At 38.0% G+C, this 72089-nt stretch overlaps 1 pseudogene; it reads right to left on the bottom strand.

The window, feature by feature from the left end:
* Nucleotides 1-70535: 70535 nt before the first annotated feature.
* On the bottom strand, nucleotides 70536-71911 carry LOC149222645 (mannose-1-phosphate guanylyltransferase 1 pseudogene; annotated as a pseudogene).
* Nucleotides 71912-72089: the final 178 nt, after the last annotated feature.

Here is a 72089-nt window from a genome sequence, read left to right on the forward strand (position 1 = left end):
ACAAATAAAAATGTGATCAAAATCAAAACTAGGTCTCAAGTGAAATGTTGAGGACAAAGTTAGTACAACCTATATTTGAGGTGTCTAATGGAAACATTTTTATTTGAAATTCATAGGGAAGATAGCCCTTGGAATCTAGTTTCCAAATCAATTTGAATAACTTCAATCAGGTATCATATGAAAAAGTTATTCTTGAAATACTAACTGCTTGTCGAAATATCTGCGTGGTGACAATTCTAGGTCTTAACTGCTCATTGGCATATTTGACATACCAAATCATATTATTTTCAAAACTTGTTTATATGGGAGATATATATTCAAGTCTAGTTTAAGAAACAATTTGAATCATCCCATTTGGAGGTGAAATGAAAAAGATATGCCACATTTAATGACTGCATGTCTTCAAACCAACATAACAAAACTCTGCCTCCTAGGTCTGTTCATCACCAATTTTGTGATATCAAGCCTAAGAATTTTTAAAACATGTTTCTACTGGAAATACAAAAATGAATCTACTTTAATATCCAAGTGGAATCACATTGATACGATCTTTATCGAAGAAGTTACACTTCAAACAGTGACTGTTGGTCTAGTTAAAAATTAACAAGCAGCTCTATCAAACATGGCACTCCTTATAATTTTTACCATATCATTTTAAACCATTTTAAAAACCTGTTTATACTAGAGGTAGCCATATGAATTCACTTCAACTTGGATTTGGAATCACTCTAATTGGATATAAAACAAATATTTTGTAAACAAAATACCGCTAGGAGGTTTAGGCTGGCCACCATTCCTCAAGGGGTAAATAAATGCATTCTGTTTGTATATCATCTTTGGACTTGTTTTCTAAGCAATTCTTGTAATGATTTACATATTTATTGGAAGAAGAGAGACTGTACACCTTTCTTCCTCCATCATCTAATATTGTATTGCAGGCAAGTGCTATGTTTTTGCAGGTCATAGGAAGAATGAAGGAGTGAACTCCATGGATGAAGTACTTTTCAAAGTCAATTTTAAATTCATATTTCAGAATATGAATACAAATGTTCAAGTCAAAGCAAAGTGAAAATTCACTGATGTTGAGTTCATCCAAGGAAACTCAAACTCTTGAAGCTTGCTCTTAGATGCTGACCAACAACACCAAAAAACCCTACAACATGATAGAGATCGAGGCAAAAAGACATGAAGCTAATCATTAGAAGAAGTAGTCAAGTTCTGTACCATGTCAAGTCACATCAATCTCCAAAGAAGTCTTTCATAAACCATATTGTTCATGATTTCATCCATCATCCATATTGTATGTTAAGCTTCGCAATCATGCAAGTTGAAGTCCAGACTTATTATCTATCCATTTAGTACTAAATCATGATTTCAATATAACCTATTTTCATAAGCTTTTCATACTTCCCTACTCCATTACACCCCACCTCGATCCAGAAAAGAAAAGAAAAAATAGGAAAAAAAAATAAAAAATAATAAAGGAGTTTGGTTGTGAAAATCCACGAAAGTGGCACAATACAAACTTGAATTCATATCGGAAAACCAACTTGTTTGGCCAATATGAATTCTCTATTTTGTTTTACCATTTCTTCAATATGAGTTTGTAGGAATCATCCTCCAGAATAAGCAAGACTTGGGGACAAGTCTCAGAATAAGCAAGGGGGAAGGTCACAAAAGAAACTTAGTTGTGCAGCTGAATTGACGACAAAACTTGTATTGTTGGCAGTTGGGACTTGAAGTATTTTTGAAATCAATAGTAGTTGGGACCTGAAATGTTAGCAAAAACATGTATATATTGCATAAAAATGTACATGACAGAAGGGACCTGAGTAATTATGAATTAATTCAGAGGGACCTGAACGGCATCGACGATCGATGGACCAGAATCAATGAAGAAGTAGAACATGAAGTATAGTAAGTGCAAAATTTTGCTCTTGTAAATTCAAATTTTTGTAGAAATTTTTAGACTTTGTTAAAATTGAGATTAGTACCTGAATGCATATTCATTACATTACCTTCATCCTATATCCATTATTTTATACCCATTATCCTATATTCTACATTCCAATGTACATATGTACATCTTATATTTCATTCCATAACCCTAACATTCCATAACCCTAAGTATTTTTCCTCAAAGCAAAAGAGATTAAAAAATGCAATGAAACCTGCACAAACAAACCAAGCAATTAGCATCATGGAAATAATTTTAAACATGACCTAAATGGTCATTTTAAAATTAAAATGATATATTAAAACAACATAGGAGATATAAGAAATGCACATATTGCAAAGAATACAAATCAAAATAATTAAACCTTATCATGGCACATAAGGATATGGCATAAGGTTATGATGCAATAAGGTGAAGTCATAATAGTAAACGAGAACCGATATAATGGCAATACAATGCAAACTTAAGTGATAATGTTTGAAGGGACAGCCGTAGGAAATGAACATTAGTATTATGGAGTTTATTTTTGTTATGCAATTAACATGGCAATCAAAACAATGCATAACAAAAATAAACCAGTACTCAGAAAGAAATACGGTCGTAGCCACGATAGTATTGCGGGTTGGTTTCAGCACACCCACAACGGATTGGAGGAAACAACCATGAATCATAAGGTATTGGCGGTGACATAATGAAACAACCTGAGTTATAATGCAATGAACGTTTGATGCTATTTAATACAAAAAAGTCAGAGGAAATAAGCCACGTTCCATTCTGGTTAGAGGACAACAAACAAAACGGTTAAAACATTTTTGAAACAACAAAAATAAACCCTGTGCATTTAACAGAGAAGAGATCTGCCATTTTTGAAGCTCAAAACCATAAATTTCTTTGCCATCACAGCTGTTTGAGGCTTAGGAAAGGTGGTAGATGCCATTGGCCAGTAGTTGACGGAAGTAAAACGTTTTGACAGTGGAGGTAAGGGTAGAAATAGAGCGCTGAAGCCATGGAGAGATAAGTAGGGTAAATCAACGGAGGAAGTGCAAGTTAGTTGCTAGAAATCTCGTGGGAAACTTCAGGTATGCTAAGATATTATTTTCTTCTATTTTGATGAGGATCGCAGAGGAAATTTCCGGATCCCGATCACCGAACCTTTTGCTAAAGACTGCCTGTCATTTAATGACTTTTTCTCTATTTTTGCCACTAGTCAACAAACTGAGGCGTTCAAAACACAGATTGAATGAGATAAGGGTAATATGGAGCACAACTAAGAGGTCCATTATACAAGTCTTTGTGAAACACGTAGTCTTTGTAAGAGTTTGTTCATAAATATTGGTTGCAGGAATTAAGGAATTTGAGACAAACAGTCAATTCATTTTACAACTACAACTGTACATATGTTTCTATGATCAAGCAGTGTGATCAATAATCAAATCTTGATATGATGCACAATGAAGGATTTTCGAAAAAACAGAGCATGAATTCATGAACTGAGAGTTCTTTCATGTTTACATTTAAGCAATTGATTGTTATTGTTATTCATGAATTGAGAGTTATTTTGAATGAACTGAGAGTTATTCCGAATAATTATTATTGTTTTCAATCATCCTCTAAAGAAGACGAGATGCCTGAGAATAGCAGCCAACAACACGGGCCTTTTGGGGATGGAGACACCGAGCTTCCCAATTTTATACGCTGCCACATGCTGCCACCTATAAATTTTGAAATGTCGAAAGAAGAGTTTTTGGAAATGTTTTGTTTAACAGAGGAAAATAACCATTTTCTAGAAATTTCTACAAGTTTTCTTGCAGTAAATTAAAGACCAGGTATCCAAAACGATTTCTTTGTGCATATTTATCAACTGTTTGCATATGAAAACGTAGTAAACTTCAGTTGTATACAGAGTATGCAATTTTGTTGAAACAGAGAGAGTTTTCATGAGGGTAAAGCACGATTTTGCAAAACAGTGAAAGATTTTATTTTGACAATGGAGATACTTTTATAATCTTTCAGCAGTTAGAATTTTTCTTCACTCAGATTTAAAAAAACAAAGGACCTTGTTTTGATATTATTTGCGGTAGAAAACAAATAAGGTTAATTTGAAGAAATTGTCTATTGATTTCTTGAATTCGATTTCTAAAAAAGAAAGTATGGTGTTGATTCTAAAAAAATTGAAGGCATAGAAGGTTATAAAGACGGTAGCAATCAGAAGATTGTTCTCAGAGGTATTTTGACAAGGTATTGTCTAGAAAGGTGTTTTCAAAGCATTAGAACAAAGCCTTCTCTCCACAAGCAACAACAATAGAGGTAGTGTCTTGGCTCAGAAATTTGACATTACAAGTTTAGGAATTTCTCCTCATCTTCGTGGGTATTCAATAGTGGTTGAAATTTACATATCAGTCCAGCAAATCAACATTCTAGTTCAAAATTTTTGAGCAATATTACAAGCTTGGTAAGCAAATAGTTGCATTTTCAAAAATTGTTGATTACTTTTAAACCGTATATCCATTTGATGCAAAATTTTGAGGGAAGATGCATTAATATAAGATGAATAAACCCAGAAAAGTTCAAGCCAAAAGAACTTTCATTTTTGAAGGAATCAAGCAATGTCACCTACAGCCAATTTGTCTTTTTCTCAAAATCTGTGATGAGGGTACTTCCAATTTTTGGTGAAGAGAAGCAATGGAGTGGTAGAAATATTTTTGCAAAATTTCAAAGAAACCCAGTTTGTAGTTTATAAGAAAATGGTTAAAAAAGTTTGCTGCTACTTGTACAATGTAACTTTAAGTTTCAACTTCACTGGCATTGCTAGAATTGAATGATCATTACTTTGAAATTCATGTCCTATCAATATCATAAATTAGGAAAAAATAGTGGTTTTGGTTATTGGGCATTAAGAAAGGAAATTACAAAGGAATGGGTTGCATGGTTCAGATAAAAGGAAGTACTATCCTCTTTCAAAATCAAAGAAAACTTTTAGACACATCTCCAAAAGCATGGTAATGGACATGATTCACATGACAAAAAATTTCGTTAATCCTTAGATGTGCTCCAATTGAATTAACAGAAGAAAGGAAAGGAGAAAAAGTAAAGAATGTCATCTACAAGGAAGGAGAAAAAGTACATGAAGGCATAGATATCCTTTTACAGGTAGCTCAAGAGAAAGCTTCATCTTCAAGGGTCAGAGCCACAGGTACATCAGCATATAGAGGAAAAAGGTCAAAAGGGAAGAAGCAAGCATGAGGACATGCTTGAAGATTAGCAAGGGCGAGATGTTGGCCCTCAGTTTTGGTTTATTTTTGCTTAAGGAAACTTACTTAATCTTTATATTTTCCATCCATTTTCCATCACATCCATCTCATTTTGATGTATTTTATGCATATTTAGGTGTTTAATTTTAATTTTTCAATTTCTAGAAGTTTTTATGAAAATTGAGTTTCAAGTGCAATTTTGAACAGAATCAGAAATTCTTGTAATAGCTATGTGGATGACATATTTACAAGACACTTGGGCTCAAGCTGGATGCATGAATGGAAAGCTTGGGAACTGGGACTGAACTAATGCCACTTGGTTCGGTCAAAACAAGCTTTATTAGGCGCATTCAAGGCTGGTCAAACATGACTAGTCACCAGAAAATCCCTAGGAAATATGGCAGTTTTGAGATTTTATGGGATTGACCATATTTCTTGGGATGAATTGGATGAGTTTGACCTATATAGGTGGATATGAGTAGATATGAGTGTTAGAGATAATATAGATAAGTTTGTTTCCTAAAACTTCTATTTAAAGCCCAGACTTTGATGGCTTATAGATGTAACTTTTGTATAATTTTATGCTGAGACACTTTGGAGTTTGAAGCTAATTTGAAGAACTATTCTACTGCTATTTTGTTGTTCAATAATTTGTACGTGTGACTGAAGTTTCAACTTTTGATATCAACCTTCAAGTGTGCAAATCAAGGGTGGAGGACCCCCACTCCAAGCTAAGTACACTTCTTTGTTAGACTAGTTTAATTTTCCATAATTTGGTTATCTTAGAACTTGTTTATGGGCTTTTCTTCAGATTGGTTTATGGTTGATGTGTGATGATTTATTTTATTGAATCTTAGTTTGTTCCTCACTTTAGTAAGATGGAATAACAAGGTGTTCAAATTGAACACTCCTTCTGTTAAATTGGTGGATTGAAACTAGGTTTTTCCTTGATTACATGCAAACAGTTTTTCTTATGTATTTTCAGTCTTCAATTGATAGCATTATGGTGAATGAATTATGATGAGAAATACCAAAGGTCTCTTAAGTTAAAAGCCTCCCTTCATTGATGATTTGTCCATCTTAAGCTATTGAGAGTTCATGGCTTCTAATTTCTATTCATCAAGTAATAATTGAGGAAGAATTGGACCTCTTAAGTTAAGAGCCATTTTAGCTTTCCTTCATTGCAAGGTGAATTGGAATTGTTAGTGTAGGATATATTTTTAATATGCACTTCTTTAGTTTTTGAAAACTTGTCTTTCAAGTTTGATTATATTTGATGTCCATATAATGTGGATTTGCCTCCAAGTTTTACAAACCCGGATTGATAATTAAATACTTCTGTTAAATTAGTCAATAAATTAGCTAAACAAAACGTTGGGCAAAATATCATAGTGGGCATCAGTTGTTGTGATTTATGGCTAAGGGGAAATTGGCAAAGGCAATGGATAAGGATTTGGAAAGGAAAAAAGGTATTTTCTGGCACATTGTTTATTAAAATAGTGGAAATTAGGAGAAAAAGAAGGTGAAATATTAGAGGTTGCATGTGAGGAGGAACATGAAGGAAAAAAATGAAAAATTGAAGAAATTAGAGGTCTCATCAATAAAAAGACATCAGAGCATTAGTTGGTGGATTTTTATCAGCCTTTTTTTCAGTTTAGTTATATAATTTGTTTCAAGGAGGAAAAAACATCAAGATGAGAAAGAAAGTAAGCAAGCAAGGAAACAAAAAATAAGGAAAGGAAAGGAAAAGCAGAGAAGGACAAGGAAAAAAAAGGAAGGAAAGGATCAAGCAACTTCAACGGGAATACTTGCAGGTAACAGATTGCATGTGTGATTTACTAGATGGTTTTTACATGCATGGTATGTGCATGTTGGTATATGGTTATTTTGTTGTCATCGTCATGGATTTTTTCGGGATTCGACAATGGATTTTATCCTAGCCTTGCCATTTTTGGATAGCCATGGTGTGATGGGATTGTTCTCGGTTTGAGCTTTGGATTGCCTGATGGTTTTGGAATATGGTGTGAGGTGTTCTTTGGAAAATTCCCAAAGGCCTAGGAATCCCTTGACCGATAATGACAGGATAAGTGATAAAGCCTGAGGGTGGAGACAGGAAAATTCCACAAGAATGATGAAGAAATTTTGAGTCATCCAAGCTCAGTTCATTTTTGTGATCTCGACACTAGTTTAGGTGTTATCACGATATGGAGAGGGTGGAGGTGGTTTAACCTCTAGATTCCCTTGGTTGTCTTTAGATTGGTTTATCCCATGAGATCCCACATTCATGCTTGGAATATGACACAGGGGTGATTGGCTGAAAGAAAGATCTTGTGCAGCCAATCTATGGTTGAGTGGAATGTGGAAGTCCCAAACCTAGTTGGTAATTTCCTATGGTTAATAAAAGCTAGTTTTCTCTTGATTTTGGTAAGGAAATGTACTGGTTTTTATGTGGATTTAATGGTTGTTCTTTTATGGTTATTCATATGGTTATATGATGGTTATAAATATGGTTTTATGATAGATCTCGGTCATGGATATTTTCATGTTTTCACGCATAACTTAATAAATAATAAATAAAAGACCCAAATGATGTTATGACAACTAATGTGAGAAGGTGGAGACCCTTTTTTTTAAACCTCAGATAAGTTTTCAGTCCTTTATGTTTAGACTTTCATTCAAAACCTGTAGGTTGCATATCTACCAAATGTTTGACATAATGACTGTCCCAATTGCGGATGGTCAGGTCAAGTCCTGGTTCTAGTTTTTGGTTTACAAGCATTGTCTTCACATCTTTTATTAGTTCTGGAAGTTTCATAAATTTATGGGCAGAGGCTAAGCCCCAGCCCTGAAAAGTAACCTTAATTCTCACAATTTCTGGCATAACACTCACAGGAAAAGGCCATAGTCACACTGATGGAGGCCTATGGGAGTGATTGGGAACCCATAGTCACATGGAGGCCTTGGCAAGGGAGCGATTGGGGCTCTAGGTTAGGGAAAAGGTGAGTTGTCTTAGGGGTTGGACACCTGGAGGGCTTGGGTTACTCCTGGAGGTCCGTGGCACCTGAGGGTAGTCAGTAAGGTCTTTTTGTGTCGACTCCATTTCCTTAAGGTCGTCTAGGAGGTTGAGTCATATCATAGTAACCCCTCACCTCATGTTTTACCCCGGGTAAGCTAATGAAAGTGGTTAGATGTGAGAGGAGGCATCATTACATTCATAAAAAGTGCAAATTAATATATGAAATGGAAAAATCAATTGCCAACTAAGGGGCGGGGAGTTGCATAAATTTTGGTGGGTAGTAACCACTAGTAAGTATGCACATTTACATTTTTACTCATACTTATTAAAGTGATAAACAACACATAAATAATGGTGTGTAATAACTCTTGGTAAGTATATTTATTTACATCTTGTTCATGTCCATTTTTTTATGCAAATACTTGGTTAAATTTTCAAAGAATTTTGGTTGGTTTTCATACGGATCTTAACAATGAAAAATCACTTCACAGATATATAAAATTGATGGCATAAATATTGCAATTGCATCCAAGAATTATGGCAGAAAAATCAGAGGACATGGCGCAAAGGGTACAATAAGACTTTCAAGTTTACATTTCAATGAAATGTTTGAAAAATAATTTTTGCAATAACATTAAAAAACAAGTATTCGTTTTTTAAAGTTAAACATTATAAGTTGTATTGGTTAATGCTAAACTAATAGTGGTCAAGAGGTGAATTAATTGCTAGAGTCCTTCCTTAGCAGGGACTAATAACAAACTTTCAAAAACAATGCCAAAATCTAAAGTAATGCAGACTAAAAAAGTGTAATATGAAACGTTTTTGTCGAGTACTTGTCTCTTATGCAAAAAGTAATTGATAATTAAATTAAATTAAAAACAATAAAGAGCAAAAATTGCATATAAATAAATGTTTAAAAAATTAAATATATAAATACTAGCAATTGCCCCTGAAGGTGCAAAGGTACACCTAAGGAATAGAGGATTGGGAAGATCATCTCACCACGAGCAGAGTCCAATACTGAATGCATGCGCATAAGGTCTACCAAAATTTCCGATACAAATTCCATGAGCGATTCCACTTCTCACAACCTATGCATGAGCACAAAGTGTTGACAGACCTTACCCCAGGCGTGTCATACCTGGGTAGCTTTCTTTTCTCCACCACATGGTGCCATCAAGGCTAGATTTATGCTAGGGCACAAGAGCGATCATTTTCGAGGTCCTATAGCCCAACGACTCTATTACCACACAATGGGTTCTCTTGTGAGATTCCACTAGTATAGTTGACACTACTTCGGGGTTCTGAATTAGTATCCTGGAATCGAATTGGGAGGTCTTTGATTACTTTGATTTGGTCAGGAATGCACATGCCAATGGTGTTAAGGTTGTCATGGCCACATTTGTACGTTGTGATGATATCAAAGTCTCTGATTGAGTTCAAAGCAGATATGGCTATTAGATCTACTCAGAGATTTGGGGCTTCGATGGCTTTTGGAGGGCCTCATGTCACTTTTTTGGATACTTTACAAGAATATCAGAGAATCATGCCTAGGAGGATATTACAAGTAAGTGTGGATTCAAATGATAAACTAGTTGTTCAGATCTAGTGTGTGAGATTGCTTCCCAACTTCCTTTTGTGGGCGTTCTTGGAAAGCATTGCGTTAACCGGGTCAAAGTTGTTGAGAGTGAGTTGACAATTTGCATTTTTCAAAGTGCCAAGAGTTGTTGGCAATGAAATTGACATATTGCACTATTTAGAGCACCACATGGTAAAAAATGGTTTGATTGAGGGAGACAAAAATGGAAAGATCTTATTGGCTGGGATGAACAATGTTTACCGAGATCAACCTCGCAGAGAGACACTTTCAGTGTAAGTAATCGCGAAGTTCATAACCCTATCATACTTGTGTGTGTGTTTTTTAAAGCAGTTAGTAAAAAATATCATATCTAAGTTGAAATTGAGGCTGCGATATATATATATATATATATATATATATATATATATATATATATATATATATATATATATGGAGTAAAGTTTATTATAATTTTGTTAATAAATAGGAAAAATTGCAATGGTTATTATTTACAATTTATCAATATCAATTAATTCACTACTGAAATTAGGTGATTTGATATGTTTTTGTTAGTAAAAAAATATGTACCTTTTATGAAATGAGTAAATTTTTACTAATAGCAAATTTAATGGTGGTTTGTAAAGAGAGGAAAATTAGGTGATTGGGGAAAATTCCTACAAATCCTCTAAATAAAATGAGAAAACAAGAGTTTTATCAGAAATTTACATGTCTTGTTTGGGGCCTTAAACAAAATTACCTGACTATTGTTGATGTTCTTGCGTCACATGGATGCCAAAAGGTTTCTTAAAATTCCCTCTAACTCTAACCAAAATGCCCACCTTCGACTCAAGCAAGGGTGGCATAAGGATGCCTAGTCTTGGCTAGACCATCGGGGAATAAAGGAGGAGATCATCTTGCAGAATTAAGATAATATTAAAAATATTATTACTTCCAATTTTAAGGAGAAATTGTGGGAAATAAATATCTAGAGGGAACAAGGAGGCTTCTATATTATAAGGAGGTGATCAACCTCAGTTTGGATAACCAAAATTATCACTCTCTTGGGTAGTGTTAAGGAAAAAATAAACAATTTCAAGATTAGAACTAATTCTTACGAGCTTCATAGTGAAACTTGGTGCTGATCAATTCCCAAAACACCATGGAATAAAAGAGTTTTTCAAGTGTGCGATAATAAGAAAGTTGAAGATGAAAAACACTTTCTTTTAAACTATCCATCTTATACTCACATTTTATCTAATTTACAAAATATTTGTCAAACTATCAACCTTCTTAACTTTTAGCTTAGCAAAAATATAGATCTCTCACTTATTTTTGAATATATTAAAAAATTATAACTAATTTCTTACTTTTATAAAATCCAATAAACCATATAAACATTAAACATTAATAGAAATTAATCATCATAATTTTAAAACATCTATTTAATAAACCTATTAAAAATAATAAAATATCAGTCTCTTTAAGAACAATGTAATCATCTAACAACATATTTCAACGAAACCTAGAATCATATTTCAACAAAATGAAATCAACCCTAAACATATATAATTTTGTACATATTATTTATTACGTATATGTGTATAATGCTTATTACGTATATGTGTATAATGCTTTTTGTAATTCCAAACGCTGTTGTAAATAAAAATTACAATATTGCTTTATTAATGACAGGGTGCATGACACCTTGTGTATTATTCTCTTATGTATTTATATAATGTTTTTTTAAATGAATACAATAATGGACGGAGGAACAAGTTTGCAATAATCTGGCATGATAATTATAATGGCCTCAAATTGCAACTAATAAATATATATATATATATATAATTAATTTTATAGATATTCGAGTAGTGCTAAACATTGAGTCCAAAGTGCAAGTTTAGGCTGAGGTATTGTGACATTTCCAACCTCTTAATTGGGCACTAGGTTAGAAGTTTAGGCTGAGGTATTGTGACATTTCCAACCTCTTAATTGGGCACTAGGTTAGAGTACCATTCCATGTCCTATCACAATATTCTCAAACAACGATGGTTAGCTTTGATTACAACTCAAGTTCTTAATTAATGTTTGGTATTTTTCTATTAATTAATAGACATTCATACTTATTGATTTTTATTGATATTAAGTAAAATTATATAATTAACGCTGCACATATACATATATATTCTTACTTATTAAAATGTTTAAGAAAATATAAATAATGGTGCATAGTAACAATTTCTCACAAATGTACTTATCTAAATTTCATGTGGATGGCATAAGGATGTCCAATGTTGACTGACCACTGGGGCATAAAGGAAGAGATTATTTTGGGGAATAAGGATAGTATCAAAAATATTATTACCTCCAAATTTAAGGATAAATTGTGGGATGATAAGGAGCTAGAGGGAAAAATGAAGCGATGGTAGTATAAGGAGGTGATCAACCCCACCCTTGCTAACCAAAATTATCTCTCTGTCTTGACTAGTACTAAGAAAAAAATGAACATTGCAAGGATAAGAACTAATTCTCATGAGTTTCGAAGTGAAACCGGGTGGTGGTCTATTCCCAAAACTCCCGGGGATGAAATAATCTATCACCTTTGCAATACTAAGAGGGTGGAAGATGAATAAACACTCTTAGATTGATTGACTCTTACTCACATCTGCTCTCATTTCCAAAACATTTGCCACACTTCCAATCTTCTTGACTTATTAAGTCAAACTAACTATAGTGATCTTGGAGCGCTTTTTTCCCTTCTTTTTGATCATAGAAATAAAATTTTAAAGAGTCACAATTAATTTCTTACTTTCTTAAGGTCCGATAGACCATATTGGTCTTAGTGGAAGTTAATCATCATCATCATCATCATATAAATGTAATTGATATATTGTTCAATTTTATTTTTTTATAAATTTTGTAAAAAAATATTTACTATATTGATTATATATTATTGGATGTATATAAAGATAATATATTATAATTATTGTGGATGTGTTTATTTTAATAAAGTACATTTTGAAAGTAAATTGACATCAAAATATTGTTTTTATATAGATGTTGAACTATATATGATTTGTGGTTAGAAATTTATTTTTAAATAAAAAAAGGAAAATAAAGAATAAAATATAATAACATAAAAATACTAAAAAATATCTTTGATAATGATTGTTATTGTAGTCTTTGCACAACAAGATGCCAGGTGGATATATGTCCACCATTTTCTATGCAAATACTTAAATTATAGTGGGGAGCTACTCACATGGCATTATGTTGTACAAAGACTACAATAACAATAATTATTATGATATTTAGCAAAGGCAAGAGCTAACGAGCCTGCCATTGGGCATTAAATGCCCGGCTACATGCGCCCTCGATAGCCCGATAACACACACGCCATTATTTTTTATTTATCTAGTCACCGCGTGCGTGTGTGTTATCGGGCTATCGAGGGCGCATGTAGCCAGGGATTTAATGCCCTATGGCAGGCTCGTTAGCTCTTGCCTTTAGCAAATAGAAGTTTTTTTTGATCTTTTATTTTTTATTATGCTTATATTGTTTTTGTTTTTTTGGTAAAAAAAACTTTGTCTTCTATTAAAACCAAAAAACCTTATAAAGTTTTCACAATGTTTTCAAAAATTCATATTAAAATAAATTTCTAAAAATTTAAAAATTATTTTCTAACTTTTTTAGAAATCAGTTTTGGTTTTTTTGATTGGCTGTCGAGATGTTTTATGCAGTTTTAAAGTCATTTATCAAAATAATAATAATAATAATAATAATAATAATAATAATAATAATAATTAAATTAAAAAATCTAATAATGACACCTAGACAAAGTTGTCAATATGTTTGGGGCTTTTACTAAAACAAAAACATCAATGTTTCCCTTGTTGATTTTCTTGATATTTTCCCTTGCTAAAAAACCAAGTAACTCTGATAAAGAATGGTAGTTAAGTAGATGGCTATGCTAAAAAATATAGATGACGCTTAGCAATGTTGTCATTAGGTTTAGGGTTTGTAATAAAACAAAAGCAACAACATTTCCCTTAAACAAAGTCTTTCAGTAGAGATCACATGAGAGAATTTTTTGGCCGACATGTTTCGAACCAACAAGTGTGGTTCATCATCAGGACCATATGAAGAGGTAGACCATGGCAAATGCTTAAATAGAGAGCAATAGGTTTGAGACTTTTACTAAAACAAAAGCAACAACATTTCCCTTGTTGATTTTCTTGATATTTCCCCCTTGTTACATATTATTTTCCAATCAAAACAAAAATTATAGAATTTACAAATTATAAAATGCTAATTTGATATATGAATATATCATCTTGAAAATTGAATATAGGGAAATAATATATTGATGTACATTGTCAAATTGTTATGTACTATTAAATAATAATAATTCAATAGTTTGGACCAAAAATTCAATATAGAGATAACGAACTTACAATGGTGGAAGTTGAGACTGTCAACTCACTTGACCCACTCAAACACCTTAAAAAAATCAATTCAAACAATTTGAGATTCATAATGAGGAAAGGGTTTATATATTTCATTGTTCAGTCACAACGTCTTTCTTTTTTTGTTTCTTATTTATCCATGCACATTGTCATGGATTAAATATTGTAGATGCAAATCCAATGGCAAATTTTTTTATTCTGATTGTGCATGATAGTTAATAACGACAATGCTTTAATTTTTGAAAAAGAATGTTCCCTCACATTTAAGTTGTGTTGCTTTGTTAATGAGCATCTTGCCTTATAAGTAGATATGGGAAACCTAAAATATTATCAACTTTTCCGTCTCTAGATATAATCATTTGACCACTTCTGGAGCTCTCTATTCGATTCAATAGTAAAAGGTTAAAAAGTTCAACAACTAACTCCTAGTAGGTATGGAATATTGATAAACTCTACAGGAAGGCTTCCAAGAATGAGTAACTATCAAGCTATAATTTATAACTTCTCATCTCATTTTGAATATGCTACTACAGTATGAGCTAGCACAATAGGATTTATGCTTTCTCCCAGACTCCAATGCAAAAAAATGGGCAGATAAAACTTTAAAATAATTTTTTTGCACGATTCAATCATGTCTGTCATTTATATTTGCATCGTTGAAACAATTAGATTTATAAAAGTATGTTTTACACATCTTGATAATGTGCGTCGTCAAGATCTATGATCTAAGATCAACCTCTAATTTCCATTTCTCAAATATTGTAGTATTCATTTCACCCCGCTGCGATAACTTATGAATCCAATTACTTCTTGCATAAGAGGCAAATAATTGTTTAATACAATTTTTATACCTCACAATTCAATTTAAAACCACATAAAAATAGATCAACCAATTAGAAACAAACAATTTACATTTAAAAAAATTTAAAATTAATTTTTAATTTTCAAAATATTCAATTTAATACTTATTTTTTTGAAAACTTTAATAAATTTTATAGAATCTGTTTAAAATTTTCAAAACTAATTGAAAGTCCATTTTTTTGACCAAAATAAAACACAATATAACCTACCATCGAAGCGTATAAAAAAGGGAATGAAGATATTCAAGTTAATGGCCTATGTTGGCTTATTTGGGCTTGACCCAGGTTCGGAAGAATTATTTAGCCAAGAAAATCCCACAGCTACCGGCCCTTTCGGTAACAACCCGCGAAGCGCGGATTGAAGTCTCACTCGAGGTAGCAGGGGAGGGTGCTAGAACCAGGTTTCCGCACCTTGGGGATGTCTTGGATGTGAGATGGGGCTCGCGCGCTGTTCCTCAGCCTCGCACTATGCCAGATCCGCGTAGATCGGAATACCCTTATCACGCTTATTACAGATTGAATCACTTATTACTGGTTTTATCTAGTTAAAACGGTCTTTAAGCAAACATTTATTACTTTTGGTTACTTCGCACATCAAGATTAACCTAGTTCACATGTGTTCAACCGTAGCAAATGCAGAAATCATAATAGTTCATTTATCATAAAAGAGTAAAGTCGCAATCAACACAGAATTCAAAAGAAACTTATCTTTATTATCAATCTTCAACAATACATCCAGATCAACCTTGCGCACTCAGATGTAGGGCTCCACGCACATAGTTGCGGACTTTCCAGGCCTCTGCGCACATAGCTGCAGAGCCTCTACCTTCTACCCTACTCCCTTGACTCAAACTTACAACTGCTCTTAGACTATTCACCCATTACATCATAGAACCAAAAATCTAAAACTGAAATTCCTTTCCCTCATAGAGCCTCCCTCTATTTATACTTTCTCTTGGCCCGCGATCTCACCGCGGGCTGACTTTATTACTATTTCTTTACAATATTTTCGGGCGGACTACCCTTTGACTCAACCTCGTATAGCTCGCGCTCCGCACTTTCCGCGGAGTCTTTTACCCTAATATCACCCAAAATTCCGGGCTTCGCACCCCATACTCATTCCGCGAGGCTTTCGCTACCCAACAATCCCCCAACACAATCATCGTGACTCATCCCGAGTCACTAAGCTGGTGCATCTATCTTTGCGTGGAGATCAGTCAACAACTTCTGTGTGTCGCTAGTACTAGCAGTAAATTCTTCTGTCATGCATTGCATCCATTCCACCTGTGGTATCGATATTTCTGCCCCTGTCTCAGCTGTCTCCATCCTAGCGCATTCGGCCTTCATGTGTGCTACCTTATGCTCTATGGTGGTTGAAATTGTAAATGCCTCGTCCAACCATGGTTGGATACAATCTTTCACCACTGCTTCCTTCTGTCTTGCGGCTTTGGATTTGATTTTCATGTCCTGCACCTCCCTCATCTTAGCCAATTGTTGCGAGATAAAAATAGTCTGCATGGTTCCCCGGAGCTGATCGTAGGCATGCTGAAGTTCCCAGACTCTGCTTCTAACCTGTGGAGTGTGGGATCTTCCTCTGGAGGTGTTGGTGGTGGGACCTGCAATTTCAATTCTGCGATCTGCGCACTGAGTTCAAGCTGCAGCCGTGCGGCCTCTTCCTTGGTCCTTCAAAACTCCGTAGCCAACGTACAAATATGTGCTTCAACGGGCAAGTCCCCTGTAATATTTAATGCCTGAGCACTCAAACAGGCGTCCGCTACTACCTTTTCGATCTGCTGTTTTTGGGTGACTGCTTCATCGCGTTGGAGCCGTAGCTGTTCAATATTAATTTTCTGCTCTTGGAGTATCTGGTCGGCGTGGCCGGCCCTTGCGCGAAGTTCAATTGTGGTGCTGTCGTGAAGTTGTTGCAAACTATTGCGTGGGAGTGCAGCCACGTTCAGTCCCAATCCGGTAAGTTGTTCTAGTATTACTCGGTCTTCCGGTTGGTTGGTGACCAACGCGCCTGCCGAAATTGGAGTAGAATGAGCAACCTAGGCTCTGAGAAATGGTTCTGCAACTGTCATACCGGCGACTTGTTCTTGTGATAGCTCATAAATGTGATTTGGACAGTTATGATTTGCCTTAATGGCCTGCCGCTTGCTTCAAGGTGCTTTAAATGTGCCATCATACCATGAGCAGTATCTTTAACGGTCACTTTCCATCTTTCCTTTGCAGCCGCGAATCCCCAAGGTCGCAGATGCAGTTTCTGCAGGGGGCCGGTGGTCATATCACGCCATTGTACAACAGCCTGTTTTATAGTCGCGCACCCTCTTCCAACTGCTTGGGGTGTTGGGACTGAACCCTCGACGGATAGTCAGAAGGGTGAACCCTTCCCGCGGGTCCCCTAGTTCCTCACTGACCCGGGTCGCGAGCATCCTAGATGTCCTCCTGCTTCTATCACGAAATTATGGTGTGCGCGCCCCTGTGGCTTCTGGTGCAGCCGTATCAAGGTAGGAAAGCCAACCATGTTGGTTTCCTTGGGCCATTCCTTTTCATCATCTAGGGCGGCCACTTCTAATTGAAGTTTCTCGATGGCCTTTTCCAACTTCATACTGTGGTCACGGATTCGGGCCTCAGTTTGTTCCAACTCATCAAGTCGTTGTTTTGCATGCTGAATGGCAGCCCACAATTGCTGAACCGTGTTGCAGATGCCATCTCTAGTGGGAGAAGCTATGCCTATAGTGTTTGATTGGGCCGTATGGGGGAGGTTCCCTCTAGCCTGATGATCCTGTGGTCCACTGTGGTCTGTTTGAAGTGTCGGTCGTCCGCCATACACCCGTATTCTTTGTGCTATCATTTTGTGCCAACTTAACCGCTGTGCATATCTTCCAATTCAGAGTTGAAACTTTCTTGTGTATCTGAGCTTCCCCGATCCTTCTATTGGGGCACGCGCCCTATATGTCAATGCATTGGGCGGTTCCTATACTACACATGTGAGTTGGTCTTCAGTGGTCGCATCCTGCTCTTTCGGGTGGTGCTTTTCCTCACATCGTGCCGATTGAGTCACCCTATTACAGTTGATTGTTGTAACTCCCTACAATCGATTCTGCTAGTGCTTCACTTCCTCCTCAGAATCGATAGTGTAGATACTCTCACGTTCCCATGAGGTTCTTCTATCGTCATTGTAATGCATCTGACCAGGGTCCTGCGCCGTTATCTGATAAAGGCAATCCAGTTCATCATTATTTTCCTCGTTACAGACGGGTTTTGTGTAGCGCTCCCCTTCTGCTGGGTCCAGAGGAACTACTATACGAAGTGATTTCTTTTCGAAAGTCATCGTCCGCCTTTTCAAGTTGATGATTCCTTTCATGTCGATGGCCCAATCAATCCCGAACAAAGAAGGGTAAGGATTGCTATCATCGATAAGCTCTATGACTTTGAAGTCGGCCTGGGTCGTTACACAATCGATATCCACAGTCACCCCTTGCAATCGACCCATTGGTAAGATTTTTTGCTGGTTAGCCATCCGTAGTTGAATCGGGGACCATTATAATACGGGCTTGCCTATACACTCCCAAGTTTGCTTAGGTAGTATATTTTCATCGGAGCTTAAATCCAAGATGACTTGATCCATCTCATAATCTCCTATTTGCGCCATCATTCTCAATTCTCGTCCAGTGCATAGAGCATGTCGTCCTATCCTTCGTACCACCTGGGGTTCACTGAATTCGGCGCTCTTGGTAATCAACTCTTGTAGCCCTTGGACAACCTTCTGATTTCGCAGTAATTTCATGCATGTGTCAAGAAAGGAGGCGATCATGTATGGGTCCATTTTGGCTTCCTTTTGGTCCTTCTCACTTGAGGTAGCGGCTTTCACGAAGCTCAGCTGATCTTTGTTTGGCCTCGGCCTTCCTTGCTTTATTTCAACAGTATGGTTCTCCATAGGCAGGTTCCCTTGTGTCCCTCCTGTGTTCCCTCCTTCTGTTACGCCGTTCCTTCGCACCATATTTATACTGGTGTCCTCTTCATGGGGTTTCGCACGCATCATCTGGACAATCTAGGTTGGTGGAGGTTGAAGCACCCCTTTCTTGTTTAATTGGGCAAGCAATGTTGGACAATCTACCAATTTGTGATCGAACTGTTCGCAATAAGGACATGAGATCCTAGTTGGGTTCGTGCACTCGCGAGCATAGTGTCCTTGTTCACCACAATTATAACAAGTTATCTGTCCGCGACCTCGGCTAGGTCCCTATCCTCTTCCTCGACCTCGTCCTTGAAATCATTCCCATGTTTCAACCTGTACCCTGTAAGTTGGGGTCCGTTCCATCATTAAGTCGTAACTTTGACATGTTCGCTCATTGTGTCCTATTGATCGACAAAAATTGCAATATAACTGTTGTGAGGTCTGGGTATGCTTCTGTAATAGATGGCAGTTATTTGTTGCATGTTTCCCTCCCACCTAGAAAATCACGCACCAGAGAGCAGGCATGAAATTTTGTCCTATCTGGACTTCCACTTGTAATGGCATCAGGCCTCCTCTCGCTAGATAGTTCACGAAGACCGGGAAATGGTCTTTGTCGTGTGCGTGGCTTTTACATTTAATACACCATGCCTCTGGCTGTACCCCTGATCGAGGCATTCTTCCTTGCTTCAAGCTTTGTACTTCCAAGCTTAAGTTTTGAAGTTGCACGTGGAGTTGTTGAACTCCCAACCCTGGGTCCAGAATTGGGGTCGCGTATAACCTCATAGCTATCTCTAGTGCCTCGGCCTGGGTTGAGATCTTCTGTTGTGACAAAGCCGTCCTTAGATGGGGTGTTAATAATGCCACAACCCACACGCAATTCTATCCATCAGTCAACGTAATATTAGCTTCGCGAATAGTACTCTTTAACCTTTGGTCTAGATCCCACGGGGTTTCACCAGGTAGCATTGCTATTTCCTTGAACCCAATGATCGATTGGTTCTCAGACTTTGGTCAGCCAAACTCCTTATTAAGCGCATCCTGTATAGCTGCTAGTCCTTCATTCAGATGGTCGGTTGAGTGTTTTATATACCATGTCAGTGCGTGGTCCTGGAGTGCATTGACCAGCGTAGCCTTTTTGATGTTTTCATCTGTTATACCTTGCGCATCCCATACGGAGTTTATCACAAACCAGAACTGGCTTGGATCTTCATTCCCTATACCTTGAAAGGTCAGTAACTTGACTGCGGCTGCCATCCCTATTCTAGGAGGTGGTGGAAGGCGTGGTAAGGGTTGAGGTGGTCTGGGTGGACGTGATGTGGGTGATGGGGGTGATGGCGTAGATGGAGGTGGTATCAGCAGAAGATGTTCTATAATTAACTGGACTATACTTCTGGGTGAGAACTTAGCAAGATCTTCCTCGCTTTCCCGCGAGATAGAAATCAGAGGGCTGTTCCCTGCTCCTCCTGTTCCTCAGTAACCTCTTCCACTCCGTGTTACCCCATACATTAATGTATATGCATAATCTATTTTTCACACAACAACATCTTAATCCAAGTGTTTAATGACTTGATGTACCGACCCTGCGGTCCTTGGAGAAATTGTCTTTTCGCTTCGCTGTAGCTTACAGTGGTATCTATTGCGAATTTAGTGATAAATCCTCCAATGATTCGATCTACCCAGTGATCAACTGCGCGCGCGAGTTTGTCTTCAGTGGCTTCTAGTCTACGCACCAGTTCTGGGGTCCACACTATCGGCTGGTCTAATCTGCACCTTCCCACGCTATCAACTAACTTTGCGATCCACTCATACAATTCTATCGGGAATGTTACAAAGAAGATCTCATATACATTCATGAAGATATAGCAATCCAACCACTGTTCCTTTGATACCTGCGAGTTCCTATTTTCTTGAATCGTGAATTCGTGGAGCTTTAGATCCCACCAATCTTCAAGCTCTTTCTTTGTAGGATTCCAGTGTTCCCACATTAGACACTGTCAGGCCAGGAGTAACTCCAGACTTGGCAGAAAAACTGATTCATTTATTTCATTAGGTAGCTATTGTTATATACATGAATGTGACTGACAGTTCATATTCTTGATGACTGTTCACATTCCAAGTTTACCCAATCATAGAGGATTAGGTGTCAACATTCCCCCCCTTAATCTGAAGGGATGTTGGTGAGTCCAAGCATCGTTCTGAATCTTTCAAGCTTTTCTCTTCCAAGCGCTTTGGTGAAGATGTCTGCAATTTGCTCATTTGTGGAACAATGACGGAGATGGATTGTTTTGGCCTCAACATGATGTCGGATCAGATGATATTTAGTATTAATGTGCTTTGTATGATCATGGAACTTTGGGTTCTTGGCCAACTTTATTGCAGAGGTGTTATGAATCATGAGTGGAGTTGATTGTACTTGTTTTACCTGCAAATCTTCAAGAATTTTCCTGAGCCACACAATTTCTTTCGTTGCTTCAGCTGCTGCCATGTATTCTGCTTCAGTTGTGGAATCTGTTGGAACTGATTGTTTGCGTGATCTCCAGGAGACAGCTCCTGATCCAAGATTCGTAGCATATCCTGAAGTAGATACCCCAGTTTCTTTGTCTCCATCGAAGTCTGAATTAGAGTATCCAATCAGGCTGAAGTCGTCCACCTGTGTATACTTGATTCCAAGGTCTTGAGTTCCCTTCAAGTACCTTAGAACTATTTTTGCAGCAGACCAATGTCCCTCACAAGGCTTTTGCATGAACGTGGAGAGGATTCCAACAGTAAATGAAATGTCTGGTCTGGTAGTAGTGAGGTAGATGAGACTTCCTACAAGCTGTCTATACTTTGTTGCATCCTCAAATTCCTTTCCTTCAATAGATGTGAGCTTTAAGTTTTGTTCCATTTGAGTAGAAAGAGGATTGCACTCTGTCATGCCAAATCTGTTTAACAAATCTCCAATGTATTTCTTTTGAGAAAGAAATATGGATTTTGGATGTTGGGTTACTTCAATGCTAAGATAGTAATGAACATAGCCCAAATCAGTCATTTCAAAACTTTTCCCTAATTCCTTCTTTATGGATGCAATGTAGCTTTCATTGTTCCCTGTCATTAAAATATCATCTACATATACCACAAGATACACAACTGTTTTGCCAATTTTCTTGACAAATAAAGTTACATCATTAAGATCAAAATGATTGAAGTTGAGTTTCAGAAGATGCTCAGTTAGTTTTTCATACCAGGCTCGCGGTGCTTGTTTGAGGCCATACAAGGACTTCACAAGTTTGCATACTTTATGTTCATGTCCTTTCACAACAAATCCTTCAGGCTGGGACATAAAAACATTCTCTTTTAAATCTCCATTCAAGAATGCAGTTTTTACATCCATTTGATGGACTTTCCAACCGTTCTGAGCAGCTAGTGCAAAGAGTGTCCGGATGGTGGCCCATTTTTCTGTGGGGGCAAAAGTCTCCTCATAATCGACCCCTTCCTTTTGTGCAAAACCTTTTGCCACAAGCCTAGCTTTGTGCTTGTCAAGTGAGCCATCAGCTTTGTACTTGTTACTGTAGACCCACTTGCAGCCAATTGGTTTGGTTCCAAATGGAGGATCAACCAGCTTCCAAGTGCCATTCTTTATGAGGGCATCATACTCCTTTTTCATCGCTTCTTTCCATTCATCATGAGAAGCAACTTCTTTGAAGGAAGTTGGTTCAAAATCTGTAGACAAGTTCAATTCACAATCATAAGTAACATCCATATCAACAGGTGAATTAGAGTCATCTACATCACCTCCATTTTGTCGGTTTGAATTTCTAGTTCCTGTTTTTCCAATTTCATCAGGATGAACACTTTCAAGTGTCTTTGTCAGCCACTTTGGGGGACCTTTCTGAGATGGTCCAGGCTGCTCTGTTGATTGAGTTGGGACTGAATCAAGATTGAGTCTCCCAATTCTATCAATTACATCACTTAAAGCATCATCCGTTGTTGGAGTTTCATGCAGGGGAGATTGTTCTTCAGAAGAAGATTCCACATGTTGATCTAGTATAGGAATCCCCCCTTCAAAATGTGGAATCTGATTATCAAACTCTTGAAATGATTTCGTTTTTGTGAATCTATCCAAGCGATCAAGTTGCCGCTCAACAACATTGTCAGATTTGGATGATTCAAGAAAAATGACATCTCTAGATACAACAAACTTTCTATTTACTTCATCATAGAGACGGTATGCTTTGGAGGTGTTTGAATACCCCAGGAAGATACACTTACGACTTCTAGCACCAAGTTTATTTCTGTGTACCTTGGGTATCAAAGCATAACAGGTGGAACCAAAGATCCTGAGATGTTTTACCGAAGGAACATGTCCATACCACAATTCATAAGGAGTCTTGTTTCTTATAGCATTAGATGGACATCTATTCTTTATATATGCAACACATAGAACAACATCAGCCAAAAACATTATCTTTACATTTTTGAAGAAAAGCATGGATCGTACCATATTCAAAATTGTTCTATTCATTCTTTCTGCTACACCATTCTGTTGGGGATTATAAGGTACAGTTGTTTGATGTTTGATCCCATGTTGGCAAAGATAGTTTTCAAATTTGTTTGATGTATATTCTTTTCCATTATCAGTGCGAATAGACCCAATATGAGATTGTGCATCATTTTCAATCCATTTATGAAAATTCTTGAATGTTTGAAAAGCATCAGATTTGTTCTTCAATAAATAAACCCAACACATTCTGGTGTAATCATCAATAAATGTCATGATATATTTATTTCCATTTGCAGAAGGAACAGGCATTGGACCACATAAATCTGAATGAATGAGTTCAAGCTTCCTATGTGCTCTTGAATGTGAATCATGAAAAGACTGTTTGCTATGCTTTCCTAGAATGCAAGCATCACATTGCTTATGTTTCCTAGGAATTGTAGGCAAACTGGCAACACCATTTTTCTTCAATAAGCGGAGACTGTCATAGTTTAAATGTCCAAATATAGCATGCCATAATAAACTTGATGGAAGTGTACCTTCTTGATGATGAGAAATATATGAGAAATGTTGTGCATGAGCAGAGGTTCCTTGCAGTTTGAGAAGTCTTTATTCTTCTATTCCCCTCATGACAAGTGAGTGGTCAGATGCTTTTCTTATCTCAAGCTTGCCATCAAACATATGAATGGAGTGACCTTGCTGGCAGATGTGGACCAAGGACAACAAGTTTCTCTTGAGCTGTGGGAGATATAGAACATGATCCAGAAGAAAGTCTGGAAGACCAGGTAGTTTAAGCCTGATTGTGCCAAGCCCTGATGGCTTGATTTTTGACTGATCTGCAAAGTATACTGCTCCATCAACATTGTCAGTGAAATCTTCAAAAAAATCTTTCCTATGAGTCATATGACAGGTTGCTCCTGAATCAAGCAACCAATCATTTTTCGAAGAATCAAGTGAAGCATTAAACAAATCTTCATTTACTCCAATGTTACATTGTGCCTCAATATAGTGAGCGGATTCAGGTGCTTTACCTTTGTCTGTATCATCAATTTTACCTTTCTGCTGGTTTCTTTTCTGCTCAATTTTGTCCCATGGTAGCTTGCATGTAGAAGCATCATGTGATCCATTTCATTTGCAGCGAATGCAATGCAGATCTGCCTTTTCTCCTTGAGAATGTCTGCCCCCCCTGCCTCTGAAGTATATTCCTCTTCCTCTTCGTCCACCTCTTCCTCTTGTAGAATCTTGAGCAAGATGTTTTTCTTTATGAGCAAGGCAAACAGTCTCTTCAGAAGATTCAGGGACTGTCTTCTTTCCAAAGGCTTTCTCTCTTTCAACAAACTTTTGCACAAGAGAGTCAAAGGTTATATCTTTAAGATTTCCATTTGCTTGTAAAGACTCAAGATAATTGGAGTAAGTAGGATAGAGTGCCTTGAGAAAAGCAATAAGAGGAATATCCAGCTCAACCTTAGTGGATTTGATATCATGCATTATGGATTTAACTTCAGATGCAAGAGCAAGAGGATCATTATTTTTCAGTTCAAGAGTGAAGAGTTTAATCATGAACTGAACAACTTCAAGTGCAGAATGTGAGTCATAGAGTTCTTTGAGCTTTTGTAAAGCTTCAAAGGCAGTTGAATATGATGAAATATGGCGACTTACTTCTTCATTTACAGATGCTGCAGTTAATGCATATGCTTTTCTGTTCTTGTTATCCCAAATGACGAGCTCTTTGTCTGATGTAGGATGTACTGGATCATTGTCTCCTTCTGCAATACACACTCCCTTCCACAACTCATTGAAGATGAGGGTGTGTTTTATCATCCGGGACCATTCAGGATAGTTCTCCTTGCCAGTGAGAATTATTCCTACCATAGAGATGATTGAATGCATTCTATAAAAAATACTTATGCTATTTTTTTTTTTTTGTTGATAAGAAATTTCTGCTAATAAAAAACTTCTATTGATAAGAAATTTCTGCTGATAAAAACTTCTACTGATGAACAATGAAATTGTACTCAAAAGGGCAAAACAATACTTTACTGTTTCTTCAAATCCCTCCAAAGATCCTCACCATATTACATATGTACAGACTACGCATTCAAAACTTTAAACGCTGGTATATATATATGCTGTTCAATATATATATAGTTTAATGGGACAGCGCATTCAAAACATATGAATCCCTCCAAACAGAAACTTCAAGGCTGAACTTTAATCACTGCCTACTCTGCTGTAACACTACGGCATGATCTTAGCGTTACCAATTAAATACCAATGAAAACTTACCAGATTCGATTCAACTCAGCTACTTCTCTCAGCGTTCCATCACAATAGCTACACTTCCTGTTAGGATATTCCGACACATAGGATATAGTTAAGTTCAACTTGGTCTAGTATAGAGTTAGGTTAGAGTTAGGTAAAGTGTGTTTCTTTACCGTTGTACATTTTGTAACTTACAATCCGACGGTCACGATATGTAGTGATCCGACGGTTCACTCTCACCTCGGTATTACCGACACTTGATCCGTGGCTTGACACCCGATTGGTCCATGAGTTCTATTTAAAGCGCATGGAGGGTCATTGTTCGAGTAATCCGTGCATGAGAGAAGCTTATGTAAATTTTCATTCTTTGATTAATAAATTGCCTGTAGTACCCACGTTGGGACAGGCCGTGGACTGTTTCCCTCCTTGCACTTTGAGGGTTTTAACCACGTCAAAAATACTGGTGTATTGATTTGAGATCTGGTTGTGAGCGGTGTCCTTTTGGTATTCTTTCTGTGGAACTTACCCTGTAAATTCCTACATGGTATCAGAGCTATTTTAGGGCCGCGTCCGTTGGTGATCCAAATCTGAAGCCGGTAGAACTGCATGCGGCTGTCGTTTCCTAGATCTGCTGTTTCTGACTGCTTTCGGGCCGAGAGGACTGCTCTGTTGCGTTCGGAGCATCTGTTCCAGTGAGGAACCCCTTTCGTTTCACGCGAAAAGGTTTCCGGTAGCCCTAGCTGCGTCATTTTTCAGATCGGGAGGTATACAATGTTTTTTTTTGCAGTTTACTGTTAATTTCTCTCTGCTTATTTCGGTCTCAGTTTATTTAGCCTTTTTTTTTAACCGGATCTATACCTTTCATTTCTGCGTATGCTCTTTGCCCTGCGACTCTGTGCGATCTGGGCAAATCAGAAACAGAAAGGAAGGATTTTTCTCATGCGTATGCTCTTTTCCCTGCACCTTAGTGTGATCTCGGAAAATCAGAAACATTGAGAAAAATATTTAGTTTTTCGGCTAAAGCTAACCTTGAGATTTTTTTTTAAAATTTCTAGTTTTTTGGCTAAAGCTAACTTCGAGCCGCAAGGTTCGTTTTTCTTTGCATATTCGTGTTGGGTTTTGTGTTTTGTAGGGAAAAAGAGCTTTCTCAAGGCAAGCACGCAAATCAAGGCCCCCCCCCCTCTCTCTCTCTCTCAAATTTTTTGTATAGATCAATTGGTTCAAAGCTATTTTAAGAGAGTAGAGGTCTTGGGTTCAAGTCTCCATTTTGTGGGGGCGGATTTTTTCATTCCCGCACATTCGCGCACTTTGCCGGCAACGTCAACAATGTTTTTTCAAAAAGCCATAACTTCTTCATCCGGAAGCCTTTTTCAGAGCCGTTTTTTTTAAAACCGCCTATTTTTTCGAGATCTATCCGTTGGTACACTTAATTTCAACATTTTCAACTTCAGTTTTAAAAAAAAAAATGGAAAGTCCATGCCAAGTCATTCTTGACAGCACTAACTACTTCCAATGGGTAGAATACATGGAAGATTTACTTAGAAGTAAAGGTCTCTTCAGAATAGCCACAAACCAAGAGAAGAAACCAAAAGATGAAGACAAGGCGGCAAAATGGGAAAATAGACAAGATCAAGCACGTGGTTTGATAGGGATGTCTATTTCTCCTGATCTTAGATTCCACATTGCAGGACTTGAGACTCCTCATGAAGCATTAGAAAAACTTGCTAAAGTTTTTGGGATTAAAAATGAAATTAGAGCCCATCAACTTGAAAATGAGCTGCTTACTTTGGATCCTAATAATTTTTCTTGCATTGAAGATTTCTTGTCCAAATTCAAGACCCTTAGATATCTCTTGGAAGGTGTTAAAGTTAAGAAAGAAGATGGTAACCTTATTTATTCCATCCTTACTAAGTTGGGACCAGCCTACTCTGTATTTGTTTCCACTTTCCATTCTACAAGGGAAGCTTTCATTTGTCAAGGACAAGAATACAAGACCCCTTCCTTTGACTCCTTAATAAGAGAACAAGAAAAACTCTTACACCTTGGTCTTCTTAATCTTGGAAACTCTTCCACGAAAGCGTTAGCCGCCCAGCAGCAACCAAATTCAAAGAATCCTAAGAAGTCATATCCTCAAAAGAATGGTCCTAAACCATCTCAGCCTCAAAATGAAAGATCATTTCAGCAAAATGATAAGACCAATAAAAACAAATGGAAGAAGACTGATAGACATTGTAACTTTTGTAATCGAGATGGCCACTTAGAATCTAAATGCTTTAAGAAGATGGAAGCCTTGGAAGCCGCAATGAAGAAACATAACATCCATGTGGAGCCTACTTCAACTTCAACTTCCGGAATGGCACTTTCTGCATGTCATTATCAATCATCTCAGTCTGGTTATGCATTAAATGTATCTTCTTCTTCTTCTCATTCTCATGAGTGGCTCATTGATTCTGGAGCCTCTTGTCACATGGCCAAAAACCAAGCCATGTTTTCTTCTTTAAATGATTGTAACACCAAAAATATATATATTGGTGATGATAGATCTCTTAATGTTGTAGGGACTGGAACTGTTCATCTAGACAATGGTCAGTTTAATGATGTATTATGTGTTCCAACCTTATCCTGCAACCTTCTATCTGTCTATCAGATAACTCATTCAGGTGAAGGTAAAATTGTTGAATTTTCACCTCATGATGTTGTAATCAAGGATCTAAAAGATCCTAAACAGATTCTAGCTACTGGTCTTGCTGATGATTCCAAAAGGTTGTATAAGTTTCACAACTTTGGGTCATCAAATCTTCCCTCAGTATTTGTTGCTCATAATGATGAAGTGAGCAAACTTTGGCATGAGCGATTTGGTCACTTAAACTATCGCTCCCTTCAGCATCTATGTAAAGAAAATATGGTGACAGGTCTTCCTATGGTATCTTGCAGAGATGGTGTTTGTTCCGGATGTGTACTCGGAAAACATCATCGGGACAGTTTTGACAAACGTGCCTCTTGGCACGCCTCAGCCCCTTTACAGCTTGTGCACAGTGATTTATGTGGTCCTCTTCCTGTTGCTTCATTCTCTGGCTGCAAGTACTTCTTAACTTTCATTGATGATTTCTCCAGACGCACTTGGGTATACTTCTTAAAACTCAAGAGCGAAGTATTTAACACTTTTCTGGCCTTCAAAGCATTTGTTGAAAAACAATCTGGACATCAAATTCTTAAGCTAAGAACTGATAATGGTGGAGAATATGTTAAAAACACATTCATCAACTTTTGCACCGAAAATGGAATTCAAATGCAACATACTGTTCCATACACTCCACAACAAAATGGTGTAGCTGAAAGGAAAAATCGCACCTTAAGGAAATGGCTAATTGTATGCTGCAATCTAAAGGACTCAGTCTTAGTTTTTGGGCCGAAGCAATTAATTGTGCAAATTATATAATCAATCGCACTCCTACTAAGGTTCTAGAGAATATCACTCCAGAAGAAGCTTGGAGTTCCATTAAACCAGATGTAAGTCACTTTCGTGTGTTTGGAAGTGAAGCATGGGCCCATATTCCAGATGAAAAGCATAAAGCTTTAGAACCTAAGAGTGAGAAATGTACTTTTGTTGGATATTCTGAAGATGTAAAAGGTTATAGACTTATTCCATTTAAGTCCAAAAATGTTATCATTAGAAGAGATGTAAAATTTGATGAAAATAAATCGGCCTGCGAGCCTAGTCCGGCGGATGTGCCACCTCTTCCTCTCTCTTCTACTTTTGAAAACATTTCTTCTTCAGATGATGAAAGCGAGGATGATAATCCTCCCCCACCTTCTCAGGATCCTCAACTTCCAAGATGGGTCCGTGCTACTCGGGATGCAGCAGGTGATCTTGCCGGTGATCCTACAGATCAGCGACGTACACGTTCTCAGTTTGAAAGAGCCTCTTCTTTACTGGCTCAAGCTCCAGTAAATCATGATCCTGACACTTTTGCAGAAGCTTCAGGCCATCCACATTGGGAAGCAGCTATGAATGAAGAATATCATTCATTAATGACAAATGATACATGGGATCTTGTTCCTCTACCAAAGGGACGCAAACTTGTTAGATGTAAATGGGTTTACAGAACCAAGTATGGACCAGATGGGAAAGTTGATAAACATAAAGCTCGTCTCGTTGCTAAGGGCTTTTCACAGGTTGAAGGCATTGACTACACTGAAACCTTCTCCCCTGTTGCCAAAATGAACTCTATCCGCCTTGTTCTTTCCCTTGCTGCCTCTTTAAAATGGGAAGTCCATCAAATGGATGTTAAATCTGCCTTCTTGCATGGGGACTTGCAGGAAGAAATCTATATGGAACAACCCATTGGCTTCATACAAACAGACTCCAGCCTTGTTTGTCGACTTAAGAAATCCCTTTATGGCCTCAAGCAAGCTCCTCGGGCTTGGTATGCCAAAATGGATAGCTTTCTTTTAGAATCTGGCTTTTCTAGGTGTCATTCTGACAATACTGTCTACACCAAGAAAGTGGGAAACTCTCTTATCATCCTTGTTCTTTATGTTGATGATCTTATTCTTACTGGTAGTGATCCCAACCTTATAAACCATGTGAAGTCCAGCCTTAAAAAGAAATTTGAAATGACAGACTTAGGACACTTACACTATTTTCTCGGTCTTCAAGTCTTGCAATCCCAAGAGGGTATTTTCCTTTCCCAGTCCAAGTATGCTTGTGATATTCTTCGTCATTTTCACATGGAAGACTGTAAGCCAGCCCCTTCTCCCTTTCAGTCTGGAGTCAAACTTTCAGTCTCTTGTACTTCTCCTGAAGTTGATGCTACCTTATACCGTCAACTTGTCGGAAAACTCTTGTATTTAACCCATACTCGTCCTGATCTTTCCTTTGCTGTTGGCCTTGTTGCTCGTTTTATGCAAAACCCCCGTGAAAGTCATTGGAAAGCAGCTAAAAGAATACTTCGTTATGTTCGAGGTACAATACAGTTTGGGATTCATTACAGTGCCAAAGCAGCTCCTCTGTTAGTTGGTTTCACTGATTCTGATTGGGCTGGTGACCCTGATGATCGGAAGTCTACTGCCGGTTATGTCTTCACTCTTGGTTCAGGACCTATTACATGGGCTTGTAAGAAACAGGCTGCCATTTCTCTTTCGTCAGCAGAAGCAGAGTATCGTGGTGCCGTGGAAGCTAGTAAGGAAGCCTTGTGGCTTCGTCAGATCCTATCAGAGTTTGGCTTTGAGCAGCAGCATCCAACCACACTTTGGTGTGATAATCAAAGTGCCATTCAGCTATGCAAAGATCCAGTCCAGCATCAGCGCAGCAAACACATTGAACTACACATGCACTTCATCAGAAAGCTCATTCATGACCATGTTCTTGAAGTGCAATATTGTCCAACAGATGATCAGGTTGCAGACATCTTCACAAAGGCTCTCACAGAGGCGAAGTTCACTAAACTTCGATATATGCTTGGAGTTCAGGAAGTTGTCACTAAGGGGGGATAGGCTCTAGTGCCTCCTTCCTTCTCCTATTGTGTCATATTTGTAAATCCTTCAATCCTATCCCAAGTTGTTCTTAAGGGGGGATGTTAGGATATTCCGACACATAGGATATAGTTAAGTTCAACTTGGTCTAGTATAGAGTTAGGTTAGAGTTAGGTAAAGTGTGTTTCTTTACCGTTGTACATTTTGTAACTTACAATCCGACGGTCACGATATGTAGTGATCCGACGGTTCACTCTCACCTCGGTATTACCGACACTTGATCCGTGGCTTGACACCCGATTGGTCCATGAGTTCTATTTAAAGCGCATGGAGGGTCATTGTTCGAGTAATCCGTGCATGAGAGAAGCTTATGTAAATTTTCATTCTTTGATTAATAAATTGCCTGTAGTACCCACGTTGGGACAAGCCGTGGACTGTTTCCGTCCTTGCACTCTGAGGGTTTTAACCACGTCAAAAATACTGGTGTATTGATTTGAGATCTGGTTGTGAGCGGTGTCCTTTTGGTATTCTTTCTGTGGAACTTACCCTGTAAATTCCTACACTTCCAATGTGTTATTCAACCATTCTTTTAAATATTGCTTATGGGACATCGATTTATTTGCGTTGTGGATATTATATCATCAGAGAGCCAAGTGTAAAATCAAGCATCGATTCACTGAACTTTATAAACCCAACTATACAACAATTTGTCATTCCAACATGCTTATATAAGAGCGTTCACCATAAACAGATGAACCATTGTCATTGTATGTCATTCAACGCTTTTGATTTATAAACACAACCCATACAAGTGCGCATCACTAAAACCATTTCAGAAATCAACACCCAATTTATAAAAAACCACACTTATCATATTAAAACCACGCATATCAGGCTTTACGCAACAGCAGCACATCTCCACGCAGAATTGGCCAGTGAATGTATTTGCATATATTCAAAGCAAGGATTCATTCAATACGCATTCAATAAACCGTTGATACTACAAACGCAGTGTTAAAAATGGGACAGCGTTGCCAATCAATTCAAACGCATATACCAGAAGTCAGTTCAATACCATATACAAAACCGGTGTATACCAAAAACCGCAGAGCCCATTCAACGTATTCAACGCATTCAACTTTGGACGTAACGCATTCAACAGGAGCGGATTCTGGGCGTTCATCAAAATGGCTCATCATTCAACATGTCAGCGTTTCAAGTACCATTTCAACGCAGATTCATCATACACCACTCAGCATTGTCAGTCATGAACCAGCGCTATTCATGAAGAAATTTAACGTACAACGTTTATGAGGCAGTGCTGGAATAAGGCAGAGGCAGATTATGGGATAGAGGAGTTACAAGGCACACCAAAAAAGGAACCTGGGACCTGTGCTCTGATACCATGTCAGGCCAGGAGTAACTCCAGACTTGGCAGAAAAACTGATTCGTTTATTTCATTAGGTAGCTATTGTTATATACATGAATGTGACTGATCAGTTCATCTTCTTGATGACTGTTCACATTCCAAATTTACCCAATCACAGAGGATTAGGTGTCAACAGACACCCCTTAAGTAGATCCAGGTCTCAGCAATGGAACCATTTGTTGGCTTATATGGGCTTAACCCAGGTTCAGAAGAATTATTTAGCCAAACAAATCCCGCAGCTACTAGCCCTTTCTGCAACAGCCTGCGAAGCGCGGACTAGAGTCTCACCCGAGGTAGCAGGGGAGGGTTCTGGAACCAGGTTTCTGCACCTTGGGGATGTCTTGGTTGTGAGATGTGGCTCGCGCGTTGTTCCTCGGCCTTGCGCTATGCCAAATCTGCACAGATCGGAATACCCTTATCATGCTTATTACAGATTGAATCACTTATTACTAGTTTGATCTAGTTAAAATGGTCTTTAAGCAAACATTTATTACTTTTGGTTACTTCGCACATCAAGATTAACCTAGTTCACATGTGTTCAACCGTAGCAAATGCAGAAATCATAATAGTTCATTTATCATAAAAGAGTAAAGTCGCAATCAACACAGAATTCAGAAGAAACTTATCTTTATTATCAATCTTCAACAATACATCTAGATCCACTCTGCGCACTCAGTTGCAAGGGTCTATGCACACAGTTGCAGACTTTCCAGGCCTCTACACACACAGCTGCAGAGCCTCTACCTTCTACCCTACTCCCTTGACTCAAACTTACAACTGCTCTTAGACTATTCACCCATTATATCATAGAACCAAAAATTTAAAACTGAACTGCCTTTCCCTCATAGAGCCTCGCTCTATTTATACATTCCCTTGGCCCATGTCCCACCGCGAGCCGACTCTATTACTATTTATTTACAATATTTTCGGGTTGGACTACCCTTTGACTTAACCTCCTATAGCTCACAATTCGCGCTTTCCGCGGAGTCTTTTACCCTAATATTACCCAAAATTTTGGGCTTTGCACCCCAAACTTGTTCCGTGGGGCTTTTGCTACCCAACAGCCTATAATGTACCCTTGAATGTTCCAAACTCCTAATCCACCTCTAAACCAATAATTGAGAGACCAACTACATCCATATTAATTTCTTTTAAATATTTTGAAAACAAATATTGTAAAAAAGTTGTACAAGCCAGTTTAACCTTCTCATATATTTGTTTCAAAGTGAAATTTTCCGTATCGAAATTTCCATTCATTCAATTAATAACTATTAGAGAATCATCAAATATTTTTTTTTTTAATTTTTTTTTTAACTACTAACATTATTAACAACTTTAAGGTCACGAGTTTAATGAAATTAATTATGTCACTTCTCAATCTAACCTTGAGATTTAAAATGTGATAATCTAATTAATACAGAACACCTCACACACCAATGGTAGGCGGAACCCCTTGACTTGCAATATCAAAGAAATTACATGCACCCTTTTTATTAAGACATTCCTCCTTAATCACTCCAAGAGGCTTTTCCTTTGATGATTAGTCAAAACATTCTAGAATAAACAAACTCTAGACAACACATTATATAGGAGGGATGTGTGTGCATTCAAAGATCGATGCATTACATGTTAGCCATATTCAAAAAGCAACTAATAAACTAAATTACTTGTATTTTTTAATAGTTGAATTCCTATACCACTTTTACAAACCCTCTCCATAGAAAAACTATACCAAATCTATCTTAATCGTATGCTTCTTTCCAATTATTCCCATATTTAAACTACAAAAGGGCAACATGTTAACTTATCACATTCCTTGCACAAAATACACTAGCCTAAGCCATGAAAGCCTTTTTTTCTTATACAATATCCCCTATAGGGACCTTACTCCTTAGAGTTGACGACATAGCATAGTTGAAATTCCAAATACTCTTCCACTACCATATCATGTCCTATACCATAACTATAACACATAAGGATCATAACCAAATTTTGGAGTATATATTGTACTAGCTAGGTTTCTTCCCATACATGCAAGTTTTCCTCTTCCTTGATCCTCACATGACTAATTCTTAAAACTATAATGAACCTCTCCCAATCAATAACATCGACCCCTTTTGTAATGTCCCCAACCACTTAGGAGGCATTTGGGGGACTTTTACTAGTCTAATAAAGTTCTTGTAGGTAAAGGTATGGAAAAAATTAACTAAGGGAAAATGATTCACCTAGGAAAAACAATATAAATGCTAAAGTGGCAAAAAATGGGACATGTCCTAGGCTAATGAATAGTCACTTTTAATTAATAAAGTGAAAAAACTATTAAAGTGACTTTATAAAAATAAAAGGGTAAAAATGTGGCAAACGTGATAAACAATTAATAAAAAAGGGAAAATGAGGAGGTTCTCCTCATTCTAGTATTTTGTCATTTGAGAAAAAGAAATGTTGGAGAGACCTTGGAGAAGAGTCTAGAGTTTTGGAAACCCTACTTGCAGATTGCTAGTTTCGGTGTTGAGGCCATACACTCTAGCTAGTTGGAGAGCAAAATCACTAAGATTTTGCCATTTTCCTTCAAACATATCAAGATACTTGTAGAAGGAATTAAGCCCTCAGTGTTATCAGTTGATTTTATTTGCTAAGAATGGTTTTTCTTTATCTCTTGGACAAGATATACATACCCATTAATGTGGCCAAGAGTATAAGCTAAAGGAGGGGTGAGTTAACCACTATAGAAGGTCGAGTTACCTAATTTCCCTTATTGGACGAGTTCTGTACTAAAGGCAGCGGGTTTACCAGTCATTAAGGGGTTGAGTTTGGTACATATTCAGTGGGTTGAGTTGTTGATAAGGAAGGACATAGTTTCCCTTCATTTGTTGAATATCGAACCACGTTTTTGGGTTGAGACTATACTGTGTTGTGGAAGGAGTTTTACACGCTGAAGGTTCGAGTTCTTCTATTAATTGTAGCAAAGTTTGTTTCCATGTTAATCTTTGTTTGTTAGTTGTGGAGCCACATTAAATATCAATGCATGGGAGCTACCATTTCTAAGAATTAGTCATGGATTTTTGATGAGTTTATACAATGAAAAGGGATTGTCTATACTTCAGAGAACGAGCTCAAAATTAAAAGGGTTAAAGCTGGTCTATCTCTGCCTCAAAGGAATGCTATCATTGTGGAAAGGCATATAAGGTTACCTTATCTTGCTCATGATTGAAATCTTTATTGATGTTGTGTATTTTTTGGGTTATAATCAGTCATGAAATGGATATTGTATGACTATCCTAATTGTCCCAATGATAAATATTTATTGTTGAGTTTGTTATGATCACCATATTGCTATTATAGAGTGTTTTTGTAGGCATACTTTTTGGTATTATATGTTTATTTAAACCCAAAACAAGAAAAAGTGCACCTATAACAATTTACATCCCAAATGTTCGACGAAATATCACAAAGACCAGACCAAGAAAAACTCAAAAAATTGATGAAAAACTTAAGGTACTTCCAGGAGGGTATCTTACAATGATATCATAGCATAAACTTGGATAGTTTTTGGGTTTTAAGAGTAGAATTTGAATGAGGTTTGATGAGTCATGAGGAACAACATTTCAATGGTATCCTTATAGAAGGAGTTACCAGGTTAGGGAGCCCACTCCTTTGTGGGAAGAAGAAGAAGAAACAATTGACAAAGGGATAGGAGAAGAATTACACTCTGAAAAAGAGAAGAAAATCACGGGGGATAAGGAAAATAATTAATTTAACAAATTTTTAAGTGTCCTAAATGGCTTAGGTAGGGGCCAAAAGGAGATGGTGGAGCCAGTGAAATACTTGGACAACAAAGGGGGTTCCATTGAAACTCCAATGGGGGAGAAGCATAATAAGGATCCCATTAATGGCGAGGGCTCTAATAGTGGAGAAGCTAGCCATCCATGCACAACCGTACACAACCAACCCCACATATATAGTAAGTCATCCAAACCCCCCATGTGACAATTTTTCAGTGAGACAATAACTGAACAAGTGGAACAAATAGACCAGGAAATTCCCTTTGGGGATTATTTGGTGGAACATAGGAGGTTGGGATGAGACTTCCAAGTTGCCATGAGCTTCACAGATTTCTAAAACCTTAAGATGAAGAATAAGCCCAAGGGTATATATAAGGTAATGAGGAAAAACAATGAGCTCCAAAAGGCATCGGGGAAGGTGTCTATTCCATGTTTTAATGGTTCATCGAAATGATTAACTAGATCATGGGTCCAAAAGGCAGACACTTATTTTCATTTACATCATATGACTGAGGTTTATTCGATTAAGTTGGGAATACTACATCTGGATATGGAATCCCTTGAGTGGTGTTATCGTGGGTTAGTGACCATGGGTCATGCCAACATCACCTTGTATTTCAAATTTACTTAGAAAACCATATAGTGGTTAGACAAGAAGGATATGGAGATTCATTTCAAGGAGATGGCACAACTTAGACAACATGGCAGCTCAGAGGCATACATCTCAAAGCTTCATAGATTAACATTTATGGTCACAAACATATCGGAGGCTTGGTTGGTGATGTTATTTGTGGAGGGACAATTTGAACCTCTATGTTGTTTAGTTAAGGGGTATCAACCAACCACTCTATGAGATGTAGTTAACAAATCCAAAGACATGCCTGATGTTGTTCCTAAGAGTAGATTCCCTCCTAAGTCTTTATTTCCCTAGAATAGCAAAGAGGTCAAACGTTTTCAAAAGGAGGGGACCAGGAAACCAAATACGGATGAGGAGACCCAAAAGGAGTTGAGAAAGAGGAAGCTCTATTTTAGCTGTCAGGAGCCTTGGGAACCAGGGCATAAATGTGCAGGGAAAGAAAAAGTGGGAAAGGCCCACTATATTGAGGTGTACTCAGAAAGTGACAACATTGATGAGGATGAGGAGCTAGTAATGGATCAGACATAGGGATCAATACACTAGATATTTTGGGGTGAGACTTCACATGCTGGAGATAAGGCCCCTATTATCGCATCCACGTCAGGATTCCCCAAGCATCATACTTTCAGAGTCATAGGAGTCATAGAAGGGCACAAGGTGATAACATTAATTGATGTTAGTGATTCCCATAACTTCATACATGAAATCCTGGTTGATCAGAGAGATATCCCAACATAGGAGTTCAATGACTTTACAATATCCATACCAGGTGGCCATCAGATGTACTGCACTAGATATGTCTCCAAGCTGAAGCTAACCATGGGGAATTATATAGTGGCATATGGTTTTTTGTGGTGGATGTACCAGACACTGACGTGGTTCTAGGAGTTCAGTGGCTCTATTGGATTGGGTCATACACTACCAACCAGAGGAACATGGAGATGGAATTCATTTTCCTAACAAATGGAAATAAGGTGGTTTTGAGAGCCATGCACCAATATCCACTGAATATTGTGTCATCTAAAAACATGGAAGCAATGTTGCGGTGGGGTGACATTAAGTGGGAAGTTCACTGCTTCATTACAGATAATAGAAAACCATAACAAACTCAACAAAATTAAGATGAAATTCAAGTATTGTTCCATAAACACCATAAAGTTTTTGCTAATATTTCTCCCAGTAGACCCCTACACAGAAGCTTTGAACATGTTATAGAGTTGGAGGAAGGAGTGTAGATTGTCATTATCAACCCCTACCGACGTCCCAAGGTTTACAAAGATGAGATTGAGAAGCCCATTAAGGAGTTTTTGAGGTTGGGTAATATTCAACCTAGTTCTAGTCCTTTCGCTTCTTCAGTGGTGATGGATAAGAAGAAGGACGGTACCTTGCAGATGTGTATTGACTATTGGAATCTTAAAAAGAGGACAATAAAAAACTGATATCCCATTCCCAAAATATATGAGTTGACGAATGAGCTAAGGGGAGCCAAATATTTTTCAAATATAGACCTTCGTTCAAGCTACCACCGGATACGGGTTTGGGAACAAGATATCATGAAGACTGCCTTCAAGTGCCACTATGGGCACTACAAGTTTCTGGTCATGCCATTTGGGCTAACCAACACACCCACAAATTTTTCAGTCATGCATGAACCATGTATTCAATAAACATTTGCGGAAGTAATTGGTGTTATTCTTTGATTCCATACTTATCTACAACAAGACTTGGGAAGACCATCTTGTACACTTGGACAAGGTATTGGGGATTCTGGAGGAACAGGAACTCTACAGAAAAGAATCCAAGTGTGAGTTTGGGATGATAGAGATGCTCTACTTAGGGCATGTGATTGGAGGGAACAAGGTTTAGTTGCACTAGGAGAAAATCAGGGCTATTATTGAGTGGCCTACCTAGAAAAGGGTAACTGAGTTGAAGAGCTTCCTCATTATTTACAAATACTACAGGAAGTTTGTTAAGGGGTTCATGCAACTAATAGGGCCTTTAATAGACCTCACCAAAAAGGGGGCTTTCATTTGGTCCAATGAAGCATAGGAAACCTTTGAAAATATGAAGCGGGTGATGAGTTCATGTCATGTTCTAGCATTGCTAGATTTCACCCAGCCATTCGTGCTTGAATGTGACGCTTCAAGGATGGAAATAGGAGAATTTTTGATGCAAAATCACCACCCTAGAGCATTTGAGAGCCATCAACTCGGGGACTATGAGTGACACTATTCAATTTATGACAAAGAAATGTTTGGCATTATGCATGCATTGGCCAAGTTCATGTAATACTTAGTGGAAAATAGGTTCAAAGTGAAGACATATCATAATAGATTAATATTCCTCATGGAATAGAAGGAGATGAGTGAAAGATAGTAGAAACGAATCAACAAATTACATGCCTATGATTTTTTGAGTATTCCAAGGGAAAAAACAATGTGGTAGAAAACACCCTTTCTAGGATGCCACCTAGTCTCTCACTCATGGAGATTATAGAGGATTGTAAGTCACTCCATCCCTTAGAATACTCCAAAAATAATTTTTCCTGTGAGATTATGAAAGGATTGATCCAATATGATAGATACTGGGTCATAGATGACATTATCTACTACAAGAATTAGATCTATCTGGTACCGAAATCACAACTTAAGGATAAAATTATGTAGGCAACTCATAACTCACCACTAGCAAGGCACCTGGTGTTGGGACTCACAATTGACCTATTTTTGACCTTATCTTTTGCCGTATTATTACCCTTTTGCAGTCATAAGTTGAAAGCTTTTATTTTATAATGATATATTGACCCCAAGGTATGAAGTAACCTTTCGCATATCTATGTTTAATTGTTTATTTCATATTCGTGAATATCTTTATACTTATCCTTGGAAACGCTGACTAAATTGTCAAATAATTGCCTTAAGCTTGCAGGAGTTATAATGTATAGTTGCTGTAACACCAAAAACAGCAACTACGCAGTTGCTGTAACACCAGAAACAACAACTACGCAGTTGCTGCAACACCAGAAGCAGCAACTCCGTAGTTGCTACAGTCAGCAACAACAATTACCTAAAGCAAGCTATTTTGTAACAGCCACGAACAACAGATGGCAGCTATCTAAAGAATCTTGACGTGGCATAATCAAGCGGAAGTCTAAAGAAGGAAGAACACAGTCAGCATGAACAACATGGGGAAATGGCGAAGGAATATGAAGATCCCGAGAAGACGGTCAAAGTCAGTTACCCGCTGTGTAACAGCTAAAGCTCAAGAAAAGAATGTATTATCATACTGTTGTAACAACACTCTGAATTGCTTATTTTTGACAAGATGGGTTAACTGAATAGGCTGTAATACTTTATTGTAATAGATGTCTCCTCTATAAAGAGGAGACATCTACATGAAAAGGGGATTAGTCCGTGTCTATGGTCAGTTTGTAAGAAGAGATTCTGAGAACATCAGCAAAGTTTGAACTCTACTGTATTTAATCTTTTTGGCAGATGAATATAAAACTGTTTTGAGCACTTAATCCCGTCTTCGTTTTCCTGGGGAATCTTGTGAGAGGGACTGGGCCCACCTTCCTCACAAGATTCACCCATTTACTTTCTTGTCAAGTGTGTAAGTGTGCAGTAGTTTCTTTCTGGTACTCTGTTTGGATTTGATAGCATTACCTCTGGTATTCTTTGTTTTGCTAGTACTCTGTTTCATTAATCACTTGAGTTTGTTTCTCACCGGTGAATGAGAGTGCAGTGTGCATTAGTAAATCTGATTACAGGGGCAGGTGCTGAACGTCCCCATCTGGAGGATAGGGTCCTGATCCTCTGCCAACAGAGCGTCCATCATTTCGCTTTCCAGATTCGTAGTTTTAATTAATTGCTTTCATCTTAACAAGTACTGTAATGACATAGCGTAAGAATTACGTATACTACAACTTTTCGATGCTTTTAGATTTTGAGTACATACAATACGCAGTAGCCTTTGAAATAAAACGACTTTCCCTGGTTGACAATTAATGTGGTACTTGAATGTTTAATTCATAAACAATTCAACTAGCCAACATTTTGGCGCCGTTGCCAGGGAAGGCAACTAAAGAATTCTAAAAGCATTAATGGTTTCTTTTTGAAAATAACAGGTGTATGAGAGGACGCAAGAAACCTAATTTTACATGCGGAAAAGGAGGAAGGAAGACTTACATCGACGAAATCATCTCTAAGGCCGAAGCATCACAGAGGACGAGTTCCCGGAGACCCCAGATCCAATACTCCTCACAAACAGACCAACAGACGGAGGAAGTGATAGGACCTGAGAGGAAGCTGGAAGCACCAGAATACATTGAGGAACCGGTAGAGGAACCTGAAGAAACAGAAGACACAGAAGATAAAGCGAGTGATTCAGGGAAAATACCGATGGAGGATAACAGAACAGAAGGGAGAGGGGAAAACTCGCTCTCTACCCTGGAATTCCCTATTGGGGAACTTCCGAGAGGAACAACCCCCATAAAAATATTCCACTCTCGGCATTACCCAATTTCCATGGGTTGTCCTCCAAAGATCCGGACGAATTCCTCTTTGAATTCGACATACTGTGTAGAAGCTATGATTACATAAGTCCTAATCAGAAGCTGAAATTGTTTCCAGCAACACTAAAAGGGAACACATTGAGGTGGTTTATGAGCTTGGGAGCTCAGGCAATCACCACCTGGGACCAAATGAAAGAGGGATTTCTGGCTAAGTATCAAGACTACTGCCGGACAAGAGAAAGAAAGGAAGAATTGTTTAAAATGGTCCAGAAAGAGGACGAGAATTTGGAAGATTTCGTGGAAAGATTACAGTATAATCTGCAGCGGTCTGATCATCCTAATATGAGCAAAGACATTTTGAAGACCATACTACTGAAAGGGGTAAGAGATGATTGCCTGGACATGCTGAACATGCTTGGAAAAGGGGACATTTCTAAAGAACCCTTTGATGAAATTATTAGGCTCTGTATGCGGTGTTCAAGGGGAGCGGCAGGCAGATCGAAAAGCAGAGATAATGTGTATTCAAGGGTTCAGAAGTCAGCCAGTGGAGGAGCAACAAGAGCTGAGATAGGTAACTTATTAGAGGAATTTAAAACTGAAATGCTAAGTTCTTTTGCTTCACAGATTGATGCTCTGCAGGTCAAGAAGAAACAGGCAGAAGTAGAAGCTGCTCTGGCAATTTTCTGTTCAAAATGCAGAGAAAAACATCCACTTAGAGAATGCCCACTGGATAGGATGCCTATATGCACAATCTGCGAGAAGGATCATGAAACACAGCAATGCCCCTCTCTGCCTGGAATCAAAGCAGCACTGCAGACAACTGAAGAAGAAGCTGAAGCAGTGTACCTAATGACTCAGAGGAGGCAATGGCCGCAAAGACAAGGTACGAGCTCTAACACAACATTCAATCATTGGAATAATAATTCTCCTTTTTATCCACCCATGAATCAAATGCAATACCCCCCCTTCAACACAATGAACTTTCCACTTATGCAGCAACCAAATATCCCTTTTCCTGACCCTACTATGTGGAATCCTTGGGCCCCCCAGCAACCATACTTTAATCAATGGAACCCAAACTGGGCATCCCAACAGATACCCTTTCCTCAACAACAACAATCTCTTTCCTTACCATCTAATAATCCTCCGAATAATCAGGCAATGAGACCACAGCTGCCTGTACAACCTAACCCCAATCCAAATAATAATAAGGCCTTGCAAGTTATTGACATTCAAAATCAGCCTATTTCTCCCCTGCAATGTAATGATATTCACCTTCGCTCAGGGAGAATAGTTGAACCTATTATAGATGATATCACAGACTCTGACAAAGAAGAGACTAGAAAAGAGAGACCAGCTAACCATAGTACTGAAACAATAGAATCAGCACCTAACAATAATGACCAAACGGTAGATCCACCATTCCCTGAAAGACTGACTCTCACTAAAGCACCTGAACAACCTACCTTCAATCTTTTAGGAGAGTTACAGAACTTGTATGTCAAAATCCCATTATTGCAAGCACTAAGGGATGTTCCTATATACGCTAGAACTATTAGAGACATCTGTGTAAAGAAACCTGGAAGGAAGGCTAAGGACCCCCTCACAGTTCATGTGATGGGGGAATTAACTGCCTTAATGACTGAAAAAGATTATCCTGTCAAGTATGGTGACCCTGGTCACCCTACAGTAACAGTCCAGGTCGGAAAAACCTTTATCTCTAAAGTCTTAGTAGACTTAGGAGCTGCAATAAATATCATGACTCTCGAAACAGCTCAATTGCTCCAGCTAAAAAACTTTATCAGGGAAACTCCTACTATCTTAGAATTAGCTGACCGTTCTACAATCAAACCTGAAGGGGTCATTGAAGACCTTATAATCTCTGTAGAATCCTGGAACTACCCGGTGGACTTTGTGGTCTTACAAACCAAAACAAAGTTGGGGGGTCATCCGTTGATTCTAGGGAGACTTTGGTTGGCTACAGCAGATGCTTTCATCAGCTGTAGATCTGGATCAATGACCATCTCCAATGGACAAGAGACTAAACAGCTGACCCTCTATCCCCATGCCACTCCCATGATTAACATCGACAATTCTATATGGGTAGACTATGAGGATGAGGAAACCCAACCGATATTAACTATTGGGCAAGCTTTGACTTTTAAAGACTCCACCGAAGATGAACTAATTAGCAGTTTTATTTCTGAACCCTCTTCGGTTAATTCAGAAACATTTAATCACTTCGCTGCAATCCTAGAACCTGAATCCCAGCAGAATATGAAAGATGAAAACTTATGCCAGACAACATTAGGCAACTCTTCCAAGAGCACAACAGTTGAGATTGAACCTGGTAAAACGCTGAATATAAATCCTGATTTGACTGATGATGAAAAACAGAAATTAATAAAGTTACTCCAAGCAAACAAAGAGGCATTCGCATGGGACTACACAGACATGAAAGGAATCTCCCCTGAATTATGTACTCATCGTATATACATTAAGGAGGGATCCCGATCAGTCTGTCAACCCCAACGAAGAATGAACCCTAACCTCAGAGAAATTGTGAAGGAGGAACTCCAAAAACTTTTAAATGCAGGATTCATATATCCAATATCTGACAGCGAGTGGGTTTCTCCACTCGTAATTGTACCAAAGAAGAATGGGAAATGGAGAGTATGTGTAGACTATAGATCATTAAATAAAGCAACCCAAAAAGATCATTTCCCTTTACCTTTTATTGATCAAGTATTGGATAATTTAGCAGGTAAGAAATTCTTCTCATTCTTGGATGGGTTTAGTGGATACAACCAAATCATGATTGCACCCCAGGATCAGGACAAAACCACATTTACCAGCCCATGGGGAACCTTTGCCTATAGAGTACTGCCATTTGGGTTGTGTAATGCTCCAGCGACATTTCAGAGAGCGGTGATAGGAATCTTTTCTGATATGTCAAACGATTCATTAGAAATATTCATGGACGAATTTACTCCTTATGGAGTGACCTTTGAAGATGCCCTGCAAAACCTTGAAAAAGTACTTAAGAGGTGCATTGAAGCACACCTCGCTTTAAGCACTGAAAAGTGCCACATGATGATGAATCAGGGCATTGTATTAGGTCATTTCATTTCATTTTTAGGAATCCAAGTCGACCCAGCTAAGATTCAGGTGATTCAGAACCTTCCTATCCCCAAAACACAAACGGAGGTGAGAAGTTTTTTAGGACATGCCGGATATTACAGAAGATTTATTAAGGATTTTTCTAAAATAGCTTCTCCTTTGTTTGTGTTATTAATGAAAAATGCTGAATTCAAGTGGACTGATGACTGTGAGAATGCATTTAATAAACTTAAGCACCAGTTGTCCACAGCTCCTATTTTGAGAGGACCTGACTGGGCATTACCCTTTCACATTTCCTCTGATGCCTCAGATACGGCAATTGGAGCTGTCCTGGGTCAGGAAGAAAACAATCTCCCCTATGCTATCTATTTCATTAGCAAAAACATGACACCAGCTGAGTTAAATTATACAGTAACTGAGAAAGAATTTTTAGCACTTATTTATGGTATTAATAAATTTCGGCATTATATTACTGGCTATACTACCTTCGTGCATACTGACCACTCGCCCATCAAGTATTTAATGAATAAATCAATTACAAACGCTCGAGTCACTAGGTGGTTATTACTATTACAGGAATTTGATATCACAATTGTAGATAGGCCAGGAAAAGAAAATGTAGTTGCTGATTTTCTTTCTCGTTTAAAAACCAATGAAAATGTTCCAGTAGATGATTCTTTTCCTGATGAGTATCTATTTGCAGTATCTGCTCACTCACCTTGGTATGCAGACATTGCCAATTACCTAGTTGCAGGAAAATTACCATCACACCTATCACACAGGGAAAGAAGGAAGATCATCCAGCAAAGTGCTAGGTACAACTGGATAAGCGGGTGTCTGTTCCACACAGGAATAGATCAAGAAATCAGGAGATGCGTTGGGGAAGATGAGATTTATGATATATTGAAAGCTTGTCACGATGGTCCTTGTGGAGGACATTTTGCAGATAAAAGAACAGCTCACAAGGTACTTAGAATGGGTTATTACTGGCCATCACTTTTTAAAGATGCTAGAAAATATGTGAAGGCTTGTGACAGCTGCCAAAGAATGGGCCAGCCCAACCATAGGGATGAAATGCCACTCAACCCTCAGGTAACTCTCGAACCCTTTGAGAAATGGGCATTAGATTTTGTAGGTCCCATTAATCCTCCATCCAATCAAAGAGTTTACATTCTAGTATGCACATATTACATGACTAAATGGGTAGAGGCCAAAGCACTCATTAAAGCTAATGAAGAAGCAGTACTAACATTCCTATTTGAAGAAATCTTTGTTAGATTTGGACTACCCAGAGAATTAGTCACTGATGGAGGACCTCCTTTCAACTCTCACGGTTTCAAAGATACGCTTCAGAAATATCATATCAAGCATAAGATGACCACACCTTACCACCCCCAAGCAAATGGGCAGATGGAAAGCACAAATAAGGTCATAGAAGCTATCTTAACAAAAACAATAAAGGAGAACAGAAGGGACTGGTTTCAGCGTTTGCCCGAGGCTCTTTGGGCCTACAGAACTACTTGGAGAAACACAACAGGATTTTCACTCTATGAATTGGTCTTTGGAAAGAATGCTATTTTTCCTGTAGAATTTGAAATTAAAACCTTAAGAACTGCCTTAGCTGTTAACCTTGATTTAACTGATGCACAGACAGCCAGGTTGCAGCAGTTGCAGGAACTGGACGAGAAAAGACTGGATGCCGTCCACCAAACAACTATGATACAACAACAAAGGAGCAGATGGCATGACAGAACCATTAAGCAAAAGCAGTTCCAGAAAGGTAACTGGGCTCTACTTTATGATTCACGTTTCGAGAACTTTCAAGGGAAGTTGAGAACAAGATGGCTGGGACCGTATGAAGTGGATACTGTTTTCCCAAATGGAACGGTTAGATTATTAACAATTGATGGAAGCAGAACACCACTGTTAGTGAATGGCTACCGACTTCGGTTGTATCAGCGGCCGGTTTCCAAAGAGGACTTAGTGGCCACTTGCATGGCAATAAAACAATATTCTTTTCCAGGGGAACTTGCTGTCCCTCAAAGCACTTGAATTTCTATTATTTATGTAATTTTTAGGATTAGACATTTTTTTTTAGAAACTAATAAATCCTGCCAAGGATTGCAATATTATATTTCGAGATTTTACAGATGTAGCATGGGGAAGTAGCTGAGAGAAAAGGCTTCAAAAGGAATTACTGGGCGGACTCCGAATTCCTGTTGCTGCAACACCACTTCCTGTTGCTGCAACACCATTTCCTGTTGCTGCAACACCACTTCCTGTTGCTGCAACACCACTTCCTGTTGCTGCAACACCATTTCCTGTTGTTGCAACACCATTTCCTGTTGCTGCAACACCATTTCCCGTGGCCGCAACACCATGTTGCTGCAGCATTACCCCCGTTGCTGCAACACCACTTCCCGTTGTCCCAACATTATTCCTGTTGCTGTAACACTAGTTCCATTACTCTAGCACATTCCCCGTTTTTACAAATGTTTCCCCCTAATCCCAGTTGCCCCAACGGTAATTCTCTGTTGCTGCAACACCAATCCCGGTGCCACGATATTGCTTCCTGATCACGAAATATCCTTTCCACACGAAATATACCACCTTTCGTGATGATTACAGTACCTCACCGTCACTTCCCGTCATTATCATTATAAACCACCCATATTCCCGTGCTTTCAGATCCGCGATAATGATTATAATTTGACAGCAGACGAGAAAAGACTTTTTGACGCAGCGATAAAAAAAGGTAAAGGACGAAGGTACGCACGTTTATGAATAAGCATTAAATAATAGATAAGCGGAAAAAGGTTGATAGGTCCATCAAATGATTGCATTCCCAATCATATCATTTACACGTAGGAAGGGGGGGGGATTACCAAAGCAATTTCCATAATGGTAAACCACGCCAACCACTGCCACCCTTAATTCTCCCGGTTGTATGTAAAAACTACAGCATGTTACCATTTGTGATGTATACTCTGAGTTGAAATCAGTAGCTCGGCCCTGAATTCTGAAGATTTACCGAGACAACGGCCATGGGAGGAACCCTCATCACTCATGAACCAGGCACGACAGCAGTTCTGGAGCTCTTTCCGGAAATTTACCAAATTTTCTTGCAAGCAGGATGGATAGAATATTTCAGGAGACTTCCGGATTTTGACGAGCAGCAAGTCCTGGAATTCACATGCAATTTGACAGAAGGATTCTCTGTCGTCCGAGGAATTCAAGTTCCGGTTACGGAAGAATTCATAGCTGAAGTCACCGGACTCCCAGCCACTGGTACAAGGTGGTTCAGCAGGAAGCACCTGATTCTGAACGCGCAGCGAGACTTTCTCCGTCCGGGCAAGGAAGTAGAAACCAAGGGCAGAGGTGTAGCATTGCGGTCGTTACCTCAACCATGGCCAAGAGTCGCTGAATTCGTCAAGCAATATCTGACATGCGAAGGTCGTTGCCAGGTAATCTACCAGCACGACTTCGTCCTGTTAAATCACTTAAGAAATGGTCAATTATTGAACATGCCATATTATTTGCTGGGTTGTCTTAAAAATATGGCACGATATTCTATGAAAGCGAAGCATCCAGTTCTCTCCCTAAAACACCATCGCCTAATCCAACTGCTGATTAACAGAGCCCTTCCTCTAAACATCCCTCCACCCCCCATTAATCCCCATCTGGAGGAAAGAATTCCACAGCCTGTGCAGGGAAGTCCTCATCAAGAAGAGGAAACTCCTCGTCAAGCTGAGGACACACCTCAGCGAGACCAGGAGCCTCCTCAACAAACGGACGACACCCCTGAGCAAACCCCTTTGGAAAACCCTCAGCAAACAGAGCATATTCCCGAACAACCCCAGCAAACACCTCTGCATGTTACAGAGAATGAACAAGCAGCAGCGGAATTAACCATGTCTCCCAAAAGAACCAATTCTCCCGCCCCCATACTCAGTATCTCTACTGATGATTCCGACGATAATATCCCAATTACGCAGCTTAAACGAAAAATGCAGCAGGCAAAGAAAACCCCAGTAAAAAGAAGAAGAACGAGGGTTTCAACCAAAGCACCCACTGTTGGCATTATGATTCAGGTGTTGTCCTTGATAGCAACCCATTCAGGTGGTAGATCACTATTCTTGATGATCAGCTCTCTATTTTTAAGAAGGACGCAGGCAATCTGTTCAGAAAGTGCGTCCCCGCAGGTATACCATGCAGAACCCGCGTCCAGGGACGCAGGCCAGCCGTTCAGGGGGTGCGTCCACCCAGTGCACACATTTCAAGACAGAGAAAAGCACGAGGGGGTTTCTTGTGTGGTATCTAGCCGACGGTTTTGTGTTTCTATGGTGTCGGCTCGTGGTATTGTTCCATGTTTTGGGGAGGAGCTTGCCTATATAAAGCAAAGGAGTTCATTTGGATTGATCATCATCTTTGGTTGAATATCTTTTGGTGTGATCTAGTCCAGATCTATGAGGGCGAATCTTCTAATGGACTGTGATCTCTATGGCGCATGATCAGATCTACAGATCTGACTGTTTGGGCTAGTTCTGAAGTCTTCATATCTTTTATATCTGAAGGGACGCAGGTTCAGTGAAGTGCAAGTGCGCCGAGACGCAGTACAGTAAGGGCTCAGGTGCGTCTCTGAAGCGAAAGACGCGGCGCGATAGTATTATTGGGTGCGTCTCTGAAGCAAAAGACGCGGTGCGATAGTATTGTTGGGTGCGCCGGTACGCAGAGCAGTTTAAAGGAACAGTGCGTCGGTACGCAGAGTAGCAGAAGGTAAAACTGCGTCCAGTCGCAGGCCACAGAAAGAAAAATTGCGTCCCTGTCTTAAGATGATCTGTTGACTGTATTTTTCTGTTCATAAGGTGTTCTGGGTTAGTTCTGTGATTACTGATCTGATAACTGTAGTGGACTGTAACTGTTGTATACTTGTTGATCATTTGATTCTTCATGAAAAGAAGTAGGGGGTTGTAGCTCCCTTCCAGGAGAGACTGGAGAACGAGAGAGAGTTGTAGCTCTCTGCAGGTTGCAGCCTGCGTACTGGTAAAAGACTGCACCAGTACAAAATCATTGTAAAAGAATTTCTAAATTGAAAGAAGATAGAGACATATTGCAGCAGGTGGTTTTCTCCCACATTGGGTTTCCACCTTACATCTTGTGTTCTTTGGTGTGACTGTCTATTTTCTTTGTTCATGCTCATTATTTTATGGTACTGATATGCAAGAATAATTCAAAAGATCAAATAAGGAAGATTTGTTAAATTGCTAGATAATACTGATTCACCCCCCCTCTCAGTATTATTTCCAACAATTGGTATCAAAGCAGGTCCTTCAGAAAAGCTTGATCGCTTGAAGGTAGATCGTTCATCATGAGCAACTACGAGAGAGAAGCATCAATCAGGCCACCGGTTTTTGATGGGACAAACTTCAATTATTGGAAGGTAAGAGTTACTGCATATCTTCAATCTCTTGGTACAGAAGTTTGGGACATTGTAGAAACAGGCTATGCTTTTCCTTCAGCCACTCCTACAGATCCAGCTGAGAAAAAGAAGTATGAAACAAATGCAAAAGCAGTCAGTACTCTATTAGGAAGTATATCCCAAACAGAATTCATGAAGGTAATGCACTTCAAATCAGCAAAAGAAATATGGGACAAAATGATCACGAGCTATGAAGGAGATGAACAGGTAAAACAAGCTAAACTTCAAACTCTCAGGATTCAATATGAGACTCTCAAGATGTATAATGATGAAAGTGTAGCTAATTATTTTCTTCGGGTAGATGAGATTGTTAATTGTATGAAAAATTTGGGTGAAGAAGTAAAAGAGTCTATAGTAGTTCAAAAGATTCTAAGATCATTATCCCCCAAGTTTGAATCTAAAGTATCTGCAATAGAAGAAAAAGAAAATCTCCGTGTTCTCACTATGTCTCAGCTACATGGAATTCTAACTGCTTATGAAATGAGAAAGGGAGGTCCATCAGACAGAAGGGAGGCTGCTTTTAAGGCATCAGGCAAAGACGATCACTATGAAGCAAGCCATGTTCCAGAAGAAGAGGAAGAAGAATCAAATTTTGTCAGAAATCTTCAAAGGGGTTCTGGAAGGTTCAGAGGTAAGCTACCCTTCAAATGCTTTGCTTGTGGGAGAGTAGGTCATTATGCTGCAAAATGTCCTTATAAGGATAAAGGAAAGGAACCAGCTAGATGGAACAAGAAACAAAGTGCAAATAAGAAAAGCTATTACACCCATGAAGATAGTGATGGCTTATCAAACAGTGATGAAGATGAACAAGGTAATAAATATAGGTTGTTAATGGCATTTGAAGATGATGATTATGAGGATGCTGTAGATGTGGATAACCTTTATGATGAAATTACTAGACTCAAGAGATGTATAGAAGAAAAGAACATGATCATTGATACTCTACAATTTCAAATTGATGAAAAGGAAAAACATCTTGAAAAATTAGAAGGTGAAATTGTTGGTCTTAGAAAAGAAATTGAGAAAACAAAAGCTATTAATCTCAAGTTTGTCAAAGGATCTGAAACTTTGGATGAGATTATCAGTGTGCAGCGGTCTCCACTAAATAAGACAGGTCTGGGCTATAATGGAGAAACTTCTCAAGCATCCACTTCAAAAAGTTATCTTGATGCAGCAAGAAGAAATGAGCAAAAGCACAATGAAGATCATCAGGTAAAGCAGGGACAAACTTCAAACAGAAACTATCAGGGGCAATCCAGCTTAAGGGTGAACAAAAGCCACAACCAGCCACAGGTAAAATCTTCCCAGTTTGGTTCAAGAATAGATGAAAATAGAAATTACAATCAGTTGGCTGGTAGATTCAATAACCGCAGAAGCTTCTTCAATGGACAATGCTTTTCTTGCCATAACTTTGGTCACAAAGCAGCTCAATGTGTTGCGTATAAAACAATCATGACTAGGGAAGCTCAAAAACAAAGAAGTATGACAGGGATTACAAAAAAGACCTATAACAGCTTTTCGGCTCTTGAAAATGAAGTTGAATGTTCTATTTGCAATAATTTTGGTCATGAAGACTTTGAATGCAGAAGCAGGTTTCAGGAAAGAAAGGAACAAGAGCGGAAAAAGGAACAAGCCTCAGGAACCAAAACATGGAGAATAAAGGAACCTCAAACAGAAAGATGTGGGATAGCGTTTTATGCAGAAGGACAGGAAAATCTATGGTACATTGACAGTGGATGTTCGAAGCATATGACAGGTGATAAAGAAAAACTTGAGTCTTATTCTATTTTAGAAAAGGGAAAGAAAGTCTCTTTTGGAAATGATACTCCTGCAACTATAAAAGGAAAAGGTATTGCTCCTTTAAAAGAAGATGTTAAGGCTGGAAATGTTTTGTTTGTTGATGGATTGAAGCATAATCTACTAAGTGTCAGCCAGATGTGTGATCAAAGAACCGAGGTTATATTCAGATCAAATGGATGTCTTGTTCGTGATCTTGATACAGGAAAAACAGTTCTCAAAGGGAAAAGAACTCCAAATAATCTATACATATTTGAAGAAGGACAACAACAATGCTATCTAAGCAAGGATGAAGAGCACTGGTTATGGCATCGAAGATTGGGACATCTAAGCTTCTCACAAATAAGGAAAGCATGCAAATATCAGGCAGTTCGCGATCTTCCAGATATCAAAATTCCTGACAACACCATATGCAGATCATGTCAGTTTGGAAAACAAACCAGGACTAACTTTCTAGAGAAAGAAGGATCAGCTAGCATGCCTCTTGAGCTAGTACATACAGATGTATGTGGACCATTCAGGAAAAGAACACCTAGAGGAGAGGAATACTTGATATTATTTATTGACGATTTCTCCAGGTTTGTTTGGTTAGGACTTATGAAGCACAAAGATGAAGCATTCGAAAAATTCAAATCCTTCAAAGCCTTGGTTGAAAATGAATCAGGTCACAAAATTAAGTGCCTCAGATCCGACAGAGGTGGGGAATTTACTTCAAATGAATTTTTCGATTTCTGTGATGAACATGGGATAAGGAGAGAATTCTCTACGGCTAGAACTCCTCAGCAAAATGGAGTTGTTGAAAGAATGAACAGAACAATCCAACAAATGGCTCGTGCTATGCTTGATGAATCAGGAACTCCTGCAACTTTCTGGGGTGAAGCTGCACATGCTGCGGTTATTATTCTCAACAAGACAAATGTCCGGGTGAACAGCACTCAAACTCCTCATGAGCTCTGGAGTGGTAAAACTCCTTCGGTAAAGCACTTCAAAATCTTTGGGAGCAAATGCTATATCAAGAATACTGAAGAGCAGCTTGGCAAACTTGATCCTAGAGCAGATGAAGGCATTCTTCTTGGCTATTCTCCACATAGCAAAGCATACAAATGCTACAATAAAAGACTTGGCAGAATTGTTGACAGCATTGATGTAGTGGTTGATGAGAAGGGATACATTCCTAGGCAAATACATCGTGAAGACATCGAAGAAGATGAAAGCTACCCTCAAAAACAGAATGATGAAGAAGAAGAACCTCAAGAAGAATCTCAAGAAGAACCTCATGAAGACGCAGAAGAACGAACAAGAATAGAAGAAAAGACTCCATCCAGATATGTTCAGAAGAACCATCCAGAATCTCAGATCATGGGACAGAAAGAAGCAGGTATACAAACTAGAAGAACAGTTGCAGAAGCTTCAAGTTATTTGGCATTACTCTCCTCTACTGAACCACAAAATGTGAAAGAGGCATGCAAAGATGAATGTTGGGTGAAAGCAATGGATGAAGAACTTGAGCAAATCGAAAAGAACAACACTTGGGAGCTGGTTCCTAGACCAAAGGATAAGAATGTTATCGGAACTAAATGGGTCTTCAAAAATAAATTGAATGAAAATGGAGAAGTAATTAGAAACAAAGCCAGACTTGTTTGTAAAGGGTATGCGCAGCAAGAAGGAATAGACTTTGAAGAAACTTTTGCTCCTGTTGCAAGACTTGAGGCCATCCGAATGTTCCTTGCTCTCTCAAGTTTTCAGAACTTCAAAGTATTTCAAATGGACGTAAAATCAGCCTTTCTGAATGGAGACTTGGAAGAAGAAGTGTACATTGAACAGCCAGATGGGTTCATTCTTGGAAATGATCCAAATCTTGTATGCCGATTGAAAAAGGCTCTCTATGGTCTCAAACAAGCCCCAAGGGCTTGGTACTACCGGTTGGACAAATATCTTCATCAACAAGGTTTTTCAAAAGGTTCAGCAGATAGCAATCTATATATAAAAGTTGAAAATGACAAATTGCTAATACTTGTTGTGTATGTAGATGACATTATTTTTGGCAGCAATGAAGAAGCTATGAGTCAAAGCTTTGCCTCGGTCATGCAAAAAGAATTTGAAATGTCCTTACTAGGAGAACTGACATACTTCCTTGGTTTGCAAATCCAACAAAAGGAAGGAGGAATCCTTTTATCTCAAACCAAGTATCTCAAGCAGATTTTTAAGAAATATGGCATGGAAGATGCAAAACCAGTATGTACACCCATGGTCACAGGATGTAGTCTCAGTGCAAATGATGAATCTGCAGCAGTACATCAACCAACCTACAGATCTATGATTGGAAGTTTACTATATTTGACAGGTACCCGACCAGACATCATGCATGCAGTTGGAATAGTTGGAAGATTTCAGGCAAATCCGAAGGAGACTCATCTTCAGGCGGTGAAGAGAATTTTCAAATATCTTCAAGGGACTCAAAATTATGGCTTATGGTATCCTAGAGATACAGATCTCACTCTTCATGCTTATACAGATGTAGATTGGGCCGGAAGCGTGGATGACAGGAAAAGCACAAGTGGTGGTGCGTTCTTTATGGGTTCCAGACTGGTATCTTGGTTCAGCAAGAAACAGAGTTCAATTGCCTTGTCTACAGCTGAAGCGGAATATGTTGCTGCTGCATCTTGTTGCACCCAACTCCTTTGGATGATGCAGACCTTGCAGGATTATCAAATCACTTGTACACCTCCAATCCCTATCTTATGTGACAACACAAGTGCAATCAGCATCTCAAAGAATCTGGTTATGCATTCAAAAACCAAGCACATACCAATCAAGTACCATTTTCTCTGGGAACAAGTACTTGAACAGAAGGTCAAGTTGGAGTATGTTCCTTCTAAGGAACAAGTTGCTGATATTTTCACCAAACCGTTGCCCAGGGACACTTTTGAATACCTCAGGCAAAAACTGGGGGTTGTTGATGCATCATCTTGTTGAACCTCTTCTTATTGGCGGTACAGGTTTAGGGGGAGCACATAATGCATTGTTGGCATTATGAAGAAGGAGATCTTGGAAATAGCTGCAATATGTCTCTATCTCTTTCATGGTGGATTTCTGGTTATTTGCAGATCTGGAGGAGCATGAGCGTAGGGGGAGCATACCCTTTGCCCTTGATGTCAAAGGGGGAGAATGAAGCTGAAGATCATGAGGTTGCCATCAAGTCCAAAGGGGGAGATTGTTGGCATTATGATTCAGGTGTTGTCCTTGATGGCAACCCATTCAGGTGGTAGATCACTATTCTTGATGATCAACTCTCTATTTTTAAGAAGGACGCAGGCAATCTGTTCAGAAAGTGCGTCCCCGCAGGTATACCATGCAGAACCCGCGTCCAGGGACGCAGGCCAGCCGTTCAGGGGGTGCGTCCACCCAGTGCACACATTTCAAGACAGAGAAAAGCACGAGGGGGTTTCTTGTGTGGTATCTAGCCGACGGTTTTGTGTTTCTATGGTGTCGGCTCGTGGTATTGTTCCATGTTTTGGGGAGGAGCTTTCCTATATAAAGCAAAGGAGTTCATTTGGATTGATCATCATCTTTGGTTGAATATCTTTTGGTGTGATCTAGTCCAGATCTATGAGGGCGAATCTTCTAATGGACTGTGATCTCTATGGCGCATGATCAGATCTGCAGATCTGACTGTTTGGGCTAGTTCTGAAGTCTTCATATCTTTTATATCTGAAGGGACGCAGGTTCAGTGAAGTGCAAGTGCGCCGAGACGCAGTACAGTAAGGGGTCAGGTGCGTCTCTGAAGTGAAAGACGCGGCGCGATAGTATTATTGGGTGCGTCTCTGAAGCAAAAGATGCGGTGCGATAATATTGTTGGGTGCGCCGGTACGCAGAGCAGTTTAAAGGAACAGTGCGTCGGTACGCAGAGCAGCAGAAGGTAAAACTGCGTCCAGTCGCAGGCCACAGAAAGAAAAATTGCGTCCCTGTCTTAAGATGATTTGTTGACTGTATTTTTCTGTTCATAAGGTGTTCTGGGTTAGTTCTGTGATTACTGATCTGATAACTGTAGTGGACTGTAACTGTTGTATACTTGTTGATCATTTGATTCTTCATGAAAAGAAGTAGGGGGTTGTAGCTCCCTTCCAGGAGAGACTGGAGAACGAGAGAGAGTTGTAGCTCTCTGCAGGTTGCAGCCTGCGTACTGGTAAAAGACTGCACCAGTACAAAATCATTGTAAAAGAATTTCTAAATTGAAAGAAGATAGAGACATATTGCAGCAGGTGGTTTTCTCCCACATTGGGTTTCCACCTTACATCTTGTGTTCTTTGGTGTGACTGTCTATTTTCTTTGTTCATGCTCATTATTTTATGGTACTGATATGCAAGAATAATTCAAAAGATCAAATAAGGAAGATTTGTTAAATTGCTAGATAATACTGATTCACCCCCCCTCTCAGTATTATTTCCAACACCCACCACCTCGACTACTGTTCCGACCTCAAGAGCCAGGAGGAAGAGAAAAACACCTCAATTCCCTGCCTTTTTACCAAAACGAAAATCGACAGTAGTTGGATCCCCTAATTCCTCCAGCTCACCAACCATCGCTTTAAAACCCCGCACTCCAGCCACTCCTCGAAACCCCTCTCCCTCACCCACAGAGGCTGAGATGCAGAGCGTTCATAGCTTCGTGGCATCATATCTTAAGACAGTTGATACACAAGAACCAGCTGCCGACACCCAGAATGATAGTGAGCAAGTGGCTGCAACACAAGAACCAGCCACTACCCCAGGTGACACACAAGAACCACCTGTGGGAAATATTGATCAAATTGACGTAGCAGAACCTCTGCACCCACTGGAATCTACTGTCTCACAGGATCAGCCTACTATACCCGCCCTGCAAGAAGAATTTGAGTTTCTGAAATCTCAGATTCAGGATTACCAGGAAGAGATAATAAGGATCAGGGAAGCATATCAAGAAGAATTCAGCCTGCATGTTTTAGCAAGAGCAGCGTTGGCAGCAGAGAAAAGCAAAGATATCGAATATCTGTGTACAAGTTGTGGTGAGATATATGCTCAGGCAAGATATAGGTTAGTACAAGAACCAATAAAGGAAGCCCCCGAGGCTGAAAATGAAACAAAGGAGTCTGCTGATGCTGAAGTAAAAATTCCACAATTCTCTGCTGAGACAGAAAGACCTGTTGCTACACAAGAACCAACAGGATCTCTAGAGGAAGTGCAGACAGAAAGACCTGTTGTTACACAAGAACCAACAGGATCTTCAGAAGAAGTGCAGTCAGAAAGCCCTGTTGATACACAAGAACCAACAGGAGCTTCAGAAGAAGTGCAGTCAGTGAGACCTGTTGCTACACAAGAACCAACAGGTCATCCAGAGAACATGCAAGACCAAGACCAGGAACTTACTGACACACAAGAACCAGTAAGTTCACCTGAAGTTGCACAAGATCAAGAACTTACTGACACACAAGAACCAGTAAGTTCCTCAGAGGCTGCACAGGAACAAACAAAGGAGCTTCCCGACGCTATGCAGGAAGAAAAGGAAGAAGAAAACAAGGACTCACCCCGGCCTGCCCAGACTATTATGGAAGAAGAAGAAAAAGATACAGATTCATCACGGCCTGCCCAGACTACTATGGAAGAAGAGCAAACAGTTTCAGAAGGGAATAAAGAAGAATTGAATTCACCTAGCAAGAAGCAAGGAGCAGAAGAAGAAAAAGAGACAGATTCACCCTGGACCACCAAAATCAATCTGGAGAACAATGAATTAGCCCAACAGGAGGAAGAAGCTCGGGTTAAAGATGAAGAGAAAGATGCTGGATCATCCCAGCCCACTTCAACAGAACAGATGATTCTGATTGATGCCTGTATGCAAACAGAGCTTCCCACTGTTAGTGATGCATGTATAGAAACAGAAAGCTTTCAGGAATTGAAACGTAGATGGTGGAGAGAATATCAGCAGTCTCAAGGCAAAGCATTCGAACAACAGAAAGGGACCTGGTTTGACCATGCTTATAAGAACTGGGAAGCACTGGAACAGTGTAGGGCCCAGTATAAAGAAATTAAGGAACTGAAACACAGGATGTCCCAGATGTTTGAGTTATGTCAAAGGATGCTCGCCACAAGGAAACCCTCCTTTAACTATGCCACATTTTTAAGGGAAAGGCTTGCATTCATTCAGCTGAAGGCTATCAAAGAGGGGAGGCCTCATCAAGTGGTCACAGCAGATCAGTTTATGAAGACTTTTGCAGAGGCACCCAAAAGCGACCAAAACCTGCTATGTGAATTGTACCTCCATAATGAGGCTGTATCTGAAGAAAGAAACATGAATAGGATACCTGTAGTAGGTGACATTCAATTGAGAGCCTTCATCTCCTTTTTGGCTAATCAACTTACCTGGAAAAATGCCTATGTCTCAGGCCTCCAAAACGAACATAATTGTCTTTTGTGGATTCGGTCTGAACCACAGAACGCTGCCACTTTCATTTCACAACACTTAAAAATGATAAGCAATGATGATATGAAGGAGCATGTTATGAGACTGCGAACAGAGGTCCTAACAGACTGTCAGCAGTATGTAAAGACCAAAGCATCATTGGCTGTTAAATCAAATAAACTATTTTGGGATAACTGCCCCGCAGAAAGGAAGGAATATCACCCGTATAACCCATCAAATCTGCAAGTAGCATTATCAAGGGTACCTCGGTATGTTGAATGCGTGCAACGTTGTGCTGAGAATTGGATGGGTTACAAATTCAAGTTCCCACTTTTATGGTTGCCGGGTGATCAGTATAAGGGCCAGTTTGGACTTTCTAACAGAGAAGAGGCAGCAACATGGAAACATATACGAACTGTTTGTGGTTTCAGAGACAAATTTGATGTTACCCCCTACAACTATTGTCTTATTAATCTGCATTGTTCGTCCCAGTTCTCCGACTCAGACTCAGAGTAGACATTGCATGGGGACATGCAATCTCTTCAGTTGGGGGGGATGTTGGGACTCACAATTGACCTATTTTTGACCTTATCTTTTGCCGTATTATTACCCTTTTGCAGTCATAAGTTGAAAGCTTTTATTTTATAATGATATATTGACCCCAAGGTATGAAGTAACCTTCCGCATATCTATGTTTAATTGTTTATTTCATATTCGTGAATATCTTTATACTTATCCTTGGAAACGCTGACTAAATTGTCAAATAATTGCCTTAAGCTTGCAGGAGTTATAATGTATAGTTGCTGTAACACCAAAAACAGCAACTACGCAGTTGCTGTAACACCAGAAACAACAACTACGCAGTTGCTGCAACACCAGAAGCAGCAACTCCGTAGTTGCTACAGTCAACAACAACAATTACCTAAAGCAAGCTATTTTGTAATAGCCACGAACAACAGATGGCAGCTATCTAAAGAATCTTGACGTGGCATAATCAAGCGGAAGTCTAAAGAAGGAAGAACACAGTCAGCATGAACAACATGGGGAAATGGCGAAGGAATATGAAGATCCCGAGAAGACGGTCAAAGTCAGTTACCCGCTGTGTAACAGCTAAAGCTCAAGAAAAGAATGTATTATCATATTGTTGTAACAGCACTCTGAATTGCTTATTTTTGACAAGATGGGTTAACTGAATAGGCTGTAATACTTTATTGTAATAGATGTCTCCTCTATAAAGAGGATACATCTACATGAAAAGGGGATTAGTCCGTGTCTATGGTCAGTTTGGAAGAAGAGATTCTGAGAACATCAGCAAAGTCTGAACTCTACTGTATTTAATCTTTTTGGCAGATGAATATAAAACTGTTTTGAGCACTTAATCCCGTCTTCGTTTTCCTGGGGAATCTTGTGAGAGGGACTGGGCCCACCTTCCTCACAAGATTCACCCATTTACTTTCTTGTCAAGTGTGTAAGTGTGCAGTAGTTTCTTTCTGGTACTCTGTTTGGATTTGATAGCATTACCTCTGGTATTCTTTGTTTTGCTAGTACTCTGTTTCATTAATCACTTGAGTTTGTTTCTCACCGGTGAATGAGAGTGCAGTGTGCATTAGTAAATCTGATTACAGGGGCAGGTGCTGAACGTCCCCATCTGGAGGATAGGGTCCTGATCCTCTGCCAACAGAGCGTCCATCATTTCGCTTTCCAGATTCGTAGTTTTAATTAATTGCTTTCATCTTAACAAGTACTGTAATGACATAGCGTAAGAATTACGTATACTACAGCTTTTCGATGCTTTTAGATTTTGAGTACATACAGTACGCAGTAGCCTTTGAAATAAAAAGACTTTCCCTGGTTGACAATTAATGTGGTACTTGAATGTTTAATTCATAAACAATTCAACTAGCCAACACCTGGGATACTTGAAATCCTACAGGAAAATCAAGGAGAGGTTCACTTGGAAGGACCTCAAGATATCTGTATTGAGGTTTGTGAAGGAATGCAGCATCTGCCAAAAAACAAAGCCAAACATACTCATCCGACGGGGTTTCTACAACCACTTCCCATCCTTGAGAAAAAATGGGAGAGAATTTCCATGGACTTCATCACTAGGCTATCTCAGGTACAAGGGAAAGAATACATGTATGTAGTGGTGGACACACTTATTAAGTTCACACACTTCTTTTTCATACCTTCAAAATACTCAACAACACAGGTGGGGGAGATGTTCTTCAGAGAGATCTTTTGATTGCATGGATTGTTGAAGACCATTGTGAGTGACCAATACAATTAATTATGGTAGGCTTATGGAAATAAGTATTTAGCCGTGTGGGTACGAAGCTAACACCAAGCACTAGCTATAATTCACAAATTGATCGGAAAACTGAGATAGTCAAGAAATAGTTGGAGGGCTATGTCAATAACTATGTATTTGGCTAACATAAAGCATGGGTGAAGTGGTTCCATTTGGGGGAACACTACTATAAGACCACTTTCCATAAGAATGACACCCTTTAAAGCATTGTATGGATATGATGCCGCAACAATTGTAGATCAAGTATTTGGAGATAACAAAGTCCATTTGGCCAAAGATTGGGTTCAGGGGAACCATGATATTTTATGGGTCCTCAAAGGCAACATTTAGATGGCATAGAACCAATAGAAATTTATGTAGACAAGCACAAAATAGAGCATAACTTTGAAGTTTGAGACACGGTATACCTTCATCTACAACCCTACAAGCGATCATCACTCAAAATGAAGGGGGAAAAAAAAACTAAAACCCAGATTCTATGTGCCTTACCGAATTATGAGGTGAGTTGTGGAAGTGGCCTACTAGCTAGAGCTTCTAGAAGGGTGTAATATTCACAATGTCTTCCACGTTTCATGTCTAAAAAAGGCTATGAAGAAACATGTAGTTACTTCTACCAATATTCCACCCTTGGATTAAGAAGGGGAATTGGTCTTGGTTCCTGAGGCAATTTTGGAGACAAGGGAACAAAAATTGAGGAGTAGGATCTTGAAGGAGTACCTGGTGAAGTGGAAGAATTTTCTAGTTGAGGATGCCACTTGGGAGGAGTACTCAAACTTCCATGAATGAAGTTGCTTGAGGACAAGAAATATTGGGCGGGGAGGAATGTAATCTCCCCAACTACTTAGGAGGCATATGGGAGACTTCCTCTAGCCTAATAAAGTTCTCGTAGGCTAAGGTAAGGAATAAATTAACTAAGGGAACATGATTCACTTAGGAAACACATTATAAATGCTAAAGTGACAAAAAGGGGGACGTGTGCTACATTAATAAAGATTCATTTTTTAATTTAGAAAGTGAAAAATCCACTAAGGTGACTTTATAAAAATAAAAGGGTAAAAATGTAGCAAAAGTGGTGAACAAGTTATAAAAAGGGGAAAATGAGGAGTTTATCCTCATTCTAGTCTTTTTCTATTTGAGAAAAAGAAATTTGGAGAGCTCTTGGAGAAGACTCTAGGGTTCTGGAAACCCTACTTGCAAATTGCTAGTTTCAGTGTTGATACCATACACCCTAGGTAGTTGGAGAGTGGGATCACTCAGATTTCACCATTGTGCTTTAAGGAGATCAATATACTTACAGAAGGAAGTAAGCCCTCAATGTTATTAGTGGATTTTATTTTCTAATATAGGTTTTTCTTTATCTCTTGGACAAGTTTTGCATACCCATTAAAGTGGCCAAGAGTCTAAGCTCAAGGAGGGTCGAGTTCAACAATATAGAAGGTTGAGTTACCTCCTTTACCTTGCTAACCAATTTTTATACTGAAGGTAATGTGTTTGCTAGTCATTAAGGGGGTGAGTTTGGTACATATTCAGTGGGTCAAGTTACTGATAGGGAATGGTGAGTTTCACTTCATTTGCTGGAGATTAAACCATGTTTTTGGGCTAAGACTATACTGTGTTGTGGGATGAGTTTTACTAATTGAAGGGTTGAGTTCTCTTGTTGATTGTAGAAAAGTTTGTGGGCTGATTTTTAACCTTCAGTGGTTTTCATGTTAGTCTTTGTTTGCTAGTTATGGAGTCACACTAAATATTAGTGTGTGGGGGTTGCCATTTTTGAGAAGTAGTTGTGGGTTTTTTCCGAGTTTATACAATGAGAAGGGGTTGTCTATACTTCAAATAATGAGCCCAAACTTCATAGGGTTAATGTTGATCTATATCTACCTCAAAGGATTGGTATCATTATGGAAAGACATATCAAGTTCCCTCATCCTGTTCATTATTGTAATCTCTATTGGTATTGTGTAATTTCTAGGTTATGATTAGTGATGGAATGGATATTGTATGACTATCCTTATTTTCCCAATGATAAATATTTCTTGCTGAGTTTATTATGAGTATCATATTTCTATTATAGAGTGTTTTTGTAAGCATACATTTTTGTATTATATGTTTATTTAAACCAAAAACAAGAAAAAGTGCACATACAATAGTTTGCATCCCAACTGTTCGACGAAATCTCATAAAGACCAGACCAAGCAAAACTTAGAATTAGATGAAAAACTTAAGGTACTTCTAGGAGGGCATATTACACCCTTCAACCAATATGTCAATGAACATCCATTATTATCTCCCTATAGTAGTTATTTATAGATAGGATACCCAACTAAGAAAAAAAATCCACTCCATAATGCTTCTCAATCAAACTATCAAAATGTCTAAAACCCATACCACTCCCAACCAAGTATCAAAACTAATTCTCACTCTCATCCTACTCCCAACTTTCCAAACCAAACAATAACCAGTTAAAGGAAAAACTAATACTATTTATATCCAAATTATAGAATCAGCATGCCATTTTTTTACAAGGTTTCTAATCCATGCTTCCACCAAATCAATAAATACATGCTTTTGAGTTAGGACTAGGCATCAAAAACCATTACCTTCATTTAGCCTCCAAACACATTTTGCAACTAGAGCCTTAGTTAAAACATGTTTATTATTGATACCCCAACCTCCCTCATATTTTGGAATGACTATATCTCATCTAATCCAAAATAACCCTTTTTCCTCCTCACTTCCAAACCACACAAGAATATGAAGCTTAGCTACCTAATCTTTTCCAAAAATCGCTTTGGAATAAAAGCTAGTGACATCTAAAAAGCAAGAATTGGCTCAAGAAAAAATTTGACTAAATATGTCTACCTTCACGAGAAAGCCAATGATTACACCATACGTAGAATTGGTTTTCAACCTTTGTAGTGAACCAGAACCAATATTTCTTCACATGTGAATTCTCCTTTAGACAAAGCCAAAAATATTTCAATTCTTTCTTAATATCAACTGCTAGAAAATGAAATAAGTGAGAGTATATGTTTCACCCTCATCATCCAAACATATATATATATATATATATATATATACATATACATATGTATATACATATACATATGTATATGTATATGTATATACATATGTATATGTATATACATATACATATGTATATACATATACATATGTATATACATATACATATACATATGTATATACATATACATATGTATATACATATACATATGTATATACATATACATATGTATATACATATACATATGTATATATATATATATATATATGACTTATAAACATTGATCATATATAGATGACTTATAAACATTGATCATCGTACCGATGGATTTACAATGAAGGTTTATCATTCTCTTAGCTTATGGATATCCCTCCTCTTTTTTTCTAGGAAATATATTCCCAACGAAATCTCTTGGACACTTTTCCTCATTTTGAGCATAGTACCCAAGGAAAACCCTAGATTCTTTAGAACATAAGACTAGGTGAAATAATCATGAGTAAATCATATATAGTTCAACAATACTTGGTTCATTGAGAGCAAACATGTCATAAAATGGGCTTTGAAGCCTAATGGGGAGGCTAACAACTTTTCCTTGCAACCATTCATGGTTATGCCCAATTGAAAACGCATATCCCTCACTATACCATCACAAAAACCCAATATATCATATATGAATGAAGAGTGAGATAGGTAGATGTTGCTACCAATTGTAAAACCTTTGAAAGACCTATATATTTTTGCTTCTATAAGTTCTCAACTTAGATTCTTGACCACAATAAGGAATAAAAAGGGGGATAAAGGACACATTTACCTTAACCCTCTATTATTCCTAAAGTAAACTAAAGCAAATCCATCAATTAAAATGACAAATGAAACCAAGGTTACACAACCCATAACTCAATTTACAAAATGTACATTAAAATCCAAGTGAATCAAAATAATCCTAAAAAACAATCAACTTTCCCTATCATGGGTTTTCGAAAGATTTAATTTTATAACCAACGAAGACAATTTTTGTGTGTTAATCAAATGAATCCCCTCATGGGCTACCCTTATAGCCTCATGAATATGTTTGCATGACAAGAACCCAAACCATTCACTCGAAATAGCAATTGATAATAACTTCTTGACTCTCGAAGAAATTACTATGAAATTATTTTATAAATATAGTTCCATAAGGATACATGTCTAATGCGAAGGTTAAGAAACCATTTGAAAAAAAATGGAACAAACCATAAGAAATTGAAACAATTATAATGTCAAAACTTAGAAACAAACAAAAGTCGAGGCATATGCATATGAAGTTGAAACATTAGAAAAAATATGCATATAAAAATAAATGATCCCTTAAGGCTCGAGGGTATAGTATTTTCAAGTATAACTCATTGTAGGGATGCTTAGGGAGTTTAACATAAGGACTCACACGTAGGTAAGCCCCCTTTCCCAAAATTTTTTAATGATGTTCTTTCCACAAAGATTAAGACTTCCATTGACCTAATGTATCATGAACTTGGTTGTAAACAAGGACTAGATCGCCTTCATGAAATAAGTGAGGGTGAACTTGATGGTCATTTTATGCTTTGGAACTTTATTTTAGCATTTTTATTTGTAAAGAGATAAATTAGTCCTTATTTTCTTATTTCAAAGTGAACAAACTTCTATCAATATTGGTGGTATTAGGAATGTGTTAAATAGTTAAATGGAGGGAGGGGATTTCATACTTGATGGGTAAAATTGCCTCAACACCATGAATGCGATGAAAAGTTGTAAATCAAGTCATAATGATGATGCATTCACAATAGGGCTACAAAGAATAGAACAACATGTGATTCATGGTTTTGAGGATTTTATTCATGACCTCAAGATGATCATTACCCTATAAAAATTGTGAAGAAAATTTATACACAAAACCTAAGTTTGAAGATAATTCTTGGGAGACTTTACACAAAAAAATGTGAATCATGGTTAAAGACCATCTATTTGGGAAGCTAAAGTAAGTAATGACATGATTATAAAATAAATAGGTGGTTATGGATACAATGTTGTTGAAGGTTGGCATGGTTTAAACTCGCTTCATAAAATAATCAATGATTATAACAATGTACTTGCAATCATTGATGGATTTGGCTAAAAATACATAATGTTGATTACCCACTTGTGAAAGGCACCAATAATGACTACAAGATAAAGCAAAGCTAATTGATCTCTATCCTTGGGGGCATAAGGGGAATGCCAAAAATGAATGACATAGATGATATTCTAAGAATTTTCCATGTTTGAAAGATGACAACCATATGCGTTGGTTTTATAGTCATATAAAAGTCACTCAACCTCATAATGGGAGAGGAAATGACATAATATGGTATCAATGGTTAGTTGGTAGAGGCCATCATTAATGTGCATATATATAGGAACCTATTGACATGTATGTCATTAATGGTTTAAAAAAATGGGGACCAAGATTTTTGGTTTGCATATACACCATAATGTCATTTTCTCAAGGGTCTTCAAATGGAATGATAAAACTAGCAAGTCCCCTAAAGGTGCAAAGGTACATCGAAGGAATAAAATATTTGGGAAAATTATTAAAGTGTCGAAAGACAAAAAGGATCAGTTTTCGCACAGTCGCTTTTACCAGTAAAGTAAATACAAATCAGAGGACAACTTCAAAGAGCTAGAAAAAAAATATAATCTATAGCACGCTCTCACCTTCTTGCCTGACACCAAGATCATGACCGGGGCGACTAAGCCATATCGATGGGCTTCAACATTTGCACTCAATCTGGTGGAGCAAAATTTTGATTTTTGACTTTTTTAAATGACTTTTTAAAATAATTTAACACCTAAATTATGTCAATTGTATAACTCAAACTTTTAAATTTAACACATATCTACTAGATTTCAATAAAAAATTTCGAAAATTATGCCCTATAAACTCCAAAACTTAGAATAATTAAACTATAGTTTTCTTCAATAGACATGAGTCATTGTGCCCTTCACCAAGATTTAACTACACAACAATGCTTCTTTAAATGATAACACATGTCCATAATGAGTACTGGGCAGGTGTGATGTGGTTGTTTATGTTTTACATTTAGCTATATGTCAAGGCACCAATCAAGGTTCCTTCTACGAATGACAATAAATGCCCATGCTATGAGTAATGGGAAAGTGAGGTATGTCCCATGCTTGGAGCACTGGTTAGGTGAGGAATGACCATTTTAGGCAATAATGTTGAAATTGAGAGAAAATAGGAGAAGTTGGTTTTGAAAAGGAAAAAAAAATCCATAAGAATTAACTATAGTAGTTGTTGTTGGGCAAGAACATGATCTAATAAGATGTCAATAGTTTTTACCCTAAAAAGAAAGTGAATAGTTTTTACTGTGAAAAGAAAAGTCTATAGTTCATTGAAAATATACACTTGTTAAGAAAAAAAAATATCGACTAATTATAATATACAAGCTTGACACGAATTAATAAGAAATGAATGTTTTCTCTTGAGTTAATAAGATGTCAATGGTTTCTTTATCTAAAAAGAAAAATGTATAGTTTGATGGATGGATATTTTTTCCCCTTTAAGTTTCACATTATTATATTATTTTTAGTTTTTTAAATAAATTTAATTATCTAGAAAATTATAAATATTTAAACTATGTAAATTCACTAATTTAAAATTATAAAATTGACAAAAACATCGACTCAAGCTAAAAATTATTTTATTAAATCATAATTATAATTATAATCTTATTTTAAAAAAGGAAAATACATTTAATACTTTGGAAGGTACTAATAGACATTTTATAATGTTTATTTATAAAGTATTACATGTTTTGTGTGTTAAAATTTTCATTCTAATTTAAGGTTATTTAGATTTTAGAATATAAATTTAGAGAGAAATCTTAAGTGTTTTTTCTTTTCCACTAAAATTTAATGAAATAAAATTTGATGATATTGTTGTTTTTAGTTATTTGAAATGTAATTTAAAATGCAAAATTGAATTTAAATCCTTGAAAAACCTTTAAAGGAATTAATACACAACATTTTAACAAATTTCAAACTAAAAAAATAAAAAACTTAAAACATTTAAAATACACACTTACAAAATAACCAAAAAAGAACATTTAGAGAATTAAAAATCTAATAAAATTTCAATAAACTATAAATTTTATCACAAACCACATTAATAAAATTAAAATTATCTCTAAACTCTTTCTACTTCAACTAAGATTATTTCATTTCACTGATTAAATAGAGGTATTTATACACATCCTCATTTCACTCATTAAACAAAGGTATCTATACATGTTCTTCCAATAAAAATAGAGCTAAGATATAACCAGTGATCATCATATGCCTTGATTGAATGAATATCATATTTTTTAAATAAATACACAAAACGTTGCTGAACAATAATGGTTTAAAAGAAATATGTACATTATGTACACAAAACAATAGAGCTTAAACGATTATTAATTATGGGGAAATTGTAGGTTTTAACCCCATACATAAATTACCTACATACGAATTCTAAGAACATAAAAATGCGGGAGCATAACACATAAAACACATATACACATAGATTTTCCCTTGGATCCCAAAATCGGGACTACCAACTTGATTTTTCAGTATATTCCTTTCAATGTTACAATACATATATATACATGCCGAAGTATCCAATACCATGGACCGAAAACCATCGCGCCCAAAACCATGTGCAAAAACGATAGGTAGGTCCGGCCACCTAATATAGGGTCCAAGAAAATTTTCCTTGGGGGGGCTAACCACCCCCCCTCAAACCCCCTGTGATCCCCCTGTTGCGTAGTTGGTGCAACAAAGGGGGGGCTTCGCCCCCCCTCTAACCTCCTGGTTAACTAGGTAGGCTAGTCTTGGAAAGAATATAACACAACCCAAGAGAAACGCAATTCTAAATGAAAATACGGGAAAATCTTCTCAATCGGTATTAATTGCCATCTAATATCTAATATTATTATTATAATTACTATGGTCAAGTATGATCAATATTATGGTCAAGTATGATAATAGGATATAAACTTTCTTCTTTTTCATATTTCTAATATTATAATATTGTTACGATATTTATGAGGGAACTTTAGCACACAATTTCTAACTTCCAAAACCTCTTCAACCACATACAAGCTTCCAAATGCTATCCAAGACGGGCAAGTGGGCTTCAAGAGGCATGCTCCAACCTCCATGTCATCATCCAAGTGAACATTCTGCCTCCAAACGCTATGCAAGGATATGCGTCCTCCACAAGTCATGCAAATAAACCCCACACACAATTTTATTATTAAAGCTTACAAAGGTATACATATTTACCCAAAAATAGTATGAAAAAATATTAAACAAATGTCTAATCTAACCACAAAACAATGAGGAAATCAAAGCCATGCAAATAGAAAATAATCCTCGCCATTCAAAGCAATTTAATCTCAAGACCCAACTTATAGGGGTATCTCAATTGGCGATTGAGATGTTATGAAATATCACACAAACCATTAAATTCAACATTCAAATCCCCATGGGTCAAACCAACAACAAAAAATTAATCCTAAAATCGTAGTTCCTAGCATTCAAGTTTTCTTCAACTCACATAGACTTCATGGACTTCATTAGTGCCATGCATACTCAGTATAATAGAGAATTTGAATAACCAAATGAATTGTTGAAAGGAAGATTAAGGTTTCACTTGTTAATTAAGTTCTTGCTACATATTAAATCTTATGGAGAGAAGCATTCTTAGAGAATATTCCTATGTACTGCAAGGCTTGGATCTCACGATACAATTCACTTTGCACAAGTATATTTAGAATTAACGAACCCCACCTACTAATCTTCATACCAAATCTACTCCTTCTTACATAAAGATCCACTATAATCATGAACATGTTTTAGATGAATATGCATGCTTCTAGTTCCACTACCACGAGTTAATTTATGAAAAAATATCATTTTTACTAACAATTTGTGAATGTGCTCTTGAATGGAAAGAAAATAGTGTTAAATGTTTGACATAAATACCAACTTAAAATTAATAATTTTGATGGCATTGAAAAATCTAGTCCCCTCAATGGTTGATGGGCTCCCATCATTTTGATGTTTCTCAATCAATATCATGTGCACTCTCTCTAACCATAAGTTTTGTTATTGCCTTGCATCCTTAAACCTTATTCTTGGCATTAATTGTAAGGTTTTGAATCTGTACAATTACCTACAAATATTTTTACCCATGTGAATGCTTCTTTGTTAGATTTCTTCTAACGACTTGCTTCTTTCCTAGCTTGCTTTTAAATAACATGTGCATTAACACACGACTCCTTGAACTAGGATAATTGATCAAATATAATTTTTACCTATTGACTATTGTAAAACCAAGAGGGAAAGAAAATAACAATATCGACAGTTTAAAACAAGCAATATTGAATCGAAACTTTCCAACGACGTCATGACTAAATTAGTTCCTGTAGGAAACCAAAAAGTGCAAGCCTAAGAAAAAAATCAGGCTTTTCAGTCAGCTTGAACTTTCCATTCCTCCCCTAGCCCCCAAAGAGAGAAACAAAAAACAATTCGCACCCCACCCTCCCCCAACCTAAAAAGAATCCTACAACATAGAGTATTATCCCTTCTACTCATCCCCAAAATCTATGACATGGACAAGTATCATTAATATTACAATAACCAATTAGCTACCATGACTTCTCCATCTTTCTGATTGCATGACAATGTCTAGCTTAAGAATGTTGGTATTGATTTCTTTATGAGGAGGGACCACACCTCCATTGTTATATATCTCATTAAAAACATGGACATCCTCCCCCGATATGGTCATGTTTTCAACACGGGCCCATTGACCAACCATAGAGTGCCAACCAATGCTACTTCCATACACACAAGTGTATTTCTTGATGTGCACTCCATGCATAATGGTGCAATATGAAATTCTCACTCCCGCCTCAATCACACAGCTCGGCCAATGGCCACATCTAGCCCATTAAAGCAACCCTCACCAATCTGTGCAGTGTTGTCAACAATCACATTTCCAACAATGTTAACCCCAGTTTCTAATTTATCCGAGGTGTTTCTTCGAAGAGAATCTAAGTAGAGCCTTAGGCCAGAAATATAGTCTCTGGGTTGCCCAATATCCATCCAGAAACCAGGTAAAACCATAGCATAGAGTTGTTTCTCCTGTGCAATTTTTGGGAACACTTCCTTTTCAATGGATGTGGGTCTCAACTCAATTCGGTCCAAAACACTGGGGTTCAGAAGGTAGATTCCTGCATTGATCTTGTTACCAACAAAGACCCTGGGCTTCTCAACGAACCTCTTTACCTTTCCAGTGTCCTTGTCAAGAATAACAACACCATATTTTTAGGGTTCATCAATCTAGTTCAAGAGATCAATTCTTTACTATTTACCTTACAAACCATAAAAAAATTGAACAAAGAGAGAATTTACATAATGAAATTATGAAAAAAAATTCCCTTGCAATTTGGATTTTGCAAAGACATGCCCTAAAAAAAACAAACCAAGGAAAATGGTTCCAAGTGAGAAGGGGCCTAAGGTAGTACAACAAACTGTATGTTGGTCATCATGATGGATGCTTCTCCACCATGTTTTGTATCGAAATCAACCATTTGATTTAATGGGTATTCACTAATTTCATCATTATTTAGAACAAAAATTGGCTCCCCATATCCATCTATCAATTTGTCCCTTGCAAGTGATAAAGGTCCAACAACGCCCATGGGCTATGTTTCTTACGAACAGGGAATCTTAATCCCAAGTTTCATTTCAAATGCCTTCAAGAAGCTCAACATAACTTCATCAACATCGATAGCTTTAAGTGCTTCAATCTGCTAAAAAAATTAAATCCAATTTGTTTAATTTTCCATACGAGAAATATACAACCTCCTTCATCACTGCTACTGTTACAAGTTTATTAGCTTTATGTAATGGAAAATCATTGGCTTATTTGCAAATTCAACCAGAGGCTTAGGGACACTTAGTGTCAAAGGGAAACTTGGTTCCAAAACCACCGACTAATATGAGGGCCTTCATGGTGTCTTGTTACTTCTCTTATCTATTCTAAACTTTTCCCTCCTTTGCTAATCAACTGGAGTTGACGATGCCTAGAACAGGTCCCAAAACTCCCATGCCGAAGCATGAGTTAGTGGTGGTAGTGCGTTGGAATGTGTAGGGGTGCTAGCCACGTGCCAAATTTTAAGCGGAAGGAGGC

This window comes from Pinus tabuliformis, chromosome Q, assembly GCF_031772625.1.
Source record: "Pinus tabuliformis cultivar Carrire ecotype Pingquan chromosome Q, CPIR1, whole genome shotgun sequence".
NCBI classification, from domain to species: Eukaryota; Viridiplantae; Streptophyta; class Pinopsida; order Pinales; family Pinaceae; genus Pinus; species Pinus tabuliformis.